At 41.9% G+C, this 72,089-nt stretch overlaps 2 protein-coding genes and 1 long non-coding RNA gene across 3 annotated transcripts; all 3 read left to right on the top strand.

Moving 5' to 3' along the window:
- Positions 1-10,447: 10,447 nt before the first annotated feature.
- commd1 (copper metabolism (Murr1) domain containing 1) lies at positions 10,448-19,103 on the top strand (the record flags this gene model as incomplete). Its single annotated transcript, XM_079219140.1, has 3 exons — positions 10,448-10,621; positions 12,993-13,283; positions 17,387-19,103. The coding sequence occupies 3 exons, from the start codon at positions 10,448-10,450 to the stop codon at positions 17,492-17,494; spliced, it is 573 nt and encodes a 190-aa protein (XP_079075266.1). The 3' UTR covers positions 17,495-19,103.
- A 1,942-nt stretch (positions 19,104-21,045) lies between these two features.
- Positions 21,046-24,862, top strand: LOC306738478. The gene is made up of 3 exons (XR_013771019.1): positions 21,046-21,118; positions 23,922-24,057; positions 24,740-24,862. It is a non-coding gene; the product is annotated as an uncharacterized lncRNA (long non-coding RNA).
- b3gnt2a (UDP-GlcNAc:betaGal beta-1,3-N-acetylglucosaminyltransferase 2a) lies at positions 24,863-25,996 on the top strand (the record flags this gene model as incomplete). Its single annotated transcript, XM_079219924.1, has 1 exon — positions 24,863-25,996. A coding segment is annotated over one exon (1,098 nt), but the record flags the coding sequence as incomplete, so codon positions are not given.
- Positions 25,997-72,089: the final 46,093 nt, after the last annotated feature.

Here is a 72,089-nt window from a genome sequence, read left to right on the forward strand (position 1 = left end):
CCCCTACACTACTCAACAAATTTTATTTTATTATTTTGGTCTTGTGATTTTTTGTTATTTGTTATGGGTTTAGTGGTCATGTTTAGATTTTGATTAAGTCTTAATTGATGTCCAGGTATGTTTTGTGGATAAGTAGTCTGCTGCATGTTGTTCTTAAATGCTATAACTGATGCCTTTATTTGCCGTAATTCACATTGTTTACATATTAGTGAAATAATTTAAAGCCTGACCGATAGTTTAACTCTCTGACTAAAATATGTGTGAGCTCCGCTAGACGTTTGTTATTTTTAGGCTACTAGTCCTACTGTACAGACATTTAAATCCCTGAAACATTTCATGCGCCTTTTCACAATAATGGGAAATCCCAATTCCTCCATTTATATAACCAAACACATTTTAAACCCTTCAGTTTATCTACAAAGTTAGCCTATCATAAATAATTAACTTTTTCTCTTCTCCATGTATTTTTTTTTAAAGCTAATGTTTAAATTTAAATTTAAATTTCATTAAACATATGCTTAAAGGCATTTAAAGGTTTTGTGTTGGTGTGTAAGATGTCATCTTTTACTGCAAATGTATACCAGTTCCAGATAGCGCCTAATAATAATAATAATAATAATAAACTGTATCAGTCCTAAAAAGAACATGTCGGTTCAATCCGCGTCGGTCAAGTTGCATGAGCCAAAGATTTGTTTTGGTCGCAGTGACCTTTGACCACCAAAATCATATCAGCACACGCCATGAAATGTGTCAAACGTTTTCATACCAGGATACATGATGATACTCCATCATTAGGACCTACGGTGGGTTTTTACAGGACACCTGTGCCTGTACCTCCTACGCCCACCTGAGCAGCGAGCAGGCGCTCAGGGGCTTGACTCAACCTGTATATCTGCAGGAAATCATAAGACATAAATCGTAGTGTTTCAAAGTCCAATGTCATATGTACGCACTGTTCGTATGCAAAAATTTAAATAAAGTGTGTAGCATTTAACAATTGGAAGAAATTAAATTTAATATTTATGAGTGTGTTTTCTTTAGTGTATATAAGTGTGAAAATATTTTGTTAAATACATTTTACATTCTGCATGACTTGATACCACTGGGACCAGAAAGTGATGCTTTTATATGCAGTCATGTGTGTGAGGCCCGAGAAGCTCTCGTAAATAAATGATTCCTTGTCTGCATAATCGAAAGCGCCTCGTACAGGAAGTCATGATGATGAGAGAACGGCCCTTGGCGATCTCAAATAACTCTCTTCTTATAAAACTAATATAACAGGTCCCTGCATTTTTTTTCTTATCTTGGCAGATTTTGTGGCATCATAAAATATCGAAAAATAACGATATAAAATAGTGTGGTAACCTGAATCTTTCTTAATATGAAGAGCAACAACCTGAGACGCCGTGATGAAGAAGTTCCAGGCAGCAGAGCTCCCAAACCGAGCACGAAGACGATGAAGGCTGCAGCCTGACCGCTGTGAACAAGCACAACCTTCATGTCCTGGACTTCCAGTTAAAACTTCATGTTTATACAAAACTATTTGAAATATGAAACTCACCGGTCGGCAGGTGGACGAGGTTTCTCTTCGCTCCACATCCTGTTGCTTCTTGTCAGGTTTGTGCACTAAAGTAGAGAAGCATCTAAATAAACAACATGATGTGTTTACTGTACGTCTGCTGCGTGGGGAATATCAGTATCGTCTACAACTGACTCAAACAACCACTGATTTACTGGTATTCATCCACATTAAAGCAAACAGACTTAACTACCCTTATCATTAATACTAAGTGTGGACATCAGAGTCATAGCCTCCTTGTAAATGCACTGTGCAAGAGCCAGTGTTTCTCCTGTGATGAAAGAAAAAAAGATAAACCAAAGCACTGACATTACACAAGAAAACAAACCTCTTCTTTCTGCGTTTCATCAAGCTGGCACTCGGGTCAGGAAAGAACAACACAGGCTTGTCCTCTACATGACGGGACCGTTGTTCTTCCGGGTTTGTTGTTCTTGGTATTTAAAGCAGGCGCATCAACACATGTCTCGGTCTCGAATCTGCACACTCCGGTACAGTAGGCGGCGGTATGCACCTAGGCGAATTGGTTGCGATCCGCCAGTCAAATTTATAGAAGAAGAAGATGTCTCGGTCTCTGGTCTGCAGGTGGACGTTGCGTAAGAGCTTCCGTGTCCTCGCGCTATGATCCGCCGCTCAGTGAAATGCTCTCGTAGAGAGAGGCTGGGATCCAATTAGCAAGGAAGTTCACAACGTCGTCTCCCTCGCCGTTTTCCTTCAGGTTCACGACACGTATGTTGTTGCGTCGGCTGTAGTTTTCCAGCTGGTCGACTTCCTCCAATTTAAAAAGTCATTTTATTTAACTTCCTCAGGTTTTGGACGCGAGAATCTAGGCCCACCAGCTAGCTGGTCCTCTGCTATGCTAACGCTGTACTATGCTAATGCGGCGCATCGGGTTTTCAACGTATCCAGCATTGCTTTTAGTCCAGAGATAGATTCAGACCTGCAAACTCATGAGGGGTGAAAAGGGTGACACCAGCGGGGGAGGGGGTCAGTGACCGGCGAGTCAGTGCAATACAACGTCACTATGTTCATATGATTATTATGCGTTTTATTTCTTCTTTTGTCAATACCTAAGTGTGTGTGTGTGTGTATATATATATATATATATATATATATATATATATATATATATATATATATATATATATATATAAATAATCAAACTTTACTGTTTCATACATTTTTTTAGATGAGCATATAAAATGGATTAAGTAGTTATAATTATGTCGAAGCATTAACCCTGTTAAGATTTAACACACAAAAACAATATATTTACACAAAACCACATGTCTTTCATTTCGAGGCTATTTAAAATAGTGGAAATATTCCCTGGGATCAACCACTGGAGTTACATGTGTGAATGTCCTGCATGCATGACAGCGCAGCTTATTGAAATGACTTCTGCACACACACACACGGGTACATTTGTGTCTTTATTTTGGAGGCCAAGTGCATGTCAACAGTGAACAGTGACCATGTTCAATCAGACATAAAAAATCTCAGTTATTAAGTAACTACAATTTGCAAACAAATTCGAACACTCTGGAACATTTGTTGTCGTTCCATTTATTATCACCTTCAAAGTTGGTGTGGACACAGTGTTCATTGCCGTTGTTGTCTGGCTGTCCTGCGTGCCACTGTAGAAAGTCGACCATAGACCCATCGGTCCACAGCCATGTTCCTGCTCTGAGGGTGTCACTGAGTCCCACCCAGGTGAACCCCTGAGTGATGTCAATGCTCTTGATCAGGGCGTTCACAAAGCGGTGCTCCTCCACACTGTGGATGGACACCAGGTGGGCTCTCAGGGACACACAGTGGATCTCTGCATCAGCCCAGTTCATCCGATTGCTCACATACTTGTAGCAGTGGTTGTTGAAGCTGTTCCAGAAAACGGGACAGTTGCCTTGCATTAGCGCCGCAGGGTGGCTGACTTCACCAGAAGGAGCCGCGGCACCCAGAGCCAAGAAGAAGAGTAGCAGGAGCATGATGAAGACTCTCTGGCAGGATGAGGGTTGTGTTGGTTGATCTGCACCGTTGGATGGGATGGAGTCCGTGACAGAGACAAATGACAGGCTGCCTCCTTTATGTGCTTCAGAGAGGGTGTTTTGCTGTTGGCTCGTTGTTATTGGTCAGCTGTACTGGTCACTTTCAGTAAAAGGACATCAGAGCATTTCCCAATACATTAGAGACATTGGCTGTCTGCCTGGATATCAGCCATGATGCAATGTTCAAACATGACGTGCCGAGGCTCCAAAGGCCAGCAGCTCACCGTGTAAAGATCGCATAGGTCCGCCTTTTTTTTTGGTCTTCCCGAGCGGATTTCGGCGCGCACGGCACTCTGGTGCTCCTGGATGGGATTACGGCGGCTGCCCCGTTTCTTGCGCCGCTGGACGCGTCCTCCGGGAGACTTTGGGACTGTTGGGATTAAGTTGTGTTTTGGGGGAGGGGTTAATGGTTGGTCATATGTCTTGCCTTGTGGCACTGAATTTTGTTTGTTAATAACACTGAGACGCTCAACCGCCTGTTTGTTTGAGTGTTTTGTTTTCATGGGTTAGGTAGTCCGATTTACCAGTATTGACAACAGATCCGCCCATGACCTTCTTAATTTAGCGTTGTGCTTTTCTCCCTCAGTTTAAGGCAGAGGGCGAATTGTTACAACCGGACGCTCTAAAAGGTCATTGTGTTGTTTTTAAATCCAGACTAAATTAAGGTTTTAATAAAACCGTTCTCAAGCTTTGCCAAAGCGAGCCAGAAGAAAGTTTCTCTGATAAGTGATGAGTCTGTCTTTGAAAAATACTTTTTAATGCAAAGACAAGGACTAAGCTGCTCATAACGCTTAAGTTCGGTTTAAACCCTCAAGATCTTCGTTGACTTCTGACTCGTAATGAATCAATGATGGTCTCAAATCACAGCTCTTCCCAAGTGGGAGCTGAACATCATCTCCATCACCAAGAAGGCCCAGCAGAGGATGTTCTTCCTGAGGCAGCTGAAGAAATTCAACCTGCCAAAGACAATGGACCATGACCAAGACCTCACTGTCCATCAGGACCAAGACCTCACTGTCCATCAGGACCAAGACCTCACTGTCCATCAGGACCAAGACCTCACTGTCCATCAGGACCAAGACCTCACGCTCCATCAGGACCAAGACCTCACGCTCCATCAGGACCAAGACCTCACTGTCCATCAGGACCAAGACCTCACTGTCCATCAGGACCAAGACCTCACTGTCCATCAGGACCAAGACCTCACTGTCCATCAGGACCAAGACCTCACTGTCCATCAGGACCAACACCTCACGCTCCATCAGGACCAAGACCTCACTGTCCATCAGGACCAAGACCTCACGCTCCATCAGGACCAAGACCTCAGGACCAAGACCTCACGCTCCATCAGGACCAAGACCTCACTGTCCATCAGGACCAAGACCTCACGCTCCATCAGGACCAAGACCTCAGGACCAAGACCTGACGCTCCATCAGGACCAAGACCTCACTGTCCATCAGGACCAAGACCTCAGGACCAAGACCTCACGCTCCATCAGGACCAAGACCTCACGCTCCATCAGGACCAAGACCTCACGCTCCAAGGCGGTCAACCAACACGTATTCCAGCCGGCCGTCCATGTCGACCTTGCAGGTTTCGTCTCCGGTCTCCAGAACGCGAAGCGGCCCGACGCAGGGGGTTAAAGGTCCTGGAGAACGAACACGTACTCCGCTGACTTGAGGCTGGATGTGGAAGGCCGTGCTGCGACGTGGGCACCGGTTTGAACAGCCTGGCTTTTTCCAGGAGTGTTTCCCGCTGCTGGGTCGCAGACCAAGGGTCTGTGACTTTGGGGATAAACTCCCACGGGACCCACAGCGGCTGTCCATGAACCAGCTCGGCAGATGAGGCCTGCAGATCGTCCTTGGGGGCTGTCCTAAGGCCCAACATGACTCACGGAGCCTTCCCACCGCGGTTTTTGAGGCTGACCCGGAGAGCAGCTTTCATTTATTCATTTATTTATTTATACACAGTGGTGGTATTTATAGACAGTGTGCGTATTTAGACATTGGTTAATTTCTGCCATAATAAAGCTATCTGACCAGGTCCGGCCTAATAAACAGGACAGGAAGATGGCCACTTTTTTGTTATGCTTATTGCTCATGAGTTCTACCCAAAATGTTTTCTATCTTTAGAAAATAGTCATATTTTAGTTAGAAAATAGTCATATTTTAGTTAGAAAATAGTCATACACTCAGTGTGTGGGGAGTTTGCACTAATCCAGGGACCTGTTACAGACAGCATTTTTGAAAAATGCAAATTTTGAAATTAAATACATTTATTATAATAATAAATAAATAATAATATAAATGAATACATTTCATTTCATTTTCATTTATTTGAACAGGGACCATACACATCAATCAACCCAGGGGTAAATGTGTCAGTCTTAGCTAAGGCTAAATTTCAACCGTAGTCCCTGTGGCCAGATATAACAAGCCATCACTAAAGGAAAGAAATGGTTACAACAAATCATCATGAAAAAGCAATAAACATACAGGTTACAATCAAATATATAAATAGGCCTCAACATAAAAACATCATAAAGATCAATAAACATACACACATTTTGTACACACAATCATTGAGGAGGGAGTCACGATTCATGCTCACACACCTGATTGCTAATAAGCCAGTTCTTCAGGCCGTTTAAAAAGAGGGAAATGTTCTGCTCGTGCGGATATGCAGGGGCAGGGCATTCCAGAGGTGTCCTGCTTTTACTGAGGATGCAGACTGGCTAAAGGAACTGTTCCTAAAGGGGATGACACAGTCACCTCTCTCCACAGATCTAGTTTGTCTACCACTCTGCATGTTTTGTTTGATAAATTCACCAAGTGGAGGAGGAGCCATATCATGGAGAACTTTAAAAACAAGACACATATAGGAGAATTTAGTGATGTTATCCCAGCTCAGGAGACTGTTTACTTATAATTGCACAGTGGTGATAACTCCTGGGCTTTTTATCAAGTATTTTAAGAGCCTGCTTATGAAGGATTTGAATTGATTTTAGAGTTGTGCTGGTGGCTTGAGCCCAGCTGGTTAGGCAATAGGTCAAATATGGAATGATCATTGCATTAAAAGGTACAGCTTTGCAGTATATATGGTGAGATTGTTTCTTATGTACTTGAAATTATACAAATGAAATCTGACAACTTTTGCCACGTTTTTTACCTGCTTCTTAAAAGAAAGGTTTGAATCGAGATAGATACCTAGGTATTTATATTCAGGCACTATCTGGAGCCTCTCACCAGAGACATAGACATCCGGCTCAGGTGAGTTACATGCCGTCTTTGTGAAAAACATACAGACCGACTTTTTCACGTTTAGGTGTAAACAGGACTCTGAGAGCCATTTAGACACATTGACCATTGTATCGGTGAGTTGAAGTGCAGCCTGTTCTTTGCTTTTTGCGTGGACATAAATCACTGTGTCATCAGCGTACATTTGAATATCACATGTACATCAAATGTATATTATTATTTTATATAATAATAATATCATTTTAGAAATTAAATATTAATACTGATAATGAATAATTAATTAAATGTAAATTTCGGAGAAGAAAAAGTTCAACATGAGTTATACCCAAAATGTTTTCTACTAAAATATGACTATTTTCTATCTTTAGAAACTGCCAGGTTGTACAAATACACAAAAAACACATGACAATTTTGTGCATTTTATCATGAAAGACAATAATTGTTTTACCATTCAAGACGATACAAAAACCACATAAATAAGCACTCAACAAATATTTCTTGAGTTGAAAAACAGCACTTTTACCTCGCAGGACTCAGGAGTTTCCGGTCCAGCGCTGCCTCGATTAGTTGGTGACGGAGAGGAAGGTGTCCGGCCGCATGGGCACCTGGACCAGAGCGGCGGTGAGGCAGAAGAGCAGCAGGATGAAGATCAGACACGGAGACACGAGACACGAGAGCAGGCGCATCAACACATGTCTCGGTCTCTGGTCTGCAGGTGGACGTTGCGTAAGAGCTTCCGTGTCCTCGCGCTATGATCCGCCGCTCAGTGAAACGCCTCGTCCGAGAGTGGCTGGGATCCAATTAGCAAGGAAGTTCACAACGTCGTTTTCCTCGCAGTTTTCCTTCAGGTTCACGACACGTATGTTGTTGCGTCGGCCGTAGTTTTCCAGCTGGTCGACTTTCTCCAATTTAAAAAGTCATTTTATGCAGTCCGTTTTTGGACGCGAGAATCTAGGCCCACCAGGTAGCTGGTCCTCTGCGATGCTAATGCTATGCTAATGCGGCGCCTCGGTTGATCAATGTATCCAGCGTTGGTTTTAGTCCAGAGATAGTTTGGTTAAATTCTGCCGTTTTAGCGTCGACTTTTACTGGAAAGAGCTTGACTACCTGTTTCGTATCTCTTGAAGAATGAGGGAGTCTTTTACTCCGTCCTGGTGATCTTCTTGTGCCGCCGCCGCCATTACATGATCTTCTTCTTCGTCGCTCGCTATTCTCCGGAGTTGTTTTTATCAATAACATGGCGAATTTTGCTCACCAGTTGCTTGCTTCTGGTTCTTTGGACCATCATAAAGCTATCTGACCAGGTCCGGCCTGAGTTTAGGTGTCAAATGGACTTGTTTGAAGAGCCTGTGGGTCTGCGTCTACCTAGCGTCGCTGCGTCACGTGACGTGACCACGCCCCCCTGACACTGAACTCTAAATTCCCGGGTTCGAAATGTTAAATATAAACTTCTGCGTACACATTATTGTCCAACTTAGTGGTTGACGGGGTAGCGAATCCGACTGACATGCAGGAGCGCCGGGTTCACCTGGTACCTGTTAATGACAGCTTTTTATGAAATACATTTTGAAATTAAATTGAAATAATAATATATTATTATTTTAATAATATTTTAATAAAATAATAATAATTTTTTGAATAAAATAATAAAAATACATTTCAAATGTTTTAGCTAATAAATGTATATTATATGATTATAATATAATTTTGACTTTAAGCATGATGAGGGTTGCTGTTTTTTTTCAGTGTGTGAGAACGGCTGGAGGTGCCCACATTTTCAGTTTTTTTTTCTGCTTATTGTTATTGCTCATGAGTTATCCCCAAAATGTTTTCTATTTAAATATGACTATTTTCTATCTTTAGAAACTGCCAGGTTGTACAAATACATAAAGAAACACAACAATTTTGTGCATTTTATCATGAAAGAATTCTTTTTGCTTTTTAAAAAAAATCAAGATGATACAAAAGACACATAAATAAGCAAACTCACAAACATTTCTTGAGTTATAAAAAAGGACAGTATAAGATATGTATCGAAAAACATTCCCACATCAAAACTAAATAAAAACAACTTGAAATTCAAAATTCTGTACATAAAAAGAGCTCTTTTTTTATACCGATATATAAATATATATATATATTTATTGAGAGCATCCTGTCTCTCAATAAGAAAGAAAAGAGGATAAACATGCAGCGAGGCTTTTATTTACATATATGAGAATATAAAATACTCCTAAGAATATAACATTTCCCGTTCCAGCCAACAACACGAGTTGTATTCAAAGTGCTTTCACACCGTCTCATTCTTCTTTTTCCTAGACGGGATGAAGCTGACGTTTCCTCACAAGTTGGCGCTTCGACAAAGTCTCACGTGGGGCCGCTCGTCCCAGTCGTCTCGACCAGTTTTCCCAGTAGGAAGGAGAATGAGGCTCCCAGTGCCAGACCCAGAATGAGGAAGAAGCTCATCAGAGAGCCGGCGGTCTCGCAGTCTTTGCCCCGCACCAACCTGACGGACACAAACCCACAGTTACAACACGGCCTCCTCGCTCCTGAGCGCTCTGGTCCTTCATTAAAGGGACAGTTTGGCTTTTTGTGAGCCAAGAAAACCTGTCCGATCGGTTCCTTCGACCTTTGCCACCTCCGAGACCGGTGAAACTTGTGGGATCACAGCTGAGGACTAAAATGTTGTGAAATGTTGGTGGTCAGCAGAGAAGGAAAACATTTGTAAACTCCTGCAGTACAGTACTACCATGCGGTGGCTATGAATATAAACGCAAGTTAGTTGACTGGTAATGTATAAAGCAACATCTAACTGACTTCCCCAACACATTTGAAATAAAAGAGGAATTGGGTGGTGCTGCTTTATAACAAAGGAAGTGGTAGTTTTCACAACAAAGGTTGATACTTGCACTCTTGCACTTGTACTGTTTAAGTTAATTTAATTTAATTCCTATATTAATACTCTGTTCTTCTTTCTTTCATCCAGATATTTTATTGTTATTTTTATCTTTATTTTTATTAGTATTATTATTGTATATATCTTGTATATTTTTCATCCCTGTTGTTTTTATATCTTATCTTATTTTCTGTGTAAACGGCTGCTACTTGACACGAAATTTCCCCTTGGGGATTAATAAAGTATATATTCATTCATTCATTCATTCATTCATTCATATGTAGCTGCAATCACATAAAGAGTAAAGTAAAGACTTGAGAATTAATATCAGTACACATGTTGTACTATTTATATAAGTTGAAGTTGGATTTTTTTTTTTTACGACAAAATGATTAAACCTTAAACATTGCAACTTTAACTTTACCAGTTCTTGCTGATGTACTTCCGGCTCTCATACTTCCGGTATTGAATGTTTCGTTATCATTTAACGAAAGTGTTCTAATAAACCACGCCCAGCTAATAACCGTGATAACAGATTAATTTTAAAGTGGGGAGACATTGAGGCGTGGCACTGGAAAAACGAAACAAAAACACTACAACTCCCACAATGCCGTGCAGGAACGGCCTTCACGTGACTTGCTCCGCCCGCGCTCATGTGACAGAGAAGCCAACATGGCGGACGTGGACGCTGCGAAGTCTCTGAGCGGACTTCTGAACGGAATAGCTCAACGAGTTTATCACAACAACGCGGACATGACGGAGGAGCTGCTGCAGCGCGAGCTCTACCGCGAGCTGCCGCGCGAGGAGTTCACGGCCCTGCACGAGCGGATGAAAGGCCTCCTCAAGGTAACGCAGCAGAAACAATACTGAATATATACATATATACACTATTTTCATTTACAGGTTACTTATTTCTATGTTTTTTTGTGTATACATTTACATACACACTTTCATTTATTTAATTTCAATATTTATTTACTTATTTCTGTACATTTTAGACATTCAGCTGTAGCTAAAAGTGTCTTTTATTGTGACATCAGTGTAACGCTTCTGTCTGTATTTAAGTACACATTCGAGGTACTTGTACTTTACTTGAGTATTTCCATTTTTGCATCTCTATACTTGTACATCTCAGAAGCAAAATTGTACTTTTTTTAATTAGTGTTTTTACTTGACGTTGAACGTTTGTGATAAACTGAAGGATGACGTGTTTCCTTTATGTGTTGATAAAATCCTCCTACTTCAGATAAATAAAGTATTCAAAAAAATACATTTTAGCTGATTCTACTTGCATACTTTCACTTAAATAAGGTTTTGAAATGCAGGAGCAGTTGATTACAGTTGGAGTACTTATTCCAACTTTAAAATAAGTTAGTTAAATATAATTTAGTTATATTGACACAAATATCACTTCAAGTTTCGGCTTCATTGTCGTACACTACAGGAATGCACAAGGAAAATATGAAGTGAAATATTTAAGAATGGATTAGATTTAATTATATTTTCAGGTGCTGACACAAATAAATGCAGTTTAGCATGAAACCAGAAGGGCAAAAAGCAGTAACATGCAGCGTAATATACATGTAGGCCAATGTAGTGGTAATATTCATAATAATTAACGGTAAAGGGAAGATATGAATAATGAAGGCAGTGCATGTATCAGATGTATCGTGCAGGTTTAAGTACACATAATGCTAATACTAGAGATACTACACAGCTGGAGGGAGTCGTATGAATACTGTGTGTACTCGGGGTGAAACAATCCAACATCATTATATTTATTGTGACATTTCATTCAAGTCTATGTAATCAATATGTCAAAGTCATGTTTTAGTTGCTTTTTGTGAGTCGATATAAATGTAAAGTGCTTGTGATAAATGAGCATATGATATCTGTCATATAGGTCCCTCAATTACATTTAAATTCAATTTAAAAAATCTGTTTTACTGATATTCTATTGTTAGCCAAAAAATATAAAATATTTATTGTGAAAGATATCTTTGTGAAACTTGTTATTTACAAGCGTAAACACTATAAATCCAATATGTCAGTACAGATTGGAATATGAATTATAAAATAGGCAACAAAGTATTTAAAAGTAGCACTAAAGGAAGAAGAAGATAAATATATTTACAAGGAAGATATACAGTATATATAAATATCTGTAATATGAAAGTAATATTCAGGTTATAGTGTAAAATTACTGGAGGAAGCTCAATGTAATATTCAACAATAAGATGCTTGTAAAGGTTTTCAGGTGATAACTCGTGGATATAAATATGTTCTTGATGTAAAATGGCCAGCAGGGGGCAGCGTTGACACTTTACCTGTTGTCACTGCTCTTCACAACTTTAAACCAAGTGGACGTGTCATTTAGATTAAATACATTTTAATGAGTGCCAACATGTATATAACACAAACAACACAAGTAGATTAATACAACTGTTTCACAGCTTACAAACAAGGTAAAATGCACACTTAATACTTCTCCTCCACTACATTCCAGAGGAAAATATTACATTTATTTGACACTGATGTATACTTTTTACATTTAGAAAAACACAAGATATCCTTATAGGATATGATGCAGTACTATAATGCTAATTTATCCAGTACTATACGAAGTATTTAAAATTGACATCCTACAACAGTACTACGTTATTACATGTATTCAATGATAATCCTTGTGAAGGAGCCATTCTGCATGATTAATACGTTTTAATTTTGATACTTTTAGTACATATTTATCAGTTTCCTGACCATACTTTTAGTATTGTTATGTAAAAAAAACATTTTTTATTCAGGACTTTTAGTTATATTTTTATTGTTTTTAGGTTTGTTGATTTTTTTTTGGGGGGGGGGGGGAATATTTTATTTTTCCAAATATTTTTACAATGCAAGAGAACATGCAGAGCACACTACATTAAACATTACAGAACAACTTAGGAAAAAGAAGAAAAGAAAAATTCACAAGTAGATGCAATTAAATTATAAATAAAGTAAATAGAAAGTAAAAAAAGTTTGGTGCATAGGAAAACACCTTTAGACTTTTTTTTTTTTTTTATATACTTTTAAAAATATCTGAGTACTTCTATTACTGCCATGTTCTACAAGAAGCATGTATTAAAACATGTAGTTGGTGCACAGCTCTGACTGGCTTGTGTTTAAAAGAACAATACATGCTGACACTGGGTTTTTAATGCTCACCCCCTCCCAGTCCATCGCCGCGGCCGACATGGACCCCGCCCAGCTGGAGGCTTTCCTTACGGCCCAGACCAGGCGGCAGGCCGGCGGCGGGGTGACTGCCGAACAGGCCGCCGCCCTCTCCCGCTTCTGGAAGAGCCAGCGGGTCCGGGTGAGGGAGAGCCTGCTGGCTCAGAGCCGCTGGGAGCCCGGCCTCAGGGGCCTCTCCTGGAGGGTGGACCTCCAGACCGCGGCCAGCCGGGGGGCCGCAGACCACGGCGGCCCCGTGGCCCTCGTGGAGCTGGAGCTGGGCACAGCCGGGCAGGTGAGGCCGACAGCCAGGGGTTCCTCATTCGGTTTCACACATCCATGCTGGGAACAGGCAGATTTTGGTGCTGTGATATTTGCAACATTATAGTGTTGTATGCAACGGGGACACAGCTAAGGGCTACGCATTTAAACTTGGTTGTTGTTGCATCATAAAACATTTATACTTTATACTTGAATTAAATATGTAATAATATCTTGTAGAGCCACTGTATTGAGGATGCTAATGCATCAATTTAACACAAGTCGGAAAGACAACTCCCAGACAGGACAACCCTGTAGTATTGACCTGCCAATCACCTTGTAGCCCCGCCCCTAAAGCATCCCCTGCTTTATGGTCTGTTTGACTCGAAAGTAGAGATTGAGACATAAACTCATGTTTACAATGTTTACTGAGGGAATAAATCAAGAGAGAAGTAGAGTCATTTATATAGACTGGACACAGCCCCCTGGTGGTCAGGAGAGAGAATGCAGCTTTAACACATGAAGCATAGACCTCTATACAACCAGAGGAGTCGCCCCCTGGTGGTCAGGAGAGAGAATGCAGCTTTAACACATGAAGCATAGACTTCTATACAACCAGAGGAGTCGCCCCCCCGGTGGTGAGGAGAGAGAATGCAGCTTTAACACATGAAGCATAGACTTCTATACAACCAGAGGAGTCACCCCCCGGTGGTCAGGAGAGAGAATGCAGCTTTAACACATGAAGCATAGACTTCTATACAACCAGAGGAGTCGCCCCCTGGTGGACATTAGAGAGAATGCAGCTTTAACACATAAAGCATAGACTTCTATACAACCAGAGGAGTCGCCCCCTGGTGGACATTAGAGAGAATGCACGTTAAAAGGACTTTAGCAATGGCTTTTCAGAACTGGACTTCCCTGGTTGACTTCCGTCCTGCTGCTACATACAGAATATTTGGGATGCAACAAAAGGAAAGTTCTTGAACAAACATTATGCTTTTTAAATACCAGTAAACAGTACCGACAACGCATGCATTGGCTTTGGGGGAAGATATATTCCAGTAACTCTGGATGTTTGACGGATTACTGTTCTGCTTTAATGAGCCTCGGCCCCACGAGAAGGCTAATTTTACTTTCCCAGTTTCCAAGCCCCACCCCAAGAATTATGATGCCAAAGCATTGCCGCTCGCTCTTTATATGTTGACCTCCATTGGTGGAGTGAAACGTTTGAGTGTCACTCGGGAAGATACACATTGACAAAGGGAGTAGAAAAACCTGCCAGCCACAAACAAGCCCAACCGTTGTGTGATTTCACTTGATAATACTAGAAGGGCCCTTTCTGAGTAAGAGTGCCAGAAATTAAGTCATGAAAGTTTCCCGACAACATGCAGGAGAAGTGGTTTGTCCTGCAGGTTCACACCGAGCCTTGCTGAGATTCGTCTGCTTTGCGAGCCTCCTGGCTCTTCTTTTACGAGCCCAGTTTAACACCAATTAGTTGTTCCATTAATCTCGTTGTAATGGAACATATCAGAATCCATTCCGGTGACTTTCCCTGGTGCAGACCGACCAGTACACTCAGAGGCAGTAAACAATAAAAGACCATGGTTATTATTGTGTTTATATTCTAGACCATTAATTGGACGGACTCTTTTATTCCCCGTGTTTTTGATTTGAGCCAAATGTTGGAGAAAAAATTAGGGAAAATTCGATTTTCTGTGCGATGGACGCCATGGACCCAGATGTCCTAGTTAGATACGGAGCTCAATCCAGTGCAGTTCCGGAGTTGGCTTCATCCTGTGCGTCTCCACGCTGGTTCCTACATCTTCTGCTCTGGCCTTTGTAAACTTCCCAATGAAGGAAGATGGACGTCTGCCTGAACCAGCCAGCAACCTCCGGTTCTGAAAAGTGAAGCCAGCGCTAAAGTGTCTTAAACATGCATTCTCTCTCCTGACCACCAGGGGGTGACTCCTCTGGTTGTATAGAAGTCTATATAAATGACTCTACTTCTCTCTTGATGTATTCCCTCAGTAAACATTGTAAACATGAGTTTTTGTCTCAATCTCTAGTTTCAAGTCTTCTTCAATACAGCATGATGTTCATTTAGTAAATTATGGTCATTTAGAGTCAAACAGACCATAAAGCAGGGGATGCTTTAGGGGCGGGGCTACAAGGTGATTGACAGGTCGCTGCAAGAGCCGCAAACGGCGTCCACGTCACTCCTTCAGTCCAAATATCCAAATATGGTCACTTCCTCTTACTAGTTGCAAAAAAATCTAGATGGCGACGGACAAAATGCCAAACTCAAGGCTTCAAAGCAGCAGTCCACAAACCAATGGATGACGTCATGACTGGCCCGTGATGGTCGTTACTATTTCACTCATTGTCACTATTTTCTGACTACTGTTGACTGAACTAGTAACCTATAAAATAATCAAGAGATAAATTGGAAATGCAAAACAACCACCAGCTGCAGCCCTGACCGTGTTAAAAGTTTGTATTATGATCAATATCCACGCGTTTCCGTTCCTTCTAGTCAGCATCTCACCACCTGACTCTGGAGCAACTGTACATCCTGATAATAAAACAATCTTGGCTTGATGATGATAGCTGCGTCCATGGAAACCAGGCGCGAGATCACCGCGGCGTGACGTCCGCTCTGGAGAACAATGGGAGGACCCGATGATGGGATACCTTCCTATTGTTGGAACCCAAACCTCATCCATCTTTAAAGAGCGTGCGGTGAACACAGCGAAGCTCAGGGAGAAGAGTCCATGCTGCTGCTTTCAAACTAGTGACGGAGAAAGTAACAACATATAAATGATGAAGTCGCTGGCATAAAAATGTAAAATCATTGTTTTTAGGCCTTTCCCCCTCACTCAGTGTCTTTGCCTCTTGTCTCCTCCGTCCTTCAACTAGGACACTCTGATCTATCATCACTATTTAATGCTCATTACACGGTTCTTACGGTCATGGAAAAGTCATGCAATTTTAAAATGGTTATTTCCAGGCCTGGAAAAGTCCTTGGAAAAAAAAGAAATCCCCAAAGTTTAGTAAAAGTCATGTAAATGTGTTATATTCATGTCTTCATGACGTTCATCTACGCTGAGTTTGAAATAATGAATATGCTTTTAAAAGAGACTCAAAATATAAGCTGGCATACGTACAGGCATCTATATAAATGTTTATTCTTTTAATCAAACTATTGTCTCATTCATTTGTGTTATTTAAGGTTTACTGTATGCTTTGTATTCTCATTGTTAGTTTAAATACTACATTTACTCACTTTTTACTGTTTACACCCAGATTTCACTAAATGTTTGTCATGGACATTTGGTTAAAAGTCTTGAATTCCATTGGTCAAGATGTGTATGAACCCTGTAATTATCATTTAGGTGGTTTCATTTGATCCAAAACGACTTAAATACATATATATATTTAAGTCATTTATTTATATATATATATATATATATATATATATATATATATATATATTTTTAAGTCATTTATTTATATATATATATATTTAAGACATTTATTTATATATATATATATATATATATATATATATATATATGTGTGTATGTATGTATGTATATATATATATGTGTATGTATGTATGTATGTATGTGTGTGTATGTATATATATATATATATATATATATATATATATATATATATATATATATATATATATATATATATATATATATATATATATATATATATATATATATATATATATATATGTGTGTGTGTGTGTGTGTGTATATATGTGTGTGTGTATATATATGTATGTGTATATATATTACCAAAATCCCGTATGAAGGTTTACAGAAATATATTCAAATATTTCATCCCAATTCCAAGATAAACAAATCACACAAAATGTGAGTTAAAAAGTGATAGGCTACCTAAAATCTACAATCTGACTCTTAAATTGTGTATTTTGAAAGCTGCTATGTATTAAGATAATTTAACAAAAAACAAAAGGCATTGAAGAGCGTTCGTGTTTCAGCTCAATAGAGACACAAGTTGAATGCCACCATTTGTTTCCTTTAACGCTCTGAATGTCTGCTCTAATAACCTGAGAATAGATCATGTGCTGTAATATAATGTCTCCTCCTTCCTCCTCCTCAGGACTCAGAGTTTGTGTGTCTGGAGTTTGACGAAACCAAAGTCAACCAGCTGCTGAAGAAGATGTCTGACATCCAGCAGAGCGTGGACCGGATCGCTCACCGCTCCTGAAAGCGTCCAACATGGCGTCTACGCCTGCAGACTCAGAGAGGATTTATTCATTTTTTGTGGCCTTGATCGGTTAGTTTTGTGTGCGTCATCGCGTGAGCCAACAGAGTCACACTGGTAACCAACTAACCTACCGGTCGAGGCGGCGGCGGGAGGTCAAATAACCGTTTTTAGTCAATGGAGTCTGGTGGCTTCATGGAGCAGAGATCACGGCCTCGGTTCCCCGTCTGATGACGAGCTGAAGCGGACGAAATATTCAAAATCTAGCGTTCACTTACACTGATATTGATTTGTCTGAAATACGTCCACAGCAGAACATTGATTTTCCTCTAAACTCCATCTGAGTACCGTAAACGTTGGGTTACAAGCCGCTCCTACGGCCGGTCAATGTCCCCGCTGTAGCAAGCTAGTAGCTAGCGCTGTTGCTAGCTAGCACTGCTGCTGCTACCGGCCGCGTCCCCTCTTCCCAAGTCGGGTGTCGAGCCTGGTCCCGCTACCTTCTGTGGTTTTCGGGGAGCTAGCAGAAGTTAGCGGGGAAGTAACGGAGCGCTAGCAGGAGCCCCAGCTGGCTACAGCGGGGAGCTAACGGGGACACTGACCAAAGGTAGTAGCGGCTCGTAACCCAACGTTTACGGTAGTAAAACACCGACTTTGGAGAAGAACCTCCTCAAACCACACTTCAAAACAGCTGAACTGTCTCTTTTTAAAGGTCTCATTCGTTGATGGACCAACAGTTATGTTTTAAGCGGCCCTTTAGAGAGAGAGAGAAGACGAGGTCATCACAGAGGGTTTCCCTAGTTTAAACCATCAGTCTGACGGGCGTTTCTTTTTCTTTTTTTGGGTTATGGAATGAAGCAAAACAGAATCTTTAGTGGAAATCCGCAGGAGGAGGAGGAGGAGGATACGACTTTGAAGGTCAGAATATTAAAACGTTTCCGATGAAGCAATTGCACATAAAGTCGATGCAGAGACACGGAGACGTTCTCAGGCGACCACTCTGAGTTTAAACTGTCAAACTGCTGCGTTTTGGGAGAAGAAACGGTTAAAATAAACAAATAATTTGCTTTGCATTCGACCTGAACGACCTTCACGTCACACTGGGAACATCTGATGCTGCCGCATGCATGCGATGAACACATGCTAATGTGACGTGCTAACAGTAGCATATGGAATTGAATACGACTTTATTCAATACTTGATACCTAGGCCAACCCAGAATACTATTTAAATGTTAAAATAAACCAGTTATTCTCTACCACTGGGCCGAGGCTGCCAACTGGTTAGATTATTATTATTATTTTACTTTTTTCCGTGGAAATTTACAAAGCTTGTTATTTGTTTATCAAAATCTGCTTACAAATTCACATGAATAAAAACATTTACAAAAGTAATTTGATTTAAGGCAACGTGTTTTTTCTCAAACTTCCCAACATACTCGTGCATACAGTACAGACATATTAAGACCAAAAAAAACCCTCCCTACACATGAGCTTGTTGTAGTTCTTGAACAATCAGAAGTTGGCCTTAAGTTACAAAAAGAGATCCCCTGCCTGACATTTGCATTTCGCTCAAAGTGCAGCTGACAAAGTCCAGTTTGGTCGGATAAAAGTTGGCCTGCTGCCATAACAAGTGACACGCTTTTCTCTTTGCTTTCAGTACACAATGTAGCACGTAGCATGTAGCATGCAGCATGCATTCAGTGGGGACGTTCTACTTCGTCGTGCACCGTGAGCGCTGACTGTCTTGCTCAAAAGAATCCACTGTGCAGAGGATTGTGGGCCAGAATAACCAGAAAAGCTGGTTTGCAACATGCAGTAGTAGTAGTTTTTTTTTTTTTGAACGCATTGGAATGCAATTTAAATGACATGCTGGTGTAAAGCAGTTGGTAAACTCTCAACACAGATCCGGTGTGAAACACTTCTTCCTTTATTTCAATACTGCCTGTGCACGTTGAAGTAAAACGGGTTTGACAGGCGGTTCATCTCTTTCTTTTGCGTGCAGAGAGGGAGGTGCAGCGGATGACATCGACTGGATCGAACACGCCGTAAAACGCTGAAATCCGCCCGATAAATAAACTCTTAAATGAAATCAGTAAAGTTTGAACCATAAAACTCCGCCAGAGCCCAAACACAAACTGCTGTGGTCTGACTTTATTGTAATATTCTGCATATAAAATGTTCATACTTGTGCCAAAGGTCAGTTTTATTGCTGCCTGGGCATAAATGCACCGATAATGTAATCTCTCGGGGCGTTGACGGGGTTTCCCGATGCTTCGGGCTGCAGAGACGTTTCCATCCGTCCACTTTTGAAGCTCAGTGTGAATATTTCCTCGTCAGCGTGTCGTTAGCTGGCGACCGTTGAGTGGGGCGCGGTGAGGCCCCCCGGGGCGCGCTGGGGGTCGGGTTATGGTCCAAAAGGTCATGGAGTCTCCACCTGAGATTCTGCTCGATGCTTTTATGAGCTCACGCTTTGATCCGCTGACACTTTCAGAATGAGACTCGTACACATTCAGGGTACTTGTACTTGAGTATTTTCCATTTTGTTTAAATTCATACTTCTACTCCACTACTTTTTACTCTGACTTTAAAGATTGTATTTTTTGAATAACCTGTCCAGGTAAAACCTTGTCTCCAGATGTGTTGATGTTGAAAGTTTGTGATAAACTGAAGGATGAAGTGTCTTTGTGTGTTGGTAAAATCCTCCTACTTCTTAAATAAACTCTTTAAAAATTCCTTTGAATCAGCTGGAAAATGCATCGTCACAAAGCTGAAAACAGGTTTTTATTTTTAGAGATACGTACAAATATGATGATCTTATAGAATATGATGCATTGAAGTAGATTAAACTATAAAACAGGATATAAATACATGTGCAGCAGTAACACACACATTAATGCAGCAGTAACACACTGACGGGGAACAGAGTACTTTTACTTTAAGTACTTTAAGTACATTTTGTTGATCCATATTTTTACTTAAAAGGGACAGTTTACCCCAAAGTAAAACAAATAGTGCATCCCAGAAATCATGACTTTGTTTCTCAAGATAATCTTAATTTGTATAGCACATTTCATACAAACTATTTAGCTCAAAATGATCTACATTTACAAATATATAAAAACAGAAAACCTTCCTTTTACAGACAAAATAAACAAAAGTGGTAGGAAAAAAAACATGCATTTTAGGTTTTAGGTGTTAATAAAACATGTCAACAGAGGAATACAAACTGGAAAACATTTTACATTTAAAATGAAAAAACAACAACTGATGAATAGCACTGCAGGTGCTTTTGATTTTGAGGTGTACTGTCCCTTTAAGTAAGATTCAGAACGCAGGATTGTGTCCTTGTAGAGTATTTTCACAGAGTATTAGTACTTTTCACTGAAGTAAAGTGCCTGAACACAGTGCACGTGAAGATGTCGATGCTGTGGAGTGAACGAGCCCCAGTTTCACCTGAGCGGTCAGCTCGCGTCGCACCTGAGGGAGGAGTCACGGCGCGTGCGCCAAACGTTTCTACCTTTTGGACTTTTGTGTGCATGTAGGAGATCCGAGCCTCACGAGGAGCGGGGTTCTGACCAGAGGTTCGTGCTGTCACGAGCACCAGCGCGCGGCCGGATCCCACGAAAAGGTAAACAATAGAAATAATAAAAGCTGCGCCACCTGTAAGGACCTTTGGTTCAGGTGCGCGAGGCAACTCTGGACTTCCGTTTGCGTTTTCACACCGAGCACGCGAGGGTTGTGTGTGTCACACAATAAAGGGAGTTGTGTTTTTATTGCAGCAACGAGCGAAATAACAGAAAAGTCACCTGTGACTTTGTCTAAAAGTACTAAACTGCGTGTGAAGTTTGACTTTGACGTTTTACTGGAACATCTATTGTGCTAATCAGGGTTTTATTCATAAGTAATCTATATTGCGTCATAGAAAAGTGCTCTGGGCATCATAGAAATATTATAAGAAAAAACAAAATGTGAATGTTTTGCATATGAGATTAAAGAGTAAATCTAAATACACGTTTCAATGGAGGTAAATGTTCTATTATAATTAAAACTCAAAGGTGGAGCTTCATTAGTTAAAATATGAAATGACACCTTCAGATGAAACACAGCTCTGACCTTCTTACTTAAATAAAAGTACAAATATATATATATATATATATATATATATATATATATATATATATATATATATATATATATATATATATAGTTTGAATGTAGCAGTGAAAGTCCTAAATTCAAAATGTTACTATCATCATTATTTACTTAAAGTATCACAAGTAAATGCACTCTGTTATCATAAATATCATGTTTTTATTCCTAACAAACTGATGTTGTAGTTCGTCAATGCGGGAGCAAGTTTGAGATACTTTGTATATTACTGTATATAAGTATTATAGTATTGCATCATATCATATAAGTAGGCTGTGTGTGTTTCTATATGCAAAAAGTATAACTAACTAAAGCTGTCAGACATATGCGGTGCAGTAAAAAAGAACAATATTTTCCTCTGAGATGTAGTGGGGCAGAAGTGTAAAGTACAAGTATGTCAGAATTGTACTTAAGTAAATGTACTTAGTTACTTAGCAGCCGGTCGCCTCGCGCTCAGTCTGCAGTGGTGTTTTATTAAAATGTTCATCATCGTCATCAAGTGAACGACGGAAACACAGAAAGGTTTGTGGTTTGAGTGAATTTGAATAAAAAAGCAGTTTCCGAACAGAAGCACCAGTGAAGCGCGTCATGTGATTGGGGCCCTGAGGCTCCACCCCCCTGGTTTAAAAACCTTAATATTATCATATCCAGACGACTCCAACTCTCTTTTTGGGTCTCAGACTGTTTCAACAGGTTTTTCAAACCGTCAGCTGACAGAAGTGATCTGGTTGGAATGCTGCTGATGAGCAACACTACACTGAGCCTATAATTAAGTCAATATTTCACAATAGACACATTTAAATATTTCATAATGCGTTACTCAACTGTGTTGCACTAAAAGAAGACTTTGCGTTGGCTTTCAGGCGTCTTTACCTGAAGGCCCAAGACTTACCTGAAGTATGTTATCTTAAGTCTCCGTCAACAGATGAAGAATGTTTTCATTCTGTGTTGTTGCTCTAGAAGGCTGGTTATTTTAAGTTTCTTTTAATAATAATAGACAGAAAACCGGTGCACGCACGCACACACACACACACACGCACACACACACACACACACACACACACACACACACACACACACACACACACACACACACACACACACACACACACAAAACTTTCCAAGTTGTTTCATGCCGATGGAAACAAACTTTTAAACATCATAAGCATCAATTTGTCAAATGCATACAATGTGAAATTTGCCACGTGGGGAGTAAGCTAGTAAGCTAGTAGGCTAGCGAGCTAACGAGATAATGGGGGAAAAGTAGTTTGGAAATCCGAGCTAAATCGGTAAAGTGCATCGTTACACTCCAGTTAAATGGTCATACCTTAACCAAAACATGAGTTCACATATCAATGGTATGAGTTATATATTATTTTTATTTAAATTGTGCAAAATCACAAGCTTAGCTTGCTTAAAAAATTGTAAATCCTGTGGTAGTTCACAGACCCTTTCCAATCTTCCAACCCTGGTGAACATACAATATGGCTCACGCATGTTAAATGAATGGATGCATATCACACTGGTCCCCTGAGAGGATTTCCTTGTTAGCTTTTTGGTTGTTGCAGAAAATAAACAAAATGTTTATGACCATAATACATTTTTACCACCACTTTTATGTTTCTTAAAGCGTGCATGCAATCTGCAGAAGTAACAAGCTATTGTTATGCTATTAAAAGTGAAACAGGTCATGATAACCACAAGCGGCTGTGAGGGCGGACCAGTGGGCGTGATGATGTTTAGTGGTCTCATTCAGCCACTTGTCAGCAACCTTCTTTTTAAAGTCGGTACAGGAGTATTTACTGACGTATTAAACATCGGAGAACCAAAAGTTTAAATCTCTACAGCTTGTGTTAACCACATACCTTATTTCTGGCATCTAACCAACGCTGACTTTGACACGATGGACTCATTTCCGGGTTTCCGACTCTATTCGTTTTTTTTCATCCAGGTATCGTCAAAACGGTGACTCTCATATTCATACCGGCCTTTCGGGGCGGTTTTAAATAATATCAAAACACTGCCGAGCGGACGAGATTTTACGACCTTTACGACCACCACTAAATTACATTTGCCCTTCATTTACCTTTTTTATTGTCCTGTCTGTTGTTCCGTGTTCAGGTTCATTCAGGTCTGGCTCCGCCCCACCGCGATTAGCTCGCCTCAGAGCATCAGTCTGAAGGCATGTGAACTGAACATCGAGACATTATCGCGCCTCATTATTTAACAACCCTAAATAATAATGGCGGACGTTTTCTCCCTGTCTATGTGTTGAACTCCAGATGTCTCCAGGAGCAGCGGCCTGGTTTCTCTTGGAGACGTCCTCCTCCTCCACCCTGCAGATCTTCCTCATGAGGCCAGGAGGGGTCTGGGTCTCCTCCAGACTAAACTGACCGATCCCCTCCACACCAGTCACAGGTGATGTATGAGGGGTGACACATGACAAAGTGCCTTCACACACTTTCACACCAGGAAGGTTGCAGAAGCCCCCTGGCTGAGGGAAAATGAGTAAAAACACAAGTATGTTTTGACAACGCTGACATCAAGTGGTGCATCTGTTGATGGCAATGCTGTAAAGTTTCCGCATGTGTTAAAGAAACTTCAGATTTGCTCTATATGTCGAGGAAACAAGGACGGCGGTTTATTAGTACGCTGTGTGCTCGTCTGTGTCGCTCAGCAGACGATGACAAAGAATGCTGCCAGTAAACTGGCGTCATGTGCACAGCTGAATTGGAAACGTGTGATTCCCGTCTGAAGGAAGAGGAGGAGGGAGTAAGGAGGCGGCGAGGGGGTAAAAAACATGCTCTTAGGCTCGCTCCTGCAGGATTAGAGATTTACAAATAAAGTAAAGAAATGCGGCCTAGTGTGCAAAGGTCTGAGCTCTGAAACCAAACGGGAGGGGAATCAAGCTTGGTATCGAACTGCTGTGCCAGATTCTTCCAGTTGTATTCTCTCTCAAAGCTTCGACCGAGCTGTCTCCATGTTTCCAAACCTCCCTTTATACCCCGGCTTTGTTGTGAGTCCAGATTCTGCAGATTGGCGCTTGTTTCTTTTTTGCATTTTAATAGATTTTCTTATATTTTGTCGTCCTTTCGTGCAGGCGCAGAGAAGAGGCATCATGCACGTGGCGTGTCAAAAGACGCGGGTGCTCTGCGTGGTGCTCGCCGTCTTCGTCTGCGTCCTGGTGGCCGCCACGTGGAACTTCGGGCGCGACGAAAGCGATCTCAAGAAGATTCGAATCCCGACCGCGAAGTTTTGGCACAAGCATGAACGGAGCCCGTCCTTCTGGAACAAGGAGCAGCAGTACCTGGACTTCGTTCACAACCCCATCATCCACTCGGCGCCGACCATCAACTTATCCGCCGAGCCGCCCGATTGGCTGAATGACACCGGGCCGCTCGACCCCTGTGAACCGGACCACAGGGTCCTCACGCAGATCGCGGACTACAACTCCCTACCGCAGCGCTTCCAGGATTTCCTTTTGCACATGCGCTGCCGGACGTACCCCATGCTGATCGACCAGCCCCGCGTCTGTGACGGGACGCCCTTCCTGCTGCTGGCGGTCAAGTCCATGATCCCGCATTTCGACCGGCGGCAGGCCATTCGCGAGACGTGGGGTCGGGCGGGCGTCCTGGCCAATCGCACCGTGGCCACGGTGTTCCTGCTTGGCAACACCGTGTCGGAGGACCTGTTGCCGGACCTGCTGGGGATGCTGGGCCACGAGGCGAAGATTCACAGAGACCTCCTCCAGTGGGACTACAGGGACTCCTTCTTCAACCTGACCCTGAAGGAGGTCCTCTTCCAGGAGTGGTTCGGACAAAACTGCCCCCGCGCCCGGTTCGTCCTCAAGGGCGACGACGACGTCTTCATCAACACGCTACGAGTCCTCGAGCTCCTGGAAGGCCTGGAGGAGAGCAAGGCCAAGGATTTGTTTATAGGCGACGTCATCAGTAAAGCCGCTCCACACCGAGACCGGAAACTCAAGTATTTTGTGCCGGAGAGTGTGTTTGTGGGGAAGTACCCGCCTTACGCGGGAGGCGGAGGGTATCTGTACTCGGGGGAGTTGGCGCTGCGCCTCTACAACGCGTCTCGGCAGATGGTCTTGTATCCCATCGACGATGTCTACACAGGGATGTGTCTGGCTAAGCTAGGCCTGGCTCCTGAGAAGCACAGCGGCTTCAGGACTTTCAACATCGAGGAGAAGTACCGGTTCAACCCCTGCACCTACCGGAGCCTGATCCTGGTGCACAGCCGGACGCCTGAGGAGATGATGAGGATCTGGTCGTGGATTACCCATCCGGAGGAGGAGGTCTGCCAGTGAACGCCTTCCCTCGTCTCAGTTTGATTTCAACAACCTTTTTTTAATTATGTTCAATCCTCAAGTCCAAGCAGAACCTCCGAGTTTGATTCATCTTTTCTTTACCACTAGCTGTATTATTATTATTATTATTATACTTGTGTTAAAGAAAGCAAGTGCAAATGGCAAACCTTTCCCCTCGCTAATGCTAATGCTAATGCTAATGCTAATGTAAAGTCCAGATTCTTGCCAACTGTAAGCAAACAGTTGTTAGTGTTAGCGTGTCAGCATGTCAGCATGTTAGCTGGCAAATTCTAGGGGTCATGTCCAGCGTATTTAAAGTTTGTAACACCCCGTACTTAAGCTACGCTAAAAACGCCTGCAGCGTGATGAGGCGCTTAGCGAGTATTCTGCGCTGAGCGTTTGGTGGTTTAAAAAGTTTGTTTTTTTAGCAATTTTGGTTAAGAACGCTGCGCTCGTTCGTCAGAGTTGCTTTTTTCTTTTCTTTCCCCCAGCTGTCCAATCACAGCGGACAAATTGCCTCCCACAAAGATGTGTTTTTATTACGAGTAGGTTGTGGTTTTATTTTGTATGTGTTTGTATTGGTTTTATGGTGTGGACTTTATGGTGCCATCATGTCTGAAGAACTGGACCAAACTCACTTCCCAGTGTGGGATAATAAAGTTCATCTGAATCTGATCAAAACGATTTTACTCGCCGAAACAATCTAGATTGATCAACAGACCTACAGATAAGAGGGGAAACCTATATTTGTGATTATCGGGTGAACTGTCCCTTTAAGACACCATTGAGAGTCAAGAAAGTTATAATTTGTGAAAACTACTGTGTATTTTTGATACATCTCTATATCCATACAATATTGGGTTATGCCCTTTCAGAATGAACCACCTCTGTTTGTTTTCTCAGGCACTTTTGTATTTTATAGCATTATTAAGCTAAAACAAAACAAAAGTGAGATTTCTTCAGAAAGAAAGTTTACCCGACTGATGTAAGATGAGAAGAGATGAGATACGTCCCTTATTGATGGGAGGAGAAACTCAGGTGTTCAAGTAAACAAAAATAAAAGAAGTATATAAACCAGTGGTTCTCAAACTTATTGTGTCACGCCCCACTTTGGAGGAAGAAAAGGTTCACATCCCACCGCCCCAACTTTTCTGCTGTTTTTGATTTGGCAAAACGCCAAGAATCTTGCAAGTGTAATGTAAACATCTCAATGAAAGTACAGGTATTTCGCCTCGTATTTATTAATGACGTTTTACCTCCGTGTACTTTATACTTTTGTACTATGTGAAGTTATCATGTAGCTCATGGAGAGAGTGGTCGTCCTGAAACCACAGGTCGCCGGTTCGATCCCTGTTCTCCCCATAGTTTGCACACACAAAAAATGTCCGCCCCACCTGTAATACCTCCGCGCCCCACTAGAGGGTTGCGCCCCACAGTTTGAGAACCACTGATATAAAGTAAGAATAGGAATAGATGTAAACATACAAACTATGTAAGAGCAGTTAAACCCAAACAAGGCAAGAGGCACAAATACACACAGTACCTACGACCAGTGTTGTACTTAAACTATAATATGAAGTGTTTTGTCTATTCCTAGTGAAGTATGTAGTATAACATATTGTCTTGATATAGTGTACATATATTACTACTACTCTGAACCAGTAACCTCTGAACTGATGATGTCACTCATATACTTTTTGAATTAAAATGTTTACATTTGTACAATAATTGTGAAACGTTTGCTGCGTTTACTGGTCTTTTATTCTGAGCGTTTGTGTTTGTTCATACAGTAAATGTGTTTTAATACATTCATTGAGTTTGGTTCAAACAAAAACGATTTTTCTGAGTCGAGTCCTCTTTTCTATTGTTTGTTAAAGTGGTTTTGGTCATTCCAAAAACAAATATTAAAACAATCTCATGCTTGTGTCTTGTTTGTGTTTATTTTTTAAATATATTTGATCCTATTTTATATTATTCTGTTTTTAAGTTGCATTTATTTCTTATAAAAATAATATCTTGCATTATTCATGAATGTAATATTATAAACACATTTTCTGATGTCGAACATAAAGCCCTTTTATATTATTTTATTTATTTATTATAACAATTCATAATTCCTTCCATCCGTAGATACTTAAACGGAGTAAACTTGGAGAGTTTGACTGAAGAGGAGATTGAAAAGACCGCATGTGAAAAACAACAGCGCCCCCTGGTGGACAAATGTGATTCAAACATCCAGCAAAAAGAAAGTCAATCAGCTCATTGATGAGTTGCAGCTGCTCACACAGGAAAGGAAAACAGCAGTTTAACTGGAGCTGTGAGGCTCGACTAGCCTTTCAGTTTCACACATTTAAGAAGTCAAACAGAAAAAAGGTTCCTTTAGTAAAATGCCACGAGAGAACAGCTTTAGCTTATTAAAAAGTGTGCTGCTCATATTTCTACTGATCTTTGGTGTATTCTGGAAACACTGTGACTCTCAGGTGAGGCTGTGGAATCTGCTTGTTTTGTGTGTTTTAAATGCTTTTAAAAATGGTGGAATATAATTTGTGTTGCTTTTCTTTGTGCTTGAAGGTTACCAGAGAGGAAGCCAACAAACCTCCAGGTAAGAATGTGTTTTTATTTGTTTTAAATGTGAACGTTACTCCTCTTCTTTGTGCAATTTGGAAATCAACAGGCTTCAGGAATAAGCGCTGACTCGTTAGTGGGAAAATAGTGACTGTTAATAGTTATAAACAAAAAGAAGCATCAATTAAAGTGAATGTCCACTGTCCCTTTTCTAAATGTCAGTGTTTACTACCATGTTAACCATGTATGTTGTGATACTAGAGCAGTGGTTCCCAACCCGAGGTCCATGGTCCCTCAGGGGGACGCTCGGTGATCACAGAGGGGGGTGCTGGGATTTGTCAAAATTACATTTCTATGTATATTTCATACAAAAGTCTGTACTTAATCTCATGAACTTTCTTTGAATATACAACATTTTAAAACCAGTCCGTAGACTAATAACGGAAGTCCCTTCAAGTGGATTTCCATATGAAATGAACCTAAACGGTGGAGATGCTTTAGGAAATGGTCCGCTGTATAATCCATAATGCAGACTTGTTCTGCAATGACTAGGGTTTTCAATATGACGACCGAAAAGCAACGCAGATTTCGGTGCTTCCTTTCTGTGCCTGAGCCGATTGAAATACACTTTTTTTTTTTTTTTACACTACTACTACGGTTCCTCTACGGTTGCTCTGTTTCTTCCTCAGACGGCCGGCGGGGCGACGGCGGTGCCTTCTTCGCGATGCGGAGCTGCCAGCAGCTGCTGAGCGCCGACGACGGCGAGTTCTTCTCCCCGGACTACCTGTGCTCCAACCCGCCTCTGTGGTGCAACTGGACCATCCAGGTGGACCCGGCCAAGAGGATCCACCTCCACTTGGAGGACCTGACCCCCGACGACGGCTGCCTCCTCAAAGAGGACCAGGTCCACGTGGACGAGCCCGCCGGAGGCTTTCGGACTCACAAGGTCCTGCAGAAGTGCTGGCGAGAGGCCAAGTACACGTCCTCCTCCAACACCCTGTATGTGGTGCTGCTGATCGGCGGCTGGCCCAGCCCGCCGTACAGGGGCTTCTACGGCCGCTACCGGGCGTTTGGATCCCCGGTGGTTTATAACCCACAGGAGGAATTCGCAGAGACAAACGGGAACTCTGAACCATCTGCTGGACTCAAGGACTTCAACGAAATGGTCATGAATGAGGAACAGATGGACTCGGATTTGCCGGTGAGTGCGTCAGGAGCAAATACTGATCTCACGTACGACTATTCTGATCAACCTTTACCAGAGTCGGAAACCAACAGCCGCATCGACCCGTCCAACGCCGTGTCCACCGTGCCGACATTCGTACAGGGGACCTCTCGTTCCCAAAGAGGGGCCACTCCAGCACCTTCGGCCCAGTCGGACTCAGCCGCCCCTCCTACGCCTCCACAGCAGCAACATGGCGGTCAGAACCAGGGGCCCCGACCCACCGCGAGCAGCCCATCGACGACACAAACCAATGCGGAGGAATCTTTGGACCGGCCGGAGGAATCTTTGGACCGGCCGGAGGAATCTTTGGACCGGCCGGAGGAATCTTTGGACCGGCCGGAGGAAGCTTTGGACCGGCCATGGGAGGAAACTGTTCCATCGGCGGAGGGGAGGTCTGCACGGGGTGAGAACAGGACGGAGGTCCGGGAGCCCTCAGACCAGCTCCCCGTCCCTTCAGAAGCACCAGAACCAGAGAAGACTGAGCAAACTCATCCTCACCCCTACGTGGTGGAGCCGCTGACGGACCACAGGGGGAACCGTGAGTGCATTTGTGTTTCACTACTATACAGTCACGTAGATCTTTTTTCAGATTATTCTTTTTCTCTCACATCTAACTGAAGTGAATCACTGCTAATTATGTGATTCACTGACAGTGTATGAATCGGCCTGAAAAGAGTTGTGCTCCCTCGCCCTAAAAAAGGGTGACCGGGGTCCGCCTTCTAGAGCCGGACCTGGGAGGGAAGTTTGCGGGCGAGCGTCTGGAGGTTAATCCTAGTCTACATGGAACCGCTGCAGGCCCACCACGGCCAGGGATAGGCATTGGGGTCGCAGATTGATTCTACGGACGTGGAACCAGAGCTGGTGAGGGAGGTGGACCAGCTCACCTCCACACATGGCACTGGTTCTGGATCCAAACTCCTTGAGGGGTGGGCCTAAATCTAGCTTTTTTTTGGTTGCGTCCTCAAAAGTGACTATAGTTCTTCTGGGGCCTTCAGCGATGGAGAAATCTGGGAGGGGCGGATCTGAGCCGAAGGGCTGCTTTGCTGCTGGTCACGGATTGGCCATGACAAAAGAATACATGTTAGAGCAAAGGGTGGTTTATAAGAGAACACCTTTGGCTAAAAGATCGATGATCGACGTTTATTTGACGTTTATATGCTATAATTAAATTATTATAATAAATTAAAGCGCTTATTGGGCTCATCTGTCCCACCGGATTATTGTCTTTATTTCTTTTTATCGTTTGCATCTGCCATCAGTCTGACTGTTTTCTCTCTTGTAGTCAACAATAGAAATCACTCTGACGTTCCACATCTTCCAGGCGGTGAGTATTGGACGTTAACGTGTGTCACACGTCGTGTTAATTTCAACATATTCTGTGCTAACTGACAAACGCGAAAGTATCCATGTTTTAATTTAATGTTTTGACTTTGATCAGATGTTGAGATGAATTCATGTGCATGGTGTTGTGTATGCAGTTCTCTTTAGCATTAAAGTGCAGTTGATGCTTTTGTTTTGGTTATTTGACACCGCGGTGCCGTCTCCCCGACAGATCACCTGTTTGAAGTGGCTCTTGAAGTGAACTTCAGACCGGATTTTGACGAGACCTGGGACAACCTGTCCAGGTCACTGCTGCTGCCGGTGAAGGCTTTGGTACGTTGGTGGCAACAAGGCAAAGACATTGAAGGTGTTTTTGTTTGTTTTGGGGATTATTGGGAAAGAAAAGGAGAGCGTCGCTGATGCCTGCAGCTACAGTGACGTTGTTGTTGTGTTTCTGCAGATCAGCGAGCAGCTGAAGGCTCTGAGTACGCCGCTGTCCATGTCGTCTAAAAGAATAAAAAGGTTGGTGCACGACGGCCTCACTCCTCGTTTCCTTCACTTGCATCCTCTGGTCTTGCGTCTAAGTCTCAAAGGCTCGACGAGAGGTGCACGAAAAGTTTCCAGGATAAATGTTAACCTATATCACAGCTCACGTAAAACAAATCTAAACTAGAGGTCCACTTCCTAGTTTGTGTCGGTCGGCCTGTGAGCCCAGTGGCGTTACGAGTGATGCATCCTGGTTGTGCGTCTGCAGGCTGAGCAGCGGGGTGCTGTACATCCTCTGGCTGCAGATCGGACAGGAGCACGGGAGATCACGGGTCCACAAGGTCCTCCACGCCGGCCTGCAGGGCCTCATCACCGCGGGGAACGACGTCGGTGGAAACCGAAGGAAAGCCGTTCTCATCTTTGTGTCGATCGCAGGTGACGGCGAGGTTTAAGTCTTTGTTGTGAAACGGAGGAAATGTTCTTTTGATTCACACTGCCACCGTGGGTTCACACCCTCTGGGTGGAGGAAGTATTCAGACCCTATACTTCAGGAAAAATTGTAGTATTAATACAACCTTTAAAAATAATACTGTTACAAGTAAAAGTCCTGCATTGAAAATGTATCTTTAATAAAAACATAGACTATAAACATTTAGATTATTATTTTTATTATCGCTCATGCATTAAAAACAGGGTTTTGCTGTTAGTTCAAAATTAGCTCCAGCCTCAACCAAATATCAACTACTTGTTTCAGCAGTAAGCGTTTAATAAAACATTATGTTCTATAACCTTTAAAAGTATGTTTTGTGTGCAAACATATTTTGTTGTGAAGTCTACATTTCTTAAATGAATGTAATGAAGTAAAAAGTACAATATTTCCCGCTGAAACGCAGTAAAAAGTGCCATATTAAGAAGACTTGAAACTAGAGACTGAGACATAAACATGTTTACAATGTTTACTGAGGGAATACATCAAGAGAGAAGTAGAGTCATTTATATAGACTTCTATACAACCAGAGGAGTCACCCCCTGGTGGTCAGGAGAGAGAATGCAGCTTTAAAACATGAAGCATATACTTCTATACAACCAGAGGAGTCACCCCCTGGTGGTCAGGAGAGAGAATGCGGCTTTAAGACATGAAGCAAAGAATCTATACAACCAGAGTCGCCGCCCCCTGGTGGTCAGGAGAGAGAATGCAGTTTTAACACATGAAGCAAAGACTTATATACAACCAGAGGAGTCACCCCCTGGTGGTCAGGAGAGAGAATGCGGCTTTAAGACATGAAGCATATACTTCTATACAACCAGAGGAGTCGCCCCCTGGTGGTCAGGAAATAGAATGCAGCTTTAAGACACTTCCGCATTGGCTTCACTTTTCAGACCCGGAGGCTGAAGCCTGGTTAAAAACATGATCCAATAAACAAATTAAGGGTAAAAAAATATCAGGAATCGTGTGTGTGTGTTTTTCAGATGTAAACGAGTGTGGCACTCAGCTGGTCCTGTGTGACGCTAACGCCGACTGCGTGAACCAGTTCGGGTCGTACTCGTGCCGCTGCCGGCCGGGCTTCCAGGACAAGTCCCGCCACGGGTTCGGAGGAACCGTCTGCGTTGCAGGTGAGGTAGAACCGCTCCAGTAAGAAGAAAAAACAAAGTCCAGATGCCGACTTCCTGTCGTTTGCGTGCAGGTTGCAGCTCGGGCCTGTCTGCGGAGACCAAAGGCGTCTACGTGCTCTTCTTCCTGCTCAGCTTCCTCATCCTGATGCTGCTGGTGGCGGCCGGCCTGCTGTACCACCGGCACCACCGGGGGGAGTTTCTGGTTCGCTGCCACAGCGACGGCAGCGGCTCTCCTCCCGACCCCGACCCCGACCGCCGCCGCCGCCGCCGCCACCACCACGATGCCTCCGACCTGCCGCCGCCACCCCCGCCGCCCGCCCGGGGCTTCAGGGAGAGCTGGCCTCAGGCCAAGGAGCGCTACCCGGTCGCCGACCTGCCGCTGCTGAGCTTCAGCCCGCTGCTTCCGCCGGACGGCTTCAAGGAGCGGAAGGAAGGCGGGAAGAAGTGACCAGAGCAGTTAAAATCTGAACTCATCAAATATGTCTTCATTTAGTTCACTTTCTGTTGTCTCACTTTCTGATGCTGTTGTTTGTAATCTGTTGAATTAAAGTGTTTTCGTTGCTATGTTGTCTTCTTTTTTTTTAACGCTTTTACAACACCAGAATCTGACGGGGATAATAATTATATTGTCGTTGTTTATTTGCTAAATTAGACAAAATGCAAAAGAAAGAGTTTTCTTCTGCTCAACGTTTGGAAGTACAGGTGTGTGTGTGTGTGTGTGTGTGTGTGTGTGTGTGTTCATCCCATGAAGGGAAGCTGATTGGTGCAGGAATGACATTTTTGTAGGCCAACCAGGAAGTTGCCATCACACTGGTTCCCTTTAGGATTTCTGCAACAACAAAAAAAGGCTCTGTGGCAAACGAACGTTTATGATACGAAGACATTTGGTTCCGATGTCATCTCTGCTTCTGTTCCTCTGATTCAATGTTCCATCTTTAATCCTGAATGTTTTCATGCTATTTCTTTTTTCTTTCTCACGTCTCCTTTCACTGGTGTTTAAAGTCACATTGCTATGACTTGTGGGTAATTTCCTTGCGCAAAGTGAAGAAATACTCTCAGAAAGTGCTCAAACTGTCTGCGAGAGTCCTAAAGCCCTCGATAAACATAACTACAAAAACCTGGACCGTTTAATTCTAATGTAAATATCGTGTCCCAAACATGATCAAGGAAGCCGAGGACACTCGTGTGCATGTAAATCTACCAAGTTGTGTCTTTGTGTTGTTGCACTTTTCCAGGATTTGAATGTTTGATGCATAAGGCCGCATTTAAACTCGAGGGCGCTCCGGCAGCACACCTGGTGGCCTGTTGTCGACCTGTGACCTCTCCGCTTCCAGCCGGCCGCCCTGCATCACTGTATGCAGGGAGTGGAGTGGAGTGTGGCCCCCCTGGTCCCAACCACTTTAATAGGCTTACAGCAGCTAATCCAGGCCGGAGTGCTGTCACATGGGGAGTCTGCTGACCTTGCTCTGCTTTATTACAGGCTGCTTGTTCCTTCAGCTCTTCTGTGCTTGGAAAACAAACAAAACAAGCTTTTCTTTACCGTCTATATAGTTAACGTATGCCTCCACTGATGTCACTGGAGTGTTAGAGAGATCGTGGGAAGTTCCAGTTCCTAGTTTTGGTTTTACGTTTTATTTCCTGTTTACAGCAGCATCCGATAAGCACATGATCCGCTCAGCAGCAAACGGACACAGAGACGAGCTGGTGGACATCAGCAGCGAAAGAGACGGATCTTTCCCTTTAGGAGATGTGGAGACCAACAACGGAGCTAAAAGAGAGAGAATATTGAACACAAACCCGACTCCAACATGTTAGAAGCTAATTCTCTGTAAGCAGAAGATATGGTGGCATAGACATGCATGATAGTACATTTACTCAAGCGCTGATACTGGCGGATGAATTTCAATTTGTTTACTTCAACTGAGTGTTTCCATTTTATGCAACTTTCTACTTGTATATTTCATTTGAAAGCATACATTGGAAAACATGATGTTGCAATTTTTTGCATAGATTAAGAGTGTATGAAGCAGGTAAATGGCCATGTTAAGAGACTCTGGCACCTAGTGTTATTATTGATAATTTACTTTTACATTTTGGAGTGTGTGTGTGTGTGTGTGACCAGATGTTTTCTCAGCATCCCCCCGTTGGAAGAAGCCGCTGCTCTGAGCTGATCTTTGTCTGTATGCTCCTCACGTCCTGCAGGTAGAATCCCCAAGGACGAGGAGGAAGAGGACGAGGAGGAAGAGGAGGATAATCATAATAATAATATAAATTGCCGAACACTCACAAAGCCATTTGAGAACTTTTACTTATGATACTTTAAATGTGTTACTATTAATACTTTTACTTAATGTTTTGAATTAACGACCGTTGCTTGTTTTTTACAGTGTACTTTTACTACGGAGATAATCAGAATACAGGCTACAAAGTGCTTTATGGTTGAACCAGGATTACATAATATCACACAATTAGAAATAACACAAATTAACATACTCAACAATAAAATATGGTGAAATCAATGAGAAATATGAATAAAACTGATAATAAAACGTGCGATAGAGAGAGAGATTTGCTTTGAGAAGTCATTTAAAAGACATGCGAGGTTTCTCCTCGCGGTCCACAGCAGGAGGAGGAGGAGGAGGAGGAGGAGGAGGAAGAGGAGGGTGGTGTCGGTGGGGATCCATCCTCCACCTTCAGCCTCCTTCCCTTGCTGGCAGCTTGAGGTCGAGGAGGTTCGCCTCCTCCTCCGTTGCTCCCCACGCTGAGCTTCACCTGCCAGCATCCGCTACCCATAATCCCTTGCTCCATCCCGGCTCCCGTTACTGTCGCCACTTATCTGAATGCTTCCACTCACACTTAATTAGTCGAATGAGTGGATCTCTGTGTGATTGGTGACGATCTCTGAACAGCACTCATCAGCCACAGACCTGCACACACTGCATGTAGAACTAAAGTACCTTTACTTGTCAAATAAAAGTAGTGCTGCAAAAAGTGCAATATTTTATATTGTATATATTTCCTTTTTTTATTTTTTTATCTAGATCGCCACTAAGTTTCTTTCTTTACTACGTTTCTTTACTACATTTACTTCTTTACTACATTTACTTCTTTACTACATTTACTTCTTTACTACATTTCTTTACTACATTTACTTCTTTACTACATTTACTTCTTTACTACATTTACTTCTTTACTACATTTACTTCTTTACTACATTTCTTTACTACATTTACTTCTTTACTACATTTACTTCTTTACTACATTTACTTCTTTACTACATTTCTTTACTACATTTACTTCTTTACTACATTTACTTCTTTACTACGTTTCTTTACTACATTTTTTACTACGTTTCTTTACTGCATTTACTTCTTTACTACATTTACTTCTTTACTACATTTCTTTACTACATTTACTTCTTTACTACATTTACTTCTTTACTACGTTTCTTTACTACATTTACTTCTTTACTACGTTTCTTTACTACATTTACTTCTTTACTACATTTACTTCTTTACTACGTTTCTTTACTGCATTTACTTCTTTACTGCATTTTTTACTACGTTTCTTTACTGCATATTTTACTACATTTCTTTACTACGTTTCTTTACTGCATATTTTACTACATTTCTTTACTACGTTTCTTTACTGCATTTTCTTCTTTACTAAGTTTCTTTACTACGTTTCTTTAATGAATTTTCTTCTTTACTAAGTTTCTTTACTACGTTTCTTTACTGCATTTAGTTCTCTACTACGTTTCTTTACTACGTTTCTTTACTGAATTTTCTTCTTTACTACGTTTCTTTACTGAATTTTCTTCTTTACTACGTTTCTTTACTGCCTCTCTTCCTCAGGGTGGGAATGTATCTTTAAAAACTTTAAAAAGGTGCGTTGACATTTCCCTGCTGGCCGGTCGGTCCTCTGCTTCCTATCTTCAGCCAATCAGCAGCGAGCGTCCGTGTGCTGAGCGGGATCTCTACCCGTCCTCTTATCGGGCCGAGCAGCTCCTCCACCGACCCGCCGCCCAATCACACTTCACACGGCTCGGCTAATAGAAAAATAAATTGCCGGGGAGCCAATTCCAACACGGTGTGCCACGAGAAGGGAAAAAAGAAAAAATGGAGCCCGATTCCTCTGATATAATGAAGCCCGTAACACTCGGATCAGGTTATTAAACACTGATGGGATTACTGACCAGCTCATCCCGATGGGAGACGCGAGGTCAGCGGTTTTGTCAGAACGGGCCAAAATGTAGACGTGCACACACGCACACACACACACACACACACACACACACACACACACACACACACACACACACACACTGAGACCCTCCTGTGGATTGCCATGTTGTTTTTATAAATGCTCAAATACATTGAATTGTAATAGAATCAAAGAAATGAAATCGTCCTCACTCATCAAATAACCAGAAGTGACCTTTGACCCCTCCAACTCAGTTTCCTCAGCAAAGAGACCAAATGAAACAAAATTCCTTGGAAAACCTAACAATTGAATGAAGACAAGTTTAATCTCGGCTCCACATGTGCAGATTTTTTTTTAAACAAATATTTTCCTCAATACTCCTAATTTTTTTTTTGACCTTGAATTTCTACTAAATCAGAACTTCACAGGTTCTGGAGTCGATATTCCTGATCTGCCGAGGACGACTCAATATTTTTTTTTACCTTTTCCGCAGAGTTGTTGATTTTAAAGGAGAGGTTGGTAGTTTTCTTGAGCCCGTCAGGTTTTGTGTGCTACTGCCCCTTTAAGAGAGTCTCCTTCCAGAGGAAGTGTTCGGGGACAAAATACACAGATCTGATTTTGTGCAAGAATGTTCTCTGAGATACATCATGAATGAATATTAGTCTGAGTAAATTTCATGCTGAGTTGTGATGGAGAAACAGTAAAAAATACAATAGAGATAATACAAAAAAACTCATAAAGTGCTTCAGTTTACGTAGAATGTTGAACCGGATCGACGGATTAGTCCACGAACACGACAGGAAGAAGAGCGGGAGCTGAAGGAGGGCGGCCATTTTACCCAAGTACGACCATCGCTAGAAACAACCATTCTCACTTCATTTCTTTATGGTCGTCTCCCCTCTGATTCTGTTTCATGCTAAACCTTCTCCTCTCCTGAAGGAGAGAGCAGCAGAAGCTAGCTACATGCTACATGGCGAGTACTGAATGGCTTTCTGAGCTGTTGTTTGTCTTTTTACAGTCAATGCAAGTTCAGCGGCTTCATGCTGTTGAAGAGACGGCGGAGGTAAAGCTAAAACACGCGGCTCAGTGGTTTTTTATCCAATGAAAATAGCTAGCAGCACTAGCTACAAAAGCTGCTAAATCAAGCGAGAAGTCTTCGCGCTGACCGTCCCTTCAACTCGCAGCTCGACTCCGCTGATGAAGGCACCTGAATAATATAATATAACTGAATAATATAATATAATATAACTGAATAATATAATATAATATAACTGAATAATATAATATAATATAACTGAATAATATAATATAACACCTGCAGATGGGTCATTTTGTCATCCAGTCATTACCGCCACAGGGACCACATTTGGTTTCTTTATATTGTGAAAAAACAAAACATATACATTTATTTATACATGGCGATATGTGGCTCAGTGGTGAGCAGGGCCGTGTTTCAATCAGAAGGTCAGCGGTTCGATCCCCGGCTCTGCTAGTCCATGTCGATGTGTCCTTGGGCGAGACACTTAACCCCTAATTGCTCCCGTAGCTGTTGTACAGTGTATTGTTAGTCACTTTGGATAAAAGCGTGAGCGTAATGTGATAAATACAGTATATATATAAAGTTGTGTGGTCAGTTCAACTGCAACAAAAGGACTATAAGTCTCTCCGCATCCTCCTAAAATACCACAAACACACAACAATCTCTCTTTCTCGCGGACGCCTGCAACATGCATTCGTCACACGAGGAGTCGGTGAGCTTGTTTTCGGGGGTTCGTCCCAGTTACCGCGACAACAGCCAGGACTTTTCCCCACATTCAGCACTACCACCCGGAGACGGGGCCAAAACAAAAGCCCCTGAATAAAGCCGAGCTGCTGTGAGCGGGATGATCCTACAGGGGGCAGTGCGTAGCCTCCGCCTCGCTCTCCCTCCGGCTCCCTGCCTCAGGCTTTAATCACTCGTCGGGCATAATAGGAGAGGCATTTATAGTCATATCCCTGTAATAAAAGAGGTGTCTCTTTGTCCTTTTCCATTCAACACATTGTCACAACCCAGAGCCTTAATCCTGAAAACTGACGGACAGTTGCATCCTGGGAAAAGAGCCGCATGCCATTGTTTGAGTGAGTCAAATCTGTTAAGCCCTAATTCTTTTGTGGGCATTTGCATACTCGGAAGTATTCTTTTACTGAAGGGCCAAATCCTCCTTGTGTGTGATGCGAGGCATTTTTAGTATCATTTGTGAAGTATCTACATGCACTATTAGCGCTGCATAATACCCTCATATAATACGCCGGCATAATCTCGGAGATAAGAGTGTTTTCTTCTTCTTCTTCTTCTTCTTTTCTAAAGTGTAAAGCGCAGCGTCGGGATGAAACGCTGCAATTTCAAGCAGATTCAAACGGGCTCAAATGTCATCAGAAATGTCAAGTGGCTCTGCAGTGGCAGGATACCAGAACGCCTTTTTTTTATCATTTTCATCACCCGCCTGATTCCTCAATTTTACCTCCCAGTTGAAAAAGGCCCGGCTCGGCTCAGACCGCGGCGATGTAATGGGTCTGGTGCTGTAATAAAGACGGTTACCTCTGACTCACCTGGCCTCTTCTCTTTCTTCCTGCCTCCTTTCCCCCCGTCTTGCTCTTTTCCATTTCCCTTCTCCTTCCCCACTTCCAACAGAGTTTCTCCGGCTCGCCGATAAACCGTTTCGTTATCTGTCCGTGGCGATTCGGCACAGTGTGGTTCACACGTTCACTTCCTCCGGCGGGCCTTTTTTCTCCGCTGCTCTCCGGAGTCCCTTCTGCAAACGCTCTGATAAGATTGTTGCGTTGAGATTGGAGATGCGGGGGAATCGAGGAGCGGCTGCGACAAACCTTTAGCTCTCCAAAATGTCTCCCTAACACACTGACATTACACTGGCTTTTATCATCTGTTGAACATGAAGCGAATATATATATATATCCTACATGAAGGTTCAGAAGGTTTGATCATCAGAATCAGGTTCATTTGCCAAGTGGATTTTGTCAAGACATTTTCTTCTTCTGCATGGCGAAAAAATACGTGCTGGGTTTGATTTCCTGACACATAAAGTTTTTCACCTGCAGGACAAAGAGCAGGAGGCGGACATCAAGGATGCTTCGTGCTCAAACATCAGCCAAAGTTGATGGACAATGCTTTCCTGTAAAGCTGTCGGCCATATTATCTGTCTGGAGAATTGTTTTTGTTCCTCCTCATGTTTCTCATGTTGTATTCGTGTTGCCACAAACGGGCCAAAGCAGCGCTGAATGATTTCTTGAATCCTTGAACCGTAAGCTGGCCGAGTTGAATTCCAGCCGGTCGAGAAACACAAGCAGCCGGACAATAAGAGGAGTAATTGAAGCGCCTCCTGGATGGCCAAACATTTGTGGGAAGAGAAAGCAGTGAAACAATGTGGCCTAAGCTGTGATAAACCGCCGTTTAGAGCCTTTATCTGTCTTTCATGCAAAGCTCATGTACAAGTATGTCTGCAGCCGTGGCTCATTCAGTCCTTTTGCTTTGGATGTTTCATCGTGTTGCACCATCACTTTTCTTTCCAATGTCACACAGTTAGAGAGAGAGAGAGAGAGAAGAGAGACATCTGCTTTCTGGCTGTTTGTCTGTTTGTTTTGTTCTTTTCCTCCTGTGTATTTAAGCGTCAATTTCTGCCGGCGAGGGACACATGAAAAGAGCCATGGCACGAACAGAAAACAAGCCATCAGAGACGAGGAGGAGGAAGAGGAGGAGGATGAAATGACAACACGAGGAAGGAAACAAGGCCCGGGAATAAGCTGCGATTAAACCGAAAAACAATCAAACTGCAGAGATGAGAAGAAGAGGAAGAGAGAGAAGAAAAAAACAGACGACAATGAAAGCAAATATAACAGGCAAACAGGGAATGGCGTGTGTTTGAGAAAAGACGCTGGCGAGAGAGCAAATGGCAGCGAGCGCCAGCTCTGGATGCCTCGGCATCAAGAGAAGCGGAAGAGTTTCGTAGGAATTAAACGACGCTGTTGGACATCTCACCGCCTGAGACAGAAACTGTGATCGGGGCGAAGCGGCGCCGATGTTAACGCACAACATCAAACAGCACGTTGGTTGCATCTCCACATGAGAGGTGAGGACGGAGGCCGTGTCCGTGTACTGAAAAATAGCTTTCATGAGTCCAAAGTTTTTCTGATTTTCACTGGTTTGATTCCAACCCTCCTGTTTCTACAGAGCAACCCGTTTGCTGCTCTGCACCGTCTGTATGAAACACAACTAAACACACCTGCATCATTATTAGAACGTCAGAGCAACTGTATGAAGGAGGATGGTTGGGTCAAACGAAACTTTGGGTTACTTAACGTAACCCCGGTTCTTTGATAACAGAGTGAGGTGTTCCTTAGTTGGTCACGCCGAGGCGATTCCCATGGAGTCAATATGACTTATTTGACCTTTGTTGAACTTCACGCCGAACCAAGAAGCTTTCTTTTTAAATGCGTAACTACACCTAAAAACTAAGTAAACCCTACATTGGAGGTTTATTTTTGATGCATGTAACGAGCGGGAACTGGATACAGCATAAGAAGTGAGCGTAGTCATCGTGAAGTCACCCGTTGGTTTGTGGACTGTCGATCTGAAGCCTTGATTTCGCTGTCGCCATCTTGGATGACAAATGTCGCCATGTTGTTGTTTTTTTAACGTATTTACGGCTCTGGTAGCTTCAGCGACCTGTCAATCACAGTCGTCCCGCCCTAAAGCGTCCCCTGCTTTATGGTCTGTTTGACTCTGAATGACCATAATTTACTAAATGAACATCATGCTGTATTGAAGAAGACTTGAAACTAGAGATTGAGACAAAAACTCATGTTTACAATGTTTACTGAGGGAATAAATCAAGAGAGAAGTAGAGTCATTTATATAGACTTCTATACAACCAGGGGAGTCAAACCCTGGTGGTCAGGAGAGAGAATGTAGCTTTAACACATGAAGCATAGACTTCTATACAACCAGAGGAGTCACCCCCTGGTGGTCAGTAGAGAATGCAGCTTTAACATATGAAGCATAGACTTCTATACAACCAGAGGAGTCACCCCCTGGTGGTCAAGAGAGAGAATGCAGCTTTAACACATGAAGCATATACTTCTATACAACCAGAGGCGTCGCCCCCTGGTGGACAGGAGAGAGAATGCAGCTTTAACACATGAAGCATAGACTTCTATACAACCAGAGGAGTCGCGCCCTGGTGGACAGGAGAGAGAATGCAGCTTTAACACATGAAGCATAGACTTCTATACAACCAGAGGAGTCGCCTCCTGGTGGACAGGAGAGAGAATGCAGCTTTAACACATGAAGCATAGACTTCTATACAACCACAGGAGTCACCCCCTGGTGGTCCGCATCGACTTCACTCGGCGGAACCGGAGGTTGACGCCGTCCCTGACACGTCCAAAATTGAAGAGGTAGAGTTTGAAGCGTCGGGTAATTGCCCAAGCGGCAATATTTGACGAGTTGGGAGTGAGAAAGAGTTAAAGAAACATGTTTTTATTTTTTGAGAAAACGGGGGATGTGGAAACCTGAAGGCACACATGTTCTACAACCTTCTCTACAAAAGACTCGAGCGCAGTGATTGGCTGAAGCTGCGCAGTTACATCATTTTTTTTTCATTTTTGGAAGGTTACCCGATTAGCTCGTCCCGTTAGCTTTAAATGAGCTAATATCATTTAATGCAGAGAAAAGGCTCATGAATAAATTTGACAGCGGTGCTTCCACCTCTCCGCCGCTCTCTGGTTTTTGTGTTGTTCCAGTTCAGCGGCTCTCTGACGCCCCGACGCCGAGGCTTTTATGACAGATGAAGACTTTTCCGCCGCCTCTGTGTGGAGGCAGTGGACCTGCTCCTCTTAATTAGCACTTTGTCTCTGCTCAGAAGTGACCTTTTTCTCTTCTGCACTTTGGTTGAATTGACTCCCACTTCTCTGCTGTCTCCTCTGTGTTGCGTGGCTGCTGGAGCGTCGCTCTCTGGCGGCTGCAGTACTTCATGGAGTTCAACTGATGTGGATGTTGGGATCTATATCCCTTTTTTTATCAGTATTAAAAAATGACCAGTTGGGTCCACTTTTATTTTAATGACATTCCACGTGTCATGATACACATTTTAAGCTGTTCAAGAAACTTTTTCAATAAAATCTGTGTGTAAACGCTATAAAATTTGTACGGAAAAAACACGACACTTCAAAATAACTCAAACGGTTTCACACGGGACCTTAATGCCGGTCTCCTGGGTGAAAGTCCTGTATTTGTTTGACACACCTAGACTCACATTCACATAACGCCATTTATTCTATTAGTTCTGAGCACACATACACAAAGCATGAGCGGCGTGATGGCTCGCAAAATGATTGGTGGAAATTGGTAAAACCAGTTGAATGGTGCAGATAAAATAATAGTTTTATTTTAATTTCTCTGTTATTGTTGATGCTCTTTGAGTCATGACTGTATTTAAACTCTGCAAGCCCAAAGGTGCGTTTCAATTCATCAAAGAGGACACAGCTGCTTCAGGTGATGAAGGCTTTGTATCCAAATGCATCGGCAAATTGGCAATCAATCGGTTGTGAATAAAGAGATCCCCAAACGTCGAAGGCGGGAGAGGACTCTTTCTTCTCGGGATCCTTTTGTGGAAGCACAGCGACGGCACTAACTTTCCAGGAAGCGGCACAATCTCTGAGGCCGCGTAGTTTCACGCTCCATCGGTAAGTAATGACCAGTACCGGTGACTAACGCATCCAAAATGACAACATCGCACACACACACACACACACACACACACACTCGGAGACCCTCCACAACCATCGCCCCCTCCATTTCCAGAATCAGAGATGACCTTTGCATGAATAAAGTCAAAGAGGATTAAGGCAGAAGAGACCTTCGCAATGTCGGCCGAGGGGAAAAGCGGGTGCATCCTCCTTTTGAACGTGGCTTGAGTGTCGATGTCTCCACCTGCCTGAAGGCCACGCTGTGTGTGTGCGTGTGTGTGTGTACATGTGTGTGTTCACGCAATGCGTTTGCATAGAGGCTGCAGAAAAACTAAAACAAAAACCATGCCTTTAGGAAATGCGAGGAAACATGTGGTTTCTAATCACATTCTGATGGTAAAGTCAAAGCACTGTCAAAGTCCTTCATCCGTTTCACTGGAGGTGATAATATCTGTGGTTTATATTCTTATCTGATTCATATTGTGCAGAAACATAATCCATATACGGTACAAGATGTACCAGCACAGAATCTATTTGCTTAAGTGTCCATCATACCTCCAGGATTACAACAATTTAGATTAGCTGCCTTTCTTTACTGCGTGGTGTCAACTGTGCTCGGCTCCCGTCAGGATTAATGGAATCCCATTTTGTCATTATTACCTGTATAATACCTGTCAGGATCGTCTGGAGCTGAGAAACGTACACCTTTTTTTTTTTTTTTTAAAGATGTATCAAAAGTGTCGACATGTTGGGATTAAATTAAAAAGACGACAAAGAAATGAAGCCAAAGCAGAAATGCAGAAAAACTGCAGTTCCTCGTCTGGCCACTTGAGGCTCTAAAGGCGAGTCGACCTCCATAGACCTCCATGTTAAAATGACCAACTTTACAGCAGAAATCAATATGTTTACAGCCTGGCCTCTCCATAGATGATATCTTCATATTTCTTAATAGAACTCTCCCGTTTAAATCACCTTAAGACTTAAGGTTAAGCATTATTAAGGGCGAGGCAGCTTTGAGTGACAGGTGGCTCAACATCCAGCTTGGCTTGGCTTGCTAGCTAACGCTAGCTAACGCTATGTTCTACGCACAAAAGTTATCTTTCCTGATGCGTTTTATCCATTTTTTTTTATAGAAGGAGAGTTGGTGTCGAGTACATCCTTAACGTTCTTATACTTCAAAGGTTTTGCGACAAAATGTTACTTTCTTGATGTGCAAAATTGCGTTTAAACCAACGAGATCAATAAACAATTTATCTCACGCCATTAACTACTGGATACATTTTTCCCGAAATAAGGTCCCATGGTGGCACGTCGCCTCTCTATCAGATTTAAACCTAAGATTTGATATTTCTAATCCAACAATCTAAATGGAGTCTGCAAATATTAGTCCCCAATCTTAACTTTGTGAGATTTTTGCATTTCCCAGTTTACTTTGATATCTTCTTGAATTGGTAAAAAGATAAACAGCGGAGATCCACAGCCACCTGGTAAATATAACATTGTACACTACCAGAGTAACGCTACCTGGCTCGGCCCTCTGCGGTTCCTTCTCGTCTCCTAAGCCACTGGTACTCCCGAGGAGGAACAACACAACCCACAAATTAGTCTCCGGGCCCCTGCTCCTCTCTCTGCAGACTGGGGGCCACCGCTGAAACATTTTCCAAGATCACTTACCAGAAAAACAAAAGGGGCAAAAGAAAACTGTAGAGGCAGGCCTGAGGATTATTCTTCTAGTGTTACATGGATTAGCAGCAGCCCAACCTTTGACTCCTGTTAGGGACGACTTGACTTATGGCTCTGTTCAGGGGGGCTCCTCTCATTATTATAGTCTGTAGTATGTACACAGGATTCTGTCAGAGCAGGAATATTAACTATAGGTGACCTTATGGCGTCTGAAGGGGCCCTATAGCTGCTGGAGTGGGAGATACGCGAGTAGAAGAAGATCCTTCTTGTTAGGAAAGTCTGAAGGGGATTAACATTCACTCATTATGTTGCTGTCTTCTGAAAAGTATATATATCTATGTATTTATGTATGTATATATGTATAAATATTTATGTATAAACATGTATGTATGTATATGTATTTATGTATGTATATATGTATAAATATGAATATATATATATATGTATATATCTATGTATGTAAATAAGTATGTGTATATGTTTGATTGTGTATGTATGTGTATATGTGTATATATATATATATATATATATATATATATATATATATATATATATATATATATCCTTCGTCAAGAAATAGGTCGGCACGTATAACAATAACAGTAGTTACTGTACACCTGCCTTCCACAAATATATTTAAAACATGTTTTAATATGTTAAATTTTTAACTCTACATTTGAACTTTTTGTCCTTTTTTATTTTAGTATGATTTCTCTTTTCTTTTTTTCCACATATTTAATGACCATTGTTCTAAAAGAGCCTGAGATCTAAACATAAATGCTTTATACCGATGTCCAAAAAAACAAGCTTTTACCTGGACCTTAGTTTTATTTATATATATATATATATATATATATATATATATATATATATATATATATATATATTATAATAAATAACCATCCAGCCTTGTTTTCCATCAGTCATAATGTTTTCTGATCTTCTCCTTGACTTCTGCGTCTGCGAGGCTAATCCCCTTCATGCTCTCGACAGAAGTGGAGTAAGAATAGCACACGTAAATTATGCTCAACCCGTGTGTGTGTGTGTGTGTGTGTGTGTGTGTGTGCGTGTGTGTTCGGTTCTCATGTTAAGTCCCTACAGATCTCCCAAATACCCATGCACATGTGTATAGAAACAATCTACAAAGCCCTGTGTAATCTTCCTTTTTACTGCGCTCTTAGTTTCATCTGCAGGGGATTACTGTACCACTTTTTTTTTTTTTTTTTTTGCGTGGACTCTGCACAAGGAGGAGGGACGTACAAAATGGCGGAAAAAGGAAAACAAATTGTAGCGTAATCTCCGCGGAGAAAGGACGGCTGAGCGAGGGAGTCCCCCAAGACCCTCCATCTTTCTTTTTTCTTTTTTTCCAGGGCCAGAAAATCCCATAATCCTCCATGTTTGATGTCTCAAAGCTAATGGCGTTTATTAGGACAGCCCAAAAGGCGCTTTGTCCGCGGCGCGGTTGCCGTTGAGGTTTTGAATGACATTGCAGGGAGAGAGCTGGTAACTTTAGCTTAATCTGGGCTTATCCGGCCCCGATGCATGCACAGGTGTGTGGCCCTTAAGCCCAGAGGAGGCCGGGCTCTCCTGTGCGAGCCAAAGATCAATCCTGCTCCGGGGGCCGAAAACGTCCAGAGGAACACACACTGCACCTCTAACCCACGAGGCTTTAGCCTCCCGGTGAACCGAACTGCCTATTATCACATTTTAATTAAACGACGTGCCCCTTCCCTCCGTCTGCTCAATATGATATGGAACGACCTTTTCCTGCCGAATCCGTCTGCGTTTCATGAAGGGAGTCATGCAGGTTGAGTTGCACATATTCACCTGGAGGATTTTAGTTTCACCTCCGAAAACACTCCTGCTTTGTGCCGAGGCCCCGGATCCGGTCAGTTCATATCTATTCGGCATTACTGCAATATTCAGTACATGTGGGAGAGTAAAACAACTTTGCAGCAAAAGGCCGTATGTGTAGCATTTATATGAGCAGAAACGGAAGATAATATTCAAAACTGTGCTTTAATTTTTTGTATAATCACCTAAAACTAAAAAAAAATGTATTTTTGTCTGCATAGGGAGCGGGCCACCATGTAGCACTACCGTGTTTCTACCAGAACGGACAAACCAAACATTGGCTCCAGCGACGTAAACGGGTTGTTTGATATCTTAGTCCAAAATAAATGTGGATTATACATAGGAAAACAATTCAGTTCTGTCGAGGCAACAAAACTACTTATTTAGGTTCAGGAAAAGATCGTGAAAAAGTAAGTTAAGTTTAGGAAAAGATCGTGGTTTGGGTTAAAATAATGACACTTAAGTACGGAAATTATGTGACAAATAAATTTAACGTTGACTTCTTGTTTCACGAACAATCGGTCTCCCGGAGAAAAGATCGTATTTTGTTTGACCCGCCCACCCTGTCTGGGTTTTTGCAGGTTTTACATTTCCTGGTTTATGATTACACATATTTTATTATGATTTTGTGAGTTATCTACGAATTATAGTGCAACAATTTTCATAAGAATGCTCTATACTTTTCTTTTTTTTTTTTTTACAATTTCACCCCGTAGTGAAGTTGCGGTAACGTGAGCTGCAGAGCGTCAAACTGTGGAACCGCCGAAGTAATGCTATCATGGTATAGATGACACGTAACCTTGGTTTGGGGTTAGTTACTACAGTCTTAGAAAAGGAGGAGTAAGCGGAGCTCTTCGGTTGCTTCCAATCTGCGACCGCACCACTCGATGCCACTAAATCTTTAAAGCTGCATTCTTAAGACTTTTGGCTAACTTCAAAACAAGCAGACGCAAACTTGTATCAGCTTATAAAAGTGTTCTGACCTGTTAGAAAGTATTTACACTTCCAGCAGACGCAGAGCGACAGTTGGCTTTATTTTCCGTGTCTACATGAGTCCAATATTCAATCCTCTCTCGTTGCTCTGTTTTGGTCTCCACCGACTCCTGATGGAAATATTCTGACCCTTCAGCTGCTCGTCACCAACTACTAGTTTATTTATATGAGTAGTCAAAAAGAGCTCCACCTTTACACCGCAACACTGAAGACATCAACACATCGATAATTATAATCTAATTACACAATTATGCATTATTGCGAAATAGGTAATTTGTCATAATGAGTACCTTTTTCTACTTTAAGTATATTGTGACGCTAATAATTGTGTAGTTTCACTTCATTAACATTTTAAATGCAGGATCTTTACATGAGTATTTCTACCGCTGTGCTGTTTCTACTTTTTAAGCATGTTTTAAAGTACTGAAACAACTGAAATATCAAAAACTAATGTTACTTGTGTTTATTAAATTTTGCAATATCTTTAACCGAACCTCAACCAGAAGACAGGAATGATTATATGCATTTTTAATGGCACTGACAAACAGTGTTTGTTGGAGTTTCACATCAGAATATTTGTAGTTTTGGACGGCAGTAACACTTCATGGTAGATTTGCAGAGCTCCCAAAACGAGGAACCAGATAACTGGTTTCTGAACCGCCTCGAATGACTTTCAATATTTTGTCTTGAGGTCAGAAGTTGGTTCAATATGAACATTAAATCTGTCTGATAAGGAAAACATAAAACAAGTCATCATCACGTTTTAATAAACTGACCACACTTGACCTCAGTTACGGTAGATTTAGTTCTGCTGGAAACATGGAGAAAGAGAGTTTGTGACCGAGCAACCTCGTGACAAATATGTTTTTATTCTCTGATGTTTTAACCTTTTGGGGTTTTTTTGTCCATAAAAAAAAAAGAATACTCACATCCTCCCGGTTTCCGACCAACGCTCGGGAGGAGAATGACATTGCTGCTGCTTCTGAATGGTGAGGGCTTTCTGACCAAGGACTGCTGACTGTCTTATTGGATTTGGAAGCCACTCCTTCAATAAAAAAAATGAATTTCCCATGATTCAATAACAGAAATCAAGGCCAGCGGCCCAGTGATCCATAAACACTACGATGATGAGGTCAACCCCACCCCTCCCCACGCCAGCACATGATGCAATATCATCATAATCAGTTTCAGGGCGGCAAAAAAATGATTTTCAGATTTTAAACACAGAATGTTTGGTTGTTGCTGGACACCCGAGGGCGATCAAAGACGTGCGGTGTTTAAGCCCAAGGCCACTGAGAGGTTTTCCCATTTCCACACCTTTGGGGGCGCCCCACAGCATTTTCACCGAACCCTATGATGTGTCCAAACCCTGCATTTCTTCAATTGCTACCATCATCCTTCAAATAACATGCTTCATGGTTACATTCTCCTGCAGGGGAGGGATTGCCCTGCGGTCACACTCCCTGTGGATTTACTCAACCCTTATTTTTCCTTTGCTTTTTTTTTTTTTTATTTTCCCACAGAAGGAGCCAAGTTTGCACGGACTGAACCCGCCGCGCATCACTTCCTGTCAGGTGGAGGAACCGCATCGGCGTCACAAGATGCTTCACTGTCTCACCTTTCGCCTCTCAGATGTCGTTTGTCTGCGGTTCGCGGCTCAAAGCTTCTTTACGCCCTTTTTTGGGCAAAGCAGAGTGAATTCCCAATCTTTTCATCACGTTGTGCACAGTTCAGAGCGTGCGCGAGGACGACCAACAGGGGGCGTCAGCCGGCAGCTTAAGGTGCACCTGCAGACCAGAGATGCTGCTTTTGACCCTTTTACTTCACCGAGGAGGCTCTCAAGAGGATCACGAAACTGAAACAGAGTCGGAAGACGGGGATCATGATGATCTGTGACACTTCAAACCCATGCAGGCCTCTCAGTGGTGGAGGAAGTGGTCAGAAAGTAAAAGTAATAATTCCTCTCGGTAAAAAAAGACTTTGTCTCAAGTAAAAGACCTGCTTTAAAAATGTCCCATGTGACATACTATTGTATTCGATTATACATTCTATTGTTGGATTGTTATTACTCATGCATTGATGTAAAAGCAGGAATTTAGTGTTGAGTTTGTTTTAAACTATTAATTAATGATTCCTTATTTTCTCCATTAATCGATTGTTTGATTTTGCAAAAATAGTGAGATCCCGTTACAATTACCCTTAGCCCAAAGTGACACCTTCACAATGTTTGTTTTATAAAGCCTCAACATTATTACCAAAACATTACAATTATTAACATTATGAAAAGGAAAAAAGAAGCAAATTCTCGGCAATCATCATATTTTAGAAACTCTTCGTATGTTCTGTATGTGAAAATCTTGATTTGTAAAGTAAGCTAACAGTAGAGTACTTAAGTGCAGTACTTTAGCTAATGTTTGATCTCACAGTGTATACAATACAATACAAGAGGATTGCACTTAAAAAGACAATGGTTTAAAAATGTCGTTATTTAAAATTAACGTTGATTTATTTAACTTGTGTACTTACATCACTTGCGTAGTTATTTTGAACCCAAACAAAGATCTATTGTTAAAACTAAATGAGTCGTCTTGTTGCCTCAACCTAACTAAGTTGTTTCCTGTGAAGACGGAAGTTTATTTTGAAAATACTTTCTGCACGTAAGCGGAAAGTGCAACTTTTCTCAGTTATCATGCAAACTGTTGCATGAGGATACGTTGACGGTCTGATGAGGTTCTTATTTTAGTTAAGTTATTATTGCAACACAAACCGTGACCTTCTCTCTAATCCGACATGGCATTGTGCGTCTTTACAACCGTTGATATGAGGACGTTATGAAATGTATTTGTATTTTTGGTTCAAAAGCTTCAACATTAAACATTTTGTTTGCAGAAACACACAAAACCCCCAACATTTTGTATTATTATTATTTTGTGCACACGTGTATCATCTCTGCTGAAGACAACACTTCCTGTAAGTGTGTGTGAGTGTGTGTGCGTGCTTCCTTAGTGAAGAACAAAATGAGCGTGAGCATCGTAGATGTTTGTCTGTCATAACGAGATTACTCTGCTCTCAGAGCAGCCGATACATTCTCTAATCCAGCACTCGATAAGGCTTCAAAGCAACGCGCCATTAATGATGTCTTTAGCGTTATCCACGGCGGAGAGCAAATGACCCTTTATTATGAGAGTCATTACTCTCGTCGCTCTTTAGACTAAGTATGCCTGCAGGGTCCGTGCTGTTTTTATTACATAGAGAACAAAACCATCTCTTTCTCCCGGGGACTCGGGCGAGAGCGTCTCATCTGACGTAACACGTGGCAGGGATGCTGCTCTGGTGTTCAGCCACATAATAACACCTGAGAGAAGGTGTGTTACTGCTGGTTAGTGTGGAGGAGATGCAATGAATGGATCAGAGTCTCTGTGGTATCAGTGGACTTCTCCTGTATGTGTTGTTGTTTTTTACAGAGGTGATACTTTGTATATGAGGGACAATAATTTAAAGGGCGACAGTGGTTTATTTGCTAGTTTTAGCCTCTTTGATTGTGTGTACTTTATTACATTTATTTACATTTGTTATTGTAAACACTGCATATTGTCAAGTCAGATTGTCTTGATATGTCTTTGATTCCAGGCTGAAATATCTCAAAAACAATTGCGTTTATGGTTTTATGTTTATTTTATGTGGTTTTACTTTGTTGTTTATATTTTTTTGATTGCGCGGCACTTTGGTCAACTGTATTTGTGTTTTTAGCTGTGCTCTATAAATATGTAGAGACTGGATGCCATTAAACTTGTGTACAAACATTCCTGGTCCCCAGAGGATGAAGCCAACTCACTTTGGTGATCCTCTTGGCTTTACCTGTGGCGCCACCTTGAAGGTGACCTTTGAAGTTTTCAGTGAAATATCTTCCCAATTGTTGGAGGGGTGCATTGTATTCGGTTCATGTTCCCTCCAGGATGAAGTGTAATAAGGTATGGGATCCTCTGACTTTTTAAATCAGATCAACATTTACCTTCCGCCGCCATTTCAGTTTTAGTTTCTCGCTAATTAGCCAATGTTAGCATACTAACATGCTAAATTAGACGTTTCTGCCTGTGTGTTAGACACCAGGATGTTCTCACACAACATCTTCCACTTCCCTACTGATAAAAAGATTCGCCGAAAAAAAACGCATCAGGGAAGATAACGTGTGCTTGAAACATTGCTAAGCTAGCTCGCTAGCTAGCAAGCCAAGCTAACGTCACTGTGTTGGTGTTCAACACAAAATACCACAAGCACAACGATTTACCGGAGAAAAGCCGGACTAAGTTGAACTCCGCGATGCGAGCGTCAGCTGATGTTTTCGGGAATACTCTGCCGTACGTGGGGAGTCAGGCGGACTCGGGGAAGCTCGTGTCCCGAGCCGGCGAGGGAGTCGCCCCGCCATGTGCTCCTAATGTGCCGTGCTAATTGCAGCCCTTTGTACTAAATCAAGACTCTTTTTGATGTGACTACACCCATCTCTCGCTCCATCCAGCTCTCGCTCCAGCCATGCGTGGCCCACTGTTTGCTCTGCGAGGCCTTTGATAGCGGTGCAGTAGCGTTAATTGTTTTGTACTGTTTTCTACTACTGTCCACTCCCCGTAGGTGGGCTCCATAATCTATACCGACACCAGAGAGAGACTCCTGTGTGGTGCGAGGCCCCCGCTCTGAGAAAATTGGTAATTAGGGGACTGACGTTTGGCGAAAAAGATGACTCTTATTCTGTCAAAGCTTTGACAGGAGATTTTTCATTGATATTAAAATATTTTTTTTATTTCACTGCTTTTTGGTTTTGGGTTTCTCTTTTCACTCAACATGCAAACCACTCAGTTATTTTCATGGATGTATCGATTCCCTCTCTGGCTGGTTCCTCCTGACTCACTAAAATAAATGACTAACCTTTCGAAACTTTATCATTTTTATTGGACCTAATATCTTAAATTACCGTAAAAGTCGTGTTACAAGCCGCTTCTACCTCCGGTCAGTGTCCCCGCTAGGAGCAGCTGCTGCTGCCCGCGTCCCCTCTGCCCAAGTCAGGTGTCGCGCCTGGTCCCGCTACCTTCGGTGGTTTTCGGGGGAGCGAGCGGAAATTAGCGGAAGTTAGCGGGGAAGTAACGGAGCGCTAGCAGGAGCCACAGCTGGCTACAGAGGGGAGCTAACGGGGACACTGACCGAAGGTAGTAGCGGCTTGTAACCCGACTTTTACGGTAAGTCACAAACAGGTTGTGACGCTCAAAAATGAATCATAAACAGTTGCTTCTGTTGGTGTGAGTCGTCTTCTATTGTACACTGCAAAAAAACTGGCTAATCAGAAGTGTGTTTGGATCGGGTTGACGGTACACTGAGACTGGTCTTTGAGTTGGTTTTTAAAGAAAAATATATTTTCTCCCGGTATTACGTTTGTTTTGAAGTAGCACAAATATGTTTTCTAATTAAACTCTGCAGAAGTCCATATAAGGAGAAGGCCACGGAGGATGTGTGGGTCAACACCAGCAACGTATCCTCAGACAACAGTTTGTTTTTACGGCGCATTATTTTAAGTAGGTATAGCTAAGAATGGATGAGAACAGCCTGACAAAGGACTTTCACCCAGGACACCAATGTTTGTGTCCCGTGTGAAACCAAAAGTCAACGCTCACTTATTTCAATTAATGTCCCGAACTTAAGTGACATAACAAACATAGTTAAAGTTTTGCTATTTCATTTTGTTTGGGTCTTGACCCTTTTGCAGAACATTTCTACAGACAGCTCACCGTTATCCCACCAGTTTTTAATTTAAATATACACTACCGTTCAAAAGTTTGGAGTCACCCAGACAAATTTTCAGTTTCTTCGCAATTTCTGGCATTGAATAGCCTTCATTTCTAAGAACAAGAACAGACTGGAGAGTTTTACATGAAAGTTCTCTTTTTCTGGCCATTTTGAGAGTATAATGAACCCACACATGTGATGCTCCAGATACTCAACTAGCTCAAAGGAAGGCCAGTTTTATAGCTTCTCTCACCAGCATAACTGTTTTAAGGTGTGCTAACATAATTGCACAAGGGTTTTCTAATCATCCATTACTCTTCTGTGATGAGCAAACACAATGTACCATTAGAACACTGGAGTGATAGTTCCTGGAAATAGGCCTCTATACACCTATACACCTAGAATATTAATTTACCACATTAACAATGTATAGTGTGTTTCTGATTAATTTAATGTTATATTCATTGAAAAAAACAGTGCTTTTCTTTGAAAAATAAGGACATTTCTAAGTGATCCCAAACTCTTGAACAGTAGTGTATGTTTTGCAGATGTGTTTTGAGGAAGGAAATACATTCAGCAGACAGTGAGAAACAACAGCGTGTTTTAATTTGAACGCTTTACAGGGAAGCTAACGTCCTCAGTAGAATACCTCCAAAACAACATCTACAAGTCTCATGATTTGTTTCGGTCACTGAAATGGGAATGTGTCCTCAGCGGGCCGTTAGCACATCGAAGCGGCAGATTCCTTTCGGGGTCGAGACAATTAGCGTCCCGGGAGTCACGGAGGCGGAGGAGGCCTGTCGTCGAGCAGAGTCCAGGTGAGCCTCCTCCTCGTGATCACTGGCATGTTAGAATCAGTTTAATTGGGCTCTGTTTGATTTTCACCGACGACAGCCGCAGCGCCCCTTCACCGCCTCCGAACACTCCCACACACCAGCAGACAGAGGAAACCCACGCCGCCCCCTCCCCTAATGGCAGAGCGGCGACTCGTCAGAGTTGACAGTGACCTCGCTGTCGGAGGGAGGCCGAACGGCTCACAAGCTCCTTTGAAGTGTCAGCGACTCCCCTTCGGTCCGCTTCTTTAAAGACATTTTTTTTGTCTTTCTGGACGAGCGGCTTCAAAACAGATTGACACCTGCAGGCCTCGAGTCCGCTTCAAACACCACAAGGTGCTTTTCAGGGTGCCTTCAGTGGGATTATTGCTCTTTAAAGAACGGGGAGCGTGTTGATTCTTTCCTGCTTTCTCCAAGAAATTATTTAAAAAAAAGTTGAGCTGATTGTCATTCAAAGGCTCTTAGATGCAGAAGAATAACTCAAATCTTTAAATACTTTCTCACAAGTAAAAGTCCGACAAGTAAAAGTTCAAAAGTGTTAGCATCAAAATATACTCAAAGCACCAAAAGTAGAAGTACTCATTGTGGGTGTGCCATTTAAACATATTTGATATACTATTACTGGGTTATGAATTCATGTGTTAATCACTTTAATGTTGCAGCTGGTAAAAGTGGCGCTAATCTGAATAATTTAACATCATACATCTATTAGTTTATTCCATTGTGTATTAATAATCTAAATCTGCAGAGTAATTTAGGGGTTTAAAATAAATGTAGTGGAGTACATAGTAATATTTGCCTCTGAGCTAGAAGTAGGAAGTAAAGAACAAGTACTTGATCACTTAAGTACAGAAATTGAGTAAACGTACTTAGTTGGGAAGAAACATGCGTAGACTCACACAGCAGGTCTTATGAGATCTTATTCATTTGTTGAGTGTTTTCCTACGAAAGCCAGCAACACGGGTCAATTTCTGCTTGTTACTCGCGTACACTCGTATCGAAATAAACTTCCGTCTTCACAGGAAGCAACTTTATGTTTGAGCAACACAATTACTTACTTATGTTGACCAAAGGATTGTGTGGTTTGGGTTGAAATAACTGAGTTAGAATTCCATTACTGAAATATTAAAGTTACGTAACCAATAATTCACCGTTGAACAAACTACGATCTCCTTGCGGGTTTTGCGTTCTTCATACGGACCGGTTTTGTGTTTGAAAATATTATCGGTATGAAAATAACTATAAAGTGCAGACAAATACAACTCACCATTACGCCGAATTAGTGGGAGGCCTGAGCTTGTTTCTCTGCAACGAGCCGGTCCCATCTCGGGGTGACGGGAGACAACGACACCCGACGTGTGTTCTGTATGTCAGTCTACTCCCTAACTTAAACCTTTATGTTCAGTCTAATCTGTAACGTAAACCTTTATGTTCAGTCTACTCCCTAACCTAAACCTTTATGTTCAGTCTACTCTCTAACTTAAACCTTTATGTTCAGTCTACTCTGTAACTTAAACCTTTATGTTCAGTCTACTCCCTAACTTAAACCTTTATGTTCAGTCTACTCCCTAACTTAAACCTTTATGTTCAGTCTACTCCCTAACTTAAACCTTTATGTTCAGTCTACTCTGTAGTGTAAACCTTTATGTTCAGTCTACTCCCTAACTTAAACCTTTATGTTCAGTCTACTCTGTAGTGTAAACCTTTATGTTCAGTCTACTCCCTAACTTAAACCTTTATGTTCAGTCTACTCTGTAACGTAAACCTTTATGTTCAGTCTACTCTGTAGTGTAAACCTTTATGTTCAGTCTACTCCCTAACTTAAACCTTTATGTTCAGTCTACTCTGTAACGTAAACCTTTATGTTCAGTCTACTCTGTAACGTAAACCTTTATGTTCAGTCTACTCCCTAACTTAAACCTTTATGTTCAGTCTACTCCCTAACTTAAACCTTTATGTTCAGTCTACTCCCTAACTTAAAATCTGTATATAAAGACAGGATGTTTTCAGGGCTTTTTTGCGATCTCAGGATATTCTACCTTGATTTTTATCCAGAACACCAGCAGAGTTAAAACGTATATTAAGTTTCATTTTTGGGGTAACTATCACGTGACCTCTTGACATGTGTACCGGTGGTTGGGGGCCGCTGCTCTGGAGCACTTTGAAGTACATTTTACCTTGTGGCCAAACGGTGGAATTACAACTTCTAGGATGGCCACGTGGCGCCATGAGGCTCAAAAATAAATGTTTTCTATAGACTTACATTGGGAAAGAGACGTCTGTAACTGGATGGATACATTCATTTATTTTGAAGTAAAATAGAGTTCTCAGTAATAAACAATTGAATAACCCTTATTTAAATCATTATTTCCTAAAAATCGTCAAATCCAGAGTTAGTCTAGGTTAAAGGAAACGGGAATAAACGGGGCTCCGCCTCCAAAGCTGTATCCCGTTCTCTTCATACCTCCATAGGTATAAGACACGAAACAAAGGCCCCAAGGCCGGAATCGAACCCTGGACTTTGCAATTAAGTAGCGCTGCAACCATTCGGCAGCCAATGCGCTTCAACTGGTGTTTTATTATTGTAACATAAGCTGTGAAGATTTTTCTTATGTATATTTTTCTTATAATTTTTTTTTCTTTTACTGTTCCTGCTAATGTTGCAGCACCTGTTTATTGGTACTTTAGCAATGAACAATGAGACACCTAAACTATTTTAATGAATGGAGCTATTTAATCATTTTAAAGCAACTTCTATTTGAGTTTTTTCTCATTTCTCCTCCAGATCCCTCAACCTGATTGTTGTCAAGAATTCCAGTTGGACTTTACAGGAGTCATCGTCTTGTTTTAGGTATATTTACTATGTACTGTGAGTCGTTTCATCCCTGTTGTGTAAAACATTTTTTATTATTATTAATCTATTAGCATAACATGAGAGCCGAAAAGTGCAAATTACTTTGAAAGTACATCACACACTCTGACTTCAACTTTTTAAATCCATGCAATAACCGTCCAATTCGTGGTCATTATGATTTCCATGGCTGCTCTGCCGCTAATTGGAGTGGTTTGTTTCCATAAAGTGATGATAAAAAAGAGCAGGAGGTTGTGGCGGGGAGCTACCAGCTCATCGACGCGTCATGCTCGCTGGACATTTTTCCATTTAAAGAGGCCAATTAGGCCGGCAGACCTCCCCGCTCATCACATGCCGATCAGGTCGAGGGCACAAACAAACACACCCAGGACCCCATTATCCTCTCCGAAGGCAGTCAAGCTATTTCTTTTCTTAAAGTGATACTCCACCCAAAACTATTGAGGGTCAAACCCTTGAAAGGAGGTAAAGGCTTTGGGAGTTCTCACTCTGGAAAAGTATAAAGATGTCAATAGAAACGTATAGTCCTGCCATATAATCCATAAAACACATGACAGAATCCGCCTCGTGCCTCATGAGCGTCTCTGTCAAGTTTTGCTATTCCATTGGACATAAATGTCCTCGCTCACTGATATGCTAACCTGATACTCGTGTTTCATTACTGCTGTGCAGCATCCATCAATTGCAAAAGAGTATAAACTCAAAAGCATGCTCATGTCATTATGAACTGAAATCTGAATTTGTCAGATTAAGTGAATTTCCTAAAAATAGCCTTCGCCGATTATGTTTGGTTCATACCAAACGTGAAGTGAATCTTCGCATCGCGTTACTCGCGGGCTCATTTGTGTTTATTCTCGCTCGATGCGCCGGAGAGGAGGAGCGGCTTATGGCCAGGGAAACTGTTATCAACTAACCAATTTGTTTCCACCATCAACCATTGAAGAAATAACCACTAGTGCTGCTTTGTGCACGTTGTGGACAGAAGTCCTCGATATCCCGGGAAACTAAACGCCATCTTGTCTGAGGCGCTCCGTGAATTTCATTGAGGTGTATTTACTGTACCTATCGAGCCACACGTCGGTTGGTTTACTACAGCTGTTTGAACCCACAATAAACAATCATTCTGGGATTTAAGTGCAATAAACAGATATGATGCCGATTTCTAAAAAGTCTGAATTCATGTTTTTATTAGTTCTCTTGGACTTGTGTTGGGTAAAACTAATGTGGCTCACGTAAAACAAGTATGTTTGCTAGGCTACGTAACGCGTATGTAAGTTATGTCACTAAACTAAGGTTAAATAGGTACATTTGGTTTCACATGGACACTAACAGCGTTCTGCTGGGTGAAAGTCCTGTGTTTGTTTGATCCGTCCAGCCTCCTCACACTACGTCAGTTGCTCTGACCGTCTAGTAAAGGTGCTGATAGGTTCACATTGGAGTTATTTGAAAATCGTGTCCGGATCAGATACCGAGCGGCACTGACCCAGCATCGGGTGTGACGGTTTGAGAGTCAAAACGAGCTCACACAATGTACGACTAAAATTTGGCGGAGGTGCAATTATGAGAAAAAATTCCAATAATAGTTTCACTTATTAACTTACTGGGGGTAAAATGCAAACATAAATAGCTTCCACTACCAGAAACGTACCAGAAACTTAATCATGAAGTTGAGGCCACTTTACAGCCCTTTATTCTCACAGATGTATGTCGGAGTAAATGTTGCGAATAAAGTGAGACGAGAGGAAACCGTTGTGATGAAATGCAAAACACAAAATGTGAAATGCTTTAAAGTCCACGAAGGGAATTTTGTCTTGGACTCAAATGCTGCTCACGTGATATGAACACATAACATATTGTCTTCATTACAGCAATAAGTAAATAAGATACAGGCAAACAAAGATTCAAGATATTTGTATTGTCATATGCACAGATAACAGACAGTTACTCCGTACAATGAAAAACGTATTTTGCTAGGTCCTCCTCACACAGAATTACAATAAACTTCAGGTAAAAAAAAATTGAATTAGAATTAAGAATACGAAAAAAAACATTGCTATGAATGCAAAGAAACTTTATAAAAATATGACAACAGTATTGCACAATCAGTGAACTATGCATTGCTTCAAATGTATCAAGTATGGTACTAAAGCACATTACAACCACACATGGCTCATATTACACAAACAGATGAGAAGACGCAACACATCGGACGACCCGTGCCGCCTCCAGCAACGTTATTGAAAATTCTACTTGAGGGAGTTTTTGTTGCTGCAAAGGAATGCGAAAGTAAATATCAAAGAGATGCACAAAGTTGTGTTGAGGGAATTTCAGGCTTTAACCCCCCCCCCCCCCCCAGTGTTGTGGAATCTGCCCTAAATGAAAGCACATAGCTTAGCCGGGGACCTTGGGGGCCGCGCGGGCCGGGCATCGGGGGTGTTTTCGTGCCGCCCCGTCAGTCGGTGTACACGAATCAGTTTGAAGGCAGATCAAAGGGGTTTCTCTCCCAGTCGGACAGGGGCCGGCCTCCCTTCGCCGCCAGCTGACGATCGAAAAGCGTCCGGCGGAGCCGAGCGTCCTGTCCGCCCGCTACGCCGCAGGGATAAACGCGCAGGACGTGGGAACGGTTCCCCACTTTGACCTCGCTCCTCGTGGTGTGTGATGGCTGCACACAACACTTCTGGACACGTTGTTGTGTTTGCAGGAGTAAGTTCTGACAAGACTTCACATTTACAACACATTGACAATAAACAACGGAACAAGTTGAGAATAAAAAGGGAATAAAAAAACTATTCGTACGGGATTAGTATTACCTTGGGATCTCTAGTTATATTATTAGTTGTATTAACGGCGAAGGTCGTCCGTGATCTTAATCCTGTGTGAATTTGCAATTTACCTGCCATATTTAGCTAGAATACAGAGGTCATGTGATAATGTTAATCCTGTGCGAATCAGCATCCCGTGGTTTTCTGTTTGTTTTTGGGAGGGTTTGTTTGCAAGCTTTTTGTTTCCAGGTCGATAACAGTTTTCATTAGCAGAATATTCCATTGTTGTATTTTTTTGGGGACGTTGCCATCGTTTCTGAAGCTGCAGCAGTTTCAGAAATATAAAATGTTTTAGGCCGTTGTCGTGCAATTGCTCTTGTCGGCCGCCGCAGTTAAAACTTGGACCTTTGACTTCGGACCTTGTTTGGAACGACTTCAGACTTGAAATAAATTTAAACTTTTGTTAAACTTGACTCTTTTAAATATCTTTCAAATGATTCTGACTTTAGACTTGAGTTGAGACTTGTTGTTATAGACTACTTGGACTTGTTTCAAATTATTAGTTTTTTGTGACTTCCTTCCTTGACTTCCTAATGACTTGAGGCATGGAATTACCCAAAATGTGGAGAAAAAAACTTAAAAACAGCTGCGCCGATAACAAAAACAACTCTCCAACAACGCAGCTTTCTTTGTTCTTATCTCTGTTTCTCTCTAAAGCATCGCATCACTTTTCAGTCAAACAAGAACATGCCGTGTCCTGACGTCGCCATTCTGGGTACGGTAGTTCACATTGGTTTCTGCCATTTGGGGCCACCGGGATGCAAACCTCCCTCCCCCATGCCTCCATGCCTCCCTTCCTCCCTCCCTTCTGCAGTCTCGCACCACTCCAGTCCCGCCGTATCATCCTCTCACACACACGCCGCATCATAATTAGGCCATGTACCAAGTTCCCCGATAACGCGTACAGTTTATTTTCTGTCTTAATTCCTTATCGGATGCATCGATCGCGCAGCGCGTTGACTGATCTGGGGCGGCTGTCTGGAGAGCAGCGATAAGCCGCGTTATGTGTGTGTCTCTCTGCAGCTCACCCTGTGTGTTCAGCCTCTGTAGGGTGGAGGAGGGTGTGTGTGTGTGGAGCAGCTCAGGATTAGCACCTTATTAGCTCAGCAGCCTCGGCCTTTTTTAACAAGGCTGACACCCTGATGCCTGCCGACTAAAAACACAACAAATACTCCAAGAGAGGAGCTTGTTTGAGCCGCTACCTTCTAACATGTAGGCAGGATGGACGGGTTCTGCATCTAGATGTTTTTTTACTATGCTAGTATCGCTTATTTCATATTTTGAGAAATATAAACCCATTCTTCTACAAAACACCTTTTTTTTGTCCATTTAGACACTATTTTGTAGCGCACGGTATATTTTTTACCAGTGGAAGGAGTTTGCTTTTTTTTGTTACAGAATTCAAGGAGTTCTCATCCATGTTGTCTTTAAAATTAGAGTTTCGAGGTTCATTGTTTCCCTTGGAACATACACTGTAAATAAAAAGTGGACGTTGTTTGTGGACTGGGATTTTGAAACCTGCCGTTTCGGCATTTTTTGTTTGTAACCGGTGAGCAGAAGTGACCATATTTGGGCTGAGGAGGACTGATGTAGAGATACCGTATACAACTCTGGTAGAGACCTGTCAATCACAGTAAGCCCCGCCCCTAAAGCATACCCTGCTTTATGGTCTGTTTGACTCTAAATGACCATAATTTACTAAATGAACATCATGCTGTATTGAAGAAGACTTGAAACTAGAGATTGAGACATAAACTCATGTTTACAATGTTTACTGAGGGAATAAATCAAGAGAAGTAGAGTCATTTATATAGACTTCTATACAACCAGAGGAGTCACCCCCTGGTGGCCATTAGTAATGCAAGTTTAAGGAACATAAGCATTGGCTTTACTTTTCAGCACCGGAGTTTGCCGCCTGCCTTGTGAAAACTTCACATGCTGATGAAGATCATGTAATGTGATCGAAAGCTACGAAATAGGCCGTGAGGTTATGATTTGTCAATTTCAGCTTTTAAGAAGAAAAATGACCAGGTGAACTAGAAAACATTGTCTAAAATCAATGAACGTTTTGCTCAAAGAGTAAAGAAACAGATTAGAAACTGAATTGATCAATAAACTATCTAATTTAAACTCTTTTTTTTCAATACTTGTTGGTACCAACACATTTTGGATCGTTGTGCCAAGTAATTTAGTCAACTGTCTCACTGATCACCTCTGTGTTGAAGACATGAAGGCAAACACCATGTGTAAATACAAAGCTAGACACATTGGCGTCCTGTTATTTGTATACAGTATGGTAATGCCTTTACTTTTAAATGACGAGATTACAACATTCAAGTGGATGTATAACATTGTTCCTTTCTTTCATAAAAGCAGATGAGTGTTAGAGCAACTCATTACAGTAGTTTATTCAATAGTTTACTCATATACAGACTCAGAGTCAGGGTTACACAGTTATATTATTAAATATAAGACTTGTTTTTATGCGCCTCTGATGTTGAGCTATCCAGCTGTCTCTGATGCTATGCCTACCAACTGTAATGCCATTTAATTCATATATACAGTATATATATAAATCTATTTGTATGAAATACATGTAATCATGAATTAGGAAGTATGGAGAATGAGGAGGCCAAACCCGGGCCACAATTTTTGGAGACTTTTGGGGAAGTTTTGCTCCCAAAATCTAAAGTTTGTTAACAACTCATTCACTCAGTTTCTAATGATAATACCGTGGACGATCCGTAGGGTTCTTATGCAACGGAAACATTGTTCGCCGCTCCAGTAAATAGGATGAACCTTAAGACGCGACATTGCTTTTTCTGTGGTCCTCTCGGCTGAGCTCAGCTAACTGCCAGAAAGCTAACGTTAAGCTAGAAAGATTCAAAGTCAATAACATTGTGTATGGTTGACGAACACGATATAATTTGACAGTAAATTCAACATAAAACACTAACCATCTATGGGGCAATGTCATTGTTTCTAAATCAATGTTGATACTTTCACAAAATCTTGATTGGCATAATGCTAGCTTAATGCTAACGTTATGCTAGCGAGAAGAAAGAAAGTGGTCCGCTCAGCTAGCTGCCAAAAAGCTAACGTTAAGCTAGAAAGATTCAAAGTCAATAACATTGCGTATGGTTGACATAATTTGACAGTAAATTCAACATAAAACACTAACCATCTATGGGGCAATGTCATTGTTTCTAAATCAATGTTGATATTTTCACAATATCTTGATTGGCATAATCGTATTTTCACGAGAGGCCTTGAGTACTGTCGGCCGCAGCTTGAAGCAGCACGTTGGACATTGCATTAATAACCTTTTAGTTTTTGTTAGGGGAACTACAAAAGATTAAGGACGGCCTCGAAAATCTGATACTGAACTATGAATGAAAGCCTTAACTGTATGTATGCACCGTTGTAATCTGGAGTGTGAATCAAGTGCACACACATGCACAGACACAGAAATGCACATTCAGTCCTATCTGATCTCAGGAGCTAAATCCTCTGTCATTCATCTCTGTGAGACTGAAGCTTTGTTTACTCTGAGCTTTCTCTCTCTCTGAGTCTTCATGTGTTGTAACCTGCCTTCTCTGGCCTGAGAATACCTCCGTCCCTAAGGGAGGGTGGGGGATGTGGGTGTGGGCTGAATCCTCGTGGCCTCTGGGCTAACGGCTGTGAATGGACTCCCATTAGGACACTGTTATTGGGACTCCTTCATTAGCATATCGGCCCCATTGTCTCCTCAAACAATGGCGACAAACAAAACATTAACATGGAAATGGGCGAAATGTACCTAATTAGTTTTCTCTACTGGTATTGTTAAGCAGAATAAAGATGGGGTTAAATTGCTTTTGGATGAGCTCTGAAGCCCCACAGCAGCAGTTCTGCAGTGGTTTCTGGGAATTCAGTGTCCGCGTTGACATCTCAATCGAAGAATCGGCAACAAGAGCCGCCCCGATGTGAAATCCAAGTGTGTTGAGGAACTTTAAGGTCAGCGGCACAGCGCCTTGAAGTAAGCGGCAACATTAATCAAACTCTGGCGCGTTTTGTTCAGTTTTGAACGCAGTAATTGTACTTTGATGGCGAGCAAAAACAACCGATCTGAGACTGTTTGTGTGAGGTTGTGAGAACATGATGCAACACAATTGCAGAGTGAACCAAATCTCGGACACCTGTTGCTGCTACGGTGGAAATAAAATAGTGAATTTGTATTAAAAATACATTTAGTGGTCTCCTCCCGGAACCTGAATTTATGGTTAGATATCAATAACGTTATCATTGAGCTCTCAACACTTGATGTTTACGGACCACAATGGCTAGCTAGCTGTTGTTATATTGAACATTACTTTATTGCTATATAGCCCGATGCTAGCGCTTCAGAGAGGCGCAATGACTGATGGACAATCTCGCTTGTCAATTTGTGGTGAAGTAAAGAGCTGTTGTTCAGTTGTTCCAGAGCAGGCGGTGTCAGAAAGGTGAAGCCAATGCAAAAGTGTCTCAAACCTGCATTTCTTCTCATATCCACCAGGAGGCGACTCCTCTGGTTGTATAGAAGTATATGCTTCATGTGTTAAAGCTGCATTCTCTCTCCTGACCATCAGGGGGCGACTCCTCTGGTTGTATAGAAGTCTATGCTTCATGTATTTTAAAGCTGCATTATCTCTACTGTCCACAAGGGCCAACTCCTCAGGTTGTATAGAAGTATATGCGTCATGTGTTAAAGCTGCATTCTCTCTCCTGACCACCAGGGGGGTGACTCCTCTGGTTGTATAGAAGTCTATGCTTCATGTGTTAAAGCTGCATTCTCTCTCCTGACCATCAGGGGGTGACTCCTCTGGTTGTATAGAAGTATATGCTTCATGTATTTTAAAGCTGCATTATCTCTACTGTCCACAAGGGCCAACTCCTCAGGTTGTATAGAAGTATATGCTTCATGTGTTAAAGCTGCATTCTCTCTCCTGACCATCAGGGGGCGACTCCTCTGGTTGTATAGAAGTCTACGCTTCATGTGTTAAAGCTGCATTCTCTCTCCTGACCACCAGGGGATGACTCCCCTGGTTGTATAGAAGTCCATATAAATGACTCTACTTCTCTCTTGATGTATTCCCTCAGTAAACATTGTAAACATGAGTTTTTGTCTCAATCTCTAGTTTCAAGTCTTCTTCAATACAGCATGATGTTCATTTAGTACATTATGGTCATTTAGAGTCAAACAGACCATAATGCAGGGGATGCTTTAAGGCGGGGCTACAAGGTGATTGACAGGTCGCAGTAAATGGCGTCTCAAAAAAATGGCGACAGCCAAACAGAGTTCACAGTTCCCATTGAGAGGCCTGAGGACAGGCAGAAAGAGTCTGAGTAAAACCAAATAGTGAAGAGATCAGGGTCTAGATTGGCAACAATCGCAAAGGAAATGCTATGTGGCCGATTCACAGTCCTGTCAGAGGGCTGGATGTCATATTTATTCATATTCATACTGCATTTAACAAATATTTACGTCTTTATGCCTTCTGCTCTTTCTGCTCTGCAACAGTTCTTATTTTTATTTCCTTGAACGTTAGGAAGTAAGCTGATCGTGGATCAGCGCCTCCGGGGGCCGGCTGCTGAGCTGCACTGAAGAGCAGGATTAGGCCTGTTCATAGGCTTTACTGGGCTTTAATCTTTAATCCAAAACCATAATATAGACCGCACCTTCAGTGGCTGTCGCTCATTGCAACATAAGATAAAAACCACCGCACAAACACTTGAGTGTCAGAGGCCACTCAAACAAAAGCTGTATGTTTTAAGTCCCCGGAGGCCGGCGGCGCTTTAGCGGAGTATGAAGTGACCAAACCGATATGCAGCCTGCAGGGATCATACGTCTTTAATGTATGAACACATGAGGGAACTGGTCACCTCAGAACGGAGACTACTTCTCAAATGTTTCATTCAATCTGCACGAGCAAAGAAGTGAAGCTGACGTTCTGATAATGTGTCAATTACTCAGGATGCCTCCAACAACGATCATTAAATATAAAATATATAAAATAAAAGAATATGTAGTACATGTGTGAATCAGGCTGGTCTCATCCAGCATTTGTAGCAATACCTACACGAAATAATGCACCATAATTCATACTGGATGGATGAATGTTATTGTTACGTAACTTGTGTACTTCAGTAACGGCACTTCTGCAGATATTTAATCCCAACAACGATCTAACCAACGTAGTTTTGTTGCATTTAAACCGAACTTTACTGTGAAGACAGAAGTTTATTTTGAAAAAGCTGCATGCTTTTAACGAGTAACCTTTTGTAGGATATTGTACAAACCATTGTATGAGGATATATTGGTGTCTATATATATTTATATAGATGGTGTCTATCTCTATATATTTATAGACACCATCTCTCTCAACGTTTAACATGAGTCTTTGTTTTAATAACTGCATATGCGACCAGTTCTCACTCCCAACCCGTCCAATAGGGCAGCTTTTTAAACACTATCAACTGGACTGCAGTATTTGGTTCAGATCCCTTTTGCTTCATGCATCACTCTGACATAAAGTAGACCCTGCAGCTCCAGAAGGTAACGTAAAGCCTGTAATTGAGCTGGAAATAAAGCCGTCGTGCTCAAGTGGGATCCTTTCTTCAATCTCTCGCCGTTGTATTTTTTATTTATTTTTTCACTTCACTTTTACAACAGTAACAATCAGTGGAAGAAGCTGTGAGGAGCCGGAAAACACAAGAGAGATAATGGAGCCCGATGGGAAGCTAACGATGAGCGTCCACCACGTTAAAGTCACTGTTTCACAAAGCAGGAGGTCACCGAGGTGAGCGGCCGGGGTTTCCTGCTCTTTGGTTTATTGAGAGGAGTCGACTCATTAGCAGCTCGATGGCATGAATGGGAAAACACCGCTGGCCTCTCAGTTCAGCAGCTAAACGAGATGGCAGTGATGGCGGACAAAGTCTTTGCTAACTGTTTAAAATATGAAGATGTTTAGGCACAACAACTGTGTTTCAAAATGCAGCTTTCAAAATGCAGACTCTTTACTGAAGTAAAAGTACTAATACCACACTGTGAGTTCTCCTCTAGAAGTACAAGTCCTGCGTTCAAAATGTTCTGCAAAGCAAAAGTATGAGAGATAAGATAAGATAATCCTTTACTAGTCCAGCAGTGGGGAACTTTACAGGATTACAGCAGCAACGGGGTAAAGTGCACAAGACATAGTAAAAAAGAAACAAGATCAAAACAAGTATTATAGATCAGCAATAAGCAATACAAACACAGTAAAGAAGTAAAGTATGTCAGTGTTATCAGCAAAATGTACTCAAAGTATGAAAAGTAAAAGTACTCCCCTGTCATTGTTTTACTATTATATATGGTATTTCTGGATTAATATCACTGCTGTATTACTGTTGCATTTCACCTCCTTTATATGCTGTGTAATCTACATTAATGCATCATATTCTATAAGATCTTCATGTCTGTGAGAACCTCGTATCTCTAGAATAAAAACCTGTTTTCAGCTTTGTGACGAAGCATTTTCCAGCGGATCCAAGAGGATTTTAAAGAGTAGGAGGAGCTTATCAACACATGAAGGAAACACTTCATCCTTCAGTTTATCACAAACATCCAACATCAACACATCTGGAGACACAAGGTTTTACCGGTACAGGAAGGAAAACATGCAATATGTAAAGTAACTAAAGCTGTTAGATAAATGTAGTAAAAAGTACAATATTTACCTCTGGGATGTAGTGGAGTAGCAATATAAAGTATTGCAAAAAATGGGAATATACAATTAAAGTAAAATAAATGTACCTATTATTCATAAATTGTCTTCACTCTTTAAACTCTTTTAAAACCAGCTCATGTATTCATAAAGAGTGTGTAATATCAAGATATATACTATACAAGGAGAATAGTGAAATATGATTGGCTGGCATAACAAGAAACCCCAAAGTTTAACAATTGTTAGAAATACAACACGCCGTGCAGGTAAATGTCAAGTGAGGAACCTCAACTGCAAAAAAAAATAAGCCAACGTGGAAGTGACGAAAACTACAGATCCTCAAATGGCCACTTGAGACAGGCTCCAAAAAGCGAGTCAATCCCCATAGACTTCAATGTTAAAATGACCAACTTTACAGCAGAAATAAACGTATTTAAAGCCTGAGAAAAAAAGAAAAACCTGTTTTATCTCTAGCTAATGTCTCTGTTCATGACAACTGCAAAGGTGGGAATTTTATAAAACTCGCCCGTTTAAATGATATCACGGCTTAAAGTGAGGCAAAATAATTAGGAGCGTCCTCGCTAAGAGACAGGTGGGGGTCGTCTCGGGTCGCGCCGCCTACGATCCACCTCTTTGATATTTTTAGAGTTAGGCTGTGTTTCGTTGGCCCACTTTGAGCTACACAACTCTTCAGAAATCTACGGGTCACGGGGACTACGTCCATATCTTAAAACATACACATGTGAACAAAACAGTCTCACAGCAGTTCCTGAAAAAGTCACAAAAAGTCACAAATTATATCAACAACTTTTACGAAAGTTAAGGCTTAGAATATACGTGCAGTCATGTATGTTCACTTTTAGGAAACACAATCACAACAACACTTTGGGACTCTTGTGGTTGAAAGTGTTTTTTGGATACATCACTGTGATGGGTCTTATAGTCATTCACTCTAACCGTTGCATGTATTTACTTTGTGTGTCCACCACAGGAAACATACAAACTTGCATTGTTTTTCTTGCTGAGCGCCACAAAAAAGGACAATTCATGTTCCTGTGCGCCAAACCAATAGATCGCATGTTGTGACTAATGATGTACAAATCAATGACCGAACGGCAAAACCTCCAATGCACTTTTTTGTGAATTGTGGTTTTCTTGCAGAAGGCTATTTGTTAGGGATACCCGATATATAATGCAAAATAAAATAAAAAACAGTGCAGATAGGAGGGTTTTCCCCACTTTTCCTGGATCATTTTGCAGATAGAAGGTTTTGAAACGAGCTTTGTGCTGAGTCAGCGTCAGTCCCTCATCATGTCTTTCAGCCAATCACAGTCAGTTTCCACACCATTTTTTCTTCTTCTCCTGACTCCAAGATGGCAGCGACGCTTCAGAAACACACCCGCAGTTCACCAGAGTGACACCCTTTCAGTTCCTCCATCACCCTTCTTTTCTCTCTCCCCCTTTTCGTTGGGTCTCTCGGAGTCGGAGCTCCTCGGGGAGAAGGCCGAGGGAGTTTCCCAGCCTGCCCCTGTGCTGCCGGCCCCGGGGTTAATAGGTGTTCAACCCTCCTATTATCCAGGAGCGTTTGTGAATTACCAGCCGAGTGATGTTTACCACTGATATCATATATATGCTAATGCAGGGGGCTTAATTGGAGGGGAGGGGCCGGCGGGTGGGAGGGCGCAGGGCTGCGATCATGTGTAAAATTGATTTGTGATGGTTGATATTTGATGGGCAGCAGTGTGTGTGTGTGTGTGTCTGTGTGTGTGTGTGTGTGTGTGTGTGTGTGTGTGTGTGTGTGTGTGTCTGTTGCCACAAACTTCTTGTCCTGAATGTTCAGTCTCAGGATATAAAGCACTTTTTATGAGCATGAAACAGAAGAAGAAAAAGGATGATTTTCATGAAAGTTTGAAAGATTAATTGTCCTCCCACTTTGCACAGTTCCAGTATTTAAAGGTGATTGTTTCCGCAGTTTCTCACTGGTATTAATTAGTTATGGCTGGTAGTTAAATTTGCCAATTGACGGGGGGAGAATTCCCCAAACTAATTTGGCTAATTTGCTGTGAAACCCCCAGTGAGAGTCACCAGTCGGAATAAAAGCTGTTGAATTGTTACAGAGAGGTGAAAATACATAAATAACTTATAACATATAAACTGTGTTTCACATACAGAGGCAGCATATGGATTAGATACTAAAGAAGATGATAAATCATAAGTGCAGTAATTCAAAGCAACGTTCTTCTATTCTGTCTTTTATATTATTATTAAGTCTTGTGTTACTTTTTTAAAATATTTTTGTCTGAATGCATCTTTCAGTCTCCCAGTTTCTGGTGAAGTTAAAGTATCATTTCAAAAGATACAAAAGAAAGTATATGCATCAATATTCTCTATCCAAATTTAAAACCAGGCCTGATATGAAAAGAAGAAGAAAAGCAAAACAAAACTTCTTAGTTAGGTTTAAAAAAAACTTCTTAGTCTGGATTACGATGCATTTGGGTTTTAAGTTTTTCTAAAAGAGCTTCTCACTCGACGTGCTTTAAGAGAAAAACCTCACGTGCAAAATGAAAAGAGTGTATGTCGTTCTATCTAAATCTGGATGAGAAAAACTTTCCTCTCGGACAAAGAAATCTCCCCTCTCCGTGGCTCCGAAACAAGCAGAAGTTTTCCCCATTTCCAGAGACTCCGACTGCGGGTCTTAATGTGCAAATCAAGCACACTGAGACAAATATGTTTTACTTTGATAAGTTGGATCGCACTCGTGCTGCCAGCCGCCGCTCGCTCACCGCGGCTCCATCCGAAAAGGTTTCTTAAGCCGGCGTACGTGAGCCGCATGGCTAAGCGTCTTGCTGGCTTTGAAACAAACAGCCCGCAAACGCTTTAAGTATATTATCAGCCAAGTTCTTTTAGGAACGTATTGCTAAAGGAGCTTACCATTTAATTAATGTAACTTCAGCGAGATTACACCCGGCCCTGCCTTGTAAGCAGAGGCAGAGTCTTATTGACCTCCTATGCAAGAGCTTAAAGACACAAGAATGGCGTTTTTACTCAACTTTGATGGGATAACTAGTATAATCTTTCACAGCGAAGGGAGGAATAAAGTGTCTTAAACATAATACCCTTCCGAACTCTGAGTGGGCCCGCGTGTCGCTCAAGTGCGACACTGACACAGCAACTTTGTCGTTGAATCAACCTTGACTTTTTAAAATCCCCATTTTTTGTTTTTTGTTTTCCCCCATCAGGAGTTCTTCAGGCTGTTTGACTGTGAAATGATGCAGACAAAGCAGCGTTCAGCAAACACAGGAACCTTCTTTTTGGGGGCAAAATCTGGAGCAAATTGTAGTGTTAAGTGAATTTGTGCCTAAGAAAAAATCACATCTGTTCTGAAGATGTCATTTTCAGACTTTGATCCTCATGTTTAGCATTTATAG

The sequence above is a fragment of the Taurulus bubalis genome (assembly GCF_910589615.1).
Source record: "Taurulus bubalis genome assembly, chromosome: 6".
In the NCBI taxonomy this organism is placed as follows: domain Eukaryota; kingdom Metazoa; phylum Chordata; class Actinopteri; order Perciformes; family Cottidae; genus Taurulus; species Taurulus bubalis.